This window comes from Humulus lupulus, chromosome 6 (genome assembly GCF_963169125.1).
Source record: "Humulus lupulus chromosome 6, drHumLupu1.1, whole genome shotgun sequence".
NCBI lineage: Eukaryota > Viridiplantae > Streptophyta > Magnoliopsida > Rosales > Cannabaceae > Humulus > Humulus lupulus.
The window spans coordinates 22,387,893-22,459,981 of NC_084798.1; the positions used below are offsets into that span (position 1 = coordinate 22,387,893).

Genomic DNA, 72,089 nt, shown 5'->3' on the forward strand with positions numbered 1-72,089 from the left:
CAATATAATAAACTATTGATGATATGTGCTTAGGACGAATAAATAAAATAAATAAATAAATATATAAACAACACACATTTACGTGGTTCAGCAATATATGTATGATTATTGCCTACATCCACGGTAGCAAGAATTGTCTTCTTGTGTGATATAGGTTATGATGATTGTTTACCCAAAAACGACTGTTGATGGCGTGGCAAGGATTTCTCATACGTGGTTGACACGTGGCAGAGTCGAAACAAAGGGGTGTTGTTCGATTATCGACCAGCTACCCGTTGCTTCGTCAAACCTCACAATTATATGCGACCAAGCTGGTCGTAGGCTTCGGTTTATTTCCTTAAAAGATTGTTATCTTATAATAACTACGTTGATTATTTCCTCTTTATTACCTTGATACACGGATATTAAGGATAGTTAAGGCCCATTGACCCATATAACCCCCATTGAGCCTATAAATATGTAGGACAGAGCTTAAGGAGGGGACTTTTGACTTTTGAATCTTTCTTCTGAATATTGAGGCTAAGGAGGCTTTGGATGAAGACTGGATTGATCATCTAGAGTTCTTTTCTTTTTCTTTTAGTTTATGTTAATTTCATGTTTATGGATTTCTTAATGATAAACATGAACTAAATTTCTGTTTAGGTTTTCTAATTGACTCTCTTGAAACTCTATTATGAATTAATGCATTTATCTATTTCTTCTTCATCTGAAATCTATTCAGTTTGTGTTTATTGTGTATGTAATTGATTGATCATCTTTTACATATGAATTATGAATTTGAATCAAAATCTGAAAAGTGAGATTTGAATATGCTAAAATTGAATAGACATAGATTTCAATTTAGAACGAGAGTATCAAATTGGTTTATGTGATTTATGGCTGTATTCATTGCTTCCTATTGTTTGAATTGACCATAGAAATATAGGGAATTCACATTAGGTCGAGTTTTCTATTTCTTAATTCGAATAGTTAACACTTTTGCATGCCTATCATTTTAGTGAGAAGAGTTTCAGTAGTAAGTGAATTAAAGAATAATAGAGTGGATAGTAGAGAAGATTAGGATTCCTAATTATTTTACAGTGAATTTAATCCTTGTGTTTTTGTTATTATTTGATTTCTACAGTTTTTATTTATTTCTATTTTCTTGTTTTAAAAAATTCACAAATCTAGTTTTCATTAGTCAAATAGAAACTAAAAATTAATTATTTGATAATTGATAAATCAGTCTCCGTGGGAACGATATCGGTCTTACCGGAATAAACTACAAAAGAGATTACGTATACTTGCGTAGCCTTAATTTTCGCAACAGGGTTATTATTATGTTTCCTATATGATAAGTTTCTTTCTACAAGGTAATTGTAGCCAAAAAATTAGCTTAATCGAAGAAACAAGTCATTGGACTCCATTTACACTCATGAGTGATAGTTTCTTACTCATCCTCATACATGTAGTCTTTGATTAAACTAAACTATAAATGGAAGCAAGAATTTTGCAACAATTTGGTTAGTTTGAAGCTAGTCATATAAAATATAAGTGTAAATGAGAATAATTCAGTGTCAAGATCAACAAATTAAAAGTAGGTAAAGTTTTGGAATGGTATTCATCTATCTTAATCTCAGGGACAGCTTTTTTGTTGATCCCCAAGGAAAAGTATATACATGTATTGGCATTGTTTGCCTTACAAAATTGTAGCAATCATTTCTATTAGAGATTGTCAATAATGAGTGTGTATGCTAATCACTAGGCATTCAAGCGAGAAATAAGATCGATGAAGGCATCTTCTCTGCATGGAATTGTAAGAGCTCCCATTGAATGATCGAATCCGAATTCTTCTTCAGCTTGACTGAGCAAGTCTTGGAATGATGGCTGGTTCAAATATGATAAAGGGATCACAAATCTCTTCATTCTGTTTTCCCCAACATAAACAGCCAAATAGCCTTTTGGAATATCTTTTGAACTTGAAAAAGGTCTCTGGATCAGCTTCTTAGCATGAACTACACTTGGAAATCGAAAACCCATTCTTGTGATTGTCTCTAAAGGAAAGAAGAAAGAAGATAAGGTGAAGAAATAAAAGAGATCTCAAAGGGTTTGCAAGGAAAGCTGAATACTTGAGAATGTGAAAATGTGATGTGTTGTGACCCAATCTTGTGTGTATATATACACTTTCAAGACCCTTAAAAGACCCTTGATGGGATATATCTAGATGGGGTCTATTGAACGGACTAGTCCTTAAGAAATCACATGTGCTATTGCCCTCCTACTCATCAATGCTTATGTTTTATGTTCACATAGTTGTGTGGCCAAAAGCCTTCATATCCACCTTGTCGAAAAGAGAACAGAACAACAGCAGGCCCAACAGTCATTTTCTGATTTGGCCAACTCAAATATTATTTTTAAAAATTAAATAAAAAAAGAGTACAGATGTAACTTGCAGGATGTACAAGCGTCACTAGAATCACAGAACATGCAGAGGTACATTTTTGTTCATTATTTCTGTTGTTATGATTGAACTCTCTATCTAATGCATAGATATTTCAACCAATTCTGAACACAAATTGTGTAATAAAATGTCCAAGACATGTCCCCTACTGCAAGGGGCCACATATTTCGATTCAAAATATGCAACGTAACGTTTGATTTCTAATCTTCATGATATGATTCTCCACTGACTGCTGGTTTCTGCATTAAAAAACTTGTCATTATCAACTCTGCTGTCATTGCCCAATAACCTGATGATGACAAAGAAGATTACTATTTGTATTATATTTATAGCCTTTCTCTTCTTTGCAGGGTACTGTCTAGAAGATACAAATTGAGTTATATAGTGCAACTTTTTCTTCAACAGAAAACATAAGAAATAAAAAGATGGCCACATAAGTTTCAACCTAGTTTTCTAATGAAAAAAAGTCTTTCTGCAGTAATTAAATTTTATTTAAATTACAAGTGGGGTTCTTGGGTTTGCATTTTAGGATTTTAACCAGGTCGTGCTATAATTGAAATTAAATAGTTTTGTTTCAGCAAAACTATATTTATTTCTTCTCAGTTCTTTTTTTCTTTTTAAACAGGTCTCTTTTAATGTTTTGATTATTCTTATCTATATGAATTTTCTCTTGTTCTTTTTTCAGTGCCTAGAAGTTACAAGTCTTTTTCTTATCAAGTAGTGATAACAGCACAACATAAATGAAACCAGTGGAGTCCCAACATGTTTTTCTCAAACAAATAATGGCCATATAAATCACAATTGAAGCCAAACTCACGAGACATTTCATATGCTTGTCTCTGAAAGAACCCCACACAACAAGTTACTACTCGTAACAAGAGTCCATTCATATATTTATAAAGGGTGCATAACCACATAGCTAAGTCATCAAAGTCCTCACTTTCTCTGCAATAAAATATTGTTGTGAACTCAAAACATTCTCTCTCAATAAAATACATAGGAAGATGAGCATGGCATTTGGATTGCTTGGTCTTGTTAAGGGTAAGAAGGCTCTTCAAAGATCACTTTCAGGCATCAAAGAAGCTGCTTTGAGCTCCAAAACCATTCCAAAAGGCTACTTTGCAGTGTATGTTGGAGAGGAGCAAAAGAAGCGTTATGTAGTACCTCTTTCCTACCTAAACGAGCCTGCATTTCAAGAATTGCTAAACATGGCTGAAGAAGAATTCGGATATGATCATCCGATGGGCGGACTCACAATTCCCTGCAGAGGTGATATCTTCATTGATCTCACTTCCCAGTTGAATTGATTGTAAATCATAGAACTAATATAGTTTAGCATAAACAATTTTGTAGATCCTATACTTTGACCCTATAAAGGATACTTTTTTACTATACTTGCCAAATTTGTATATAGCAATTGCTCATTTCAGTCTACTTGTTCTCCTTTCATTAAAAATTAAACTGGGATCTTTCAAATAATATCTGTTGTTGCGAAGACTAACAGAATATTATAAAACAAATCAAGTAACTATATTTATAATTGTTTATATTGAAGAAGTGAACAAGTGTTACTAGTTTTCCTGATACAGAGTTCTGCAAAATCTAAATGTTATTTTTCCTTTGTTGATCATAGAGCCCTTTCAGAACCCTGATAACGCCTTTCAAATATATTGAAGAGTGAACAAGGTGTCTTAGTGATAGAATATATAATAAACTTTATTGTATTATACTTTATTATATTAGATTGCATTGTATTATATTATTTTTAGGGATGGCAAAAAAATCCGACAGATCGGGGAGGTCGGAGCCTCGACCCAACGAGGTGCTCCTAATCCGAATATAATCGGGGCAGGTCAAGATCCGACCCGACCCACTTGCAATTGAAGCAGGTCGGATCACGACCCGACCCGGTTGTTATTTTTTTTTTTTTTTATAATAAAGAATTAAAAAAAAACTAATTACTACCACTATTTAGGGTTATCCACGATCCATTTCTCTTATATATAATAAGTGTGTAGATAACGGAAATTTTTGGTTTTAACAGTTTTTTATTTTTTTTAATGTTAACTTTAACGGAATATTCATATATTTAACATAATATTCTTATATTTAATGGTAGTTTGTAAACACTTAAACTTAAATAAAATAAAATAAATAATTAAAAAAATTAAAATAGAATATTTTTGAGATATTTACAATGATAATTATTTAGAAATAATAAATAATTTTACAAATTAAAAATAGAATATTTTTCAGATATTTTACAATGATAATTATTTAAAAATAACAAAATCATACATTTTATAACTTAAATAAAATTGATTTAAACTTAAACTCACTTATTAGAATAATATTATATTAAACATATAATATAATCTTGTTGACGCCGTTTTTCGTCAACAGTGAAAGAAGAGCACGTAAACAATAACTGATAATGGCCAATTTAAATACGACAACACAAACACACGATTTTTACGTGGTTCAGCAGTTAAATCTGCCTAGTCCACGAGTCTCTGTTATTAAACTCAAGATTATCTCTGAAAATTCTTCAGCATGAATTCTTTAGAGTTTTCTCTCAAGGTTCAGCCTTTCGGTCCCTTACAATGGCGCATGACCCTTCTATTTATAGAGAAGGCTGCAGAATACTATCCCACATATTTTGGGTAGTTACTCTTTTTGTGAATAAAATTAATGGCTTCAAATGCCTATAATTAGATATAAAAGGAAACGTCCCCTGAAGACCAGGGGACGTATAACTGACCAAATAATATCCCACGATTCTAGGAGATTTACAGTAATAAATGAGGATTACATCTCGTATGGACAACACTTATAGATATTCAAGGTGGTTATCATATATCTCCAAGGCTTTAGCTTCCCAGGTTTTCCGTCATCTTTCGAGCTAGAGACATCTCCCGAGGTCACATGGCTTTCGAGATTGTATGTGCGTCGAGCTCGGGACCCCTGATCCGAGGTCATCTCTGAAGACGGATGCGTCCCCGGAGCTACCTTTCGAGATCATGAACACTCCGAGGTCACCATACTCGAGGACGTCTATGTCTTGCAGGCTCGATATTCAATCCTGGAGCATACTTCAAACCTTATGAGTCCACTTGCTGCGAATCCACCTTTCGAGGTCATATTTAACATAGCTCGAAATTTGGGTATAACATCTTTCCCCCTCAAAAGTATTTGTTCGAATCCTAAGAGAAGGAAACTTTTGAACTACTTTCTTTGAGAACTGTACTGTCATACACTTTTGAAAATGGACACGCGTCAGCTGGGTATTGCTCATTTTTGGTACTTGAGTACCTTGGAAACATGCCCACGATCATCCGTCTGCCACCTTTTCGGCGCCATCTTGTCATTGATCCCCATCCGTTGGATCTGGCAAGGATTTCATTCAACGCCCCGGATTAATCCCCCTTTTTCCATCTATATATACGAGACCCCACTCTTCATCTTCTTTTTTACCTTCGTTCACCAGGAGCAAGAAAAAAGGAGAAACAGAACCAGAGACCTTCCTATAAAGCTTCTCTCCCGTGCATGTTTTCTCAGCCAAAGAAACAAAGAAACCCTGGTTTGTTCGAGTCCGTGAGTTCTTATTTGCAACCTCTCCTTCAATCAACGATCTCTCTGCAATCTCCATTATTGTGTAAGTGTGCAATCTTCGTTTTCCATTTTGTTATTTTTGTTCATACTATTCTTGCTGTGTATGTGTATATGCTAGTTTACATCCTTAGCATAATATGATAGGAGGTTTCTATCCGATAGGTTCTTGTGTTTTTTTTACTCCCAACACAGAATTTGCATCACTGGTTCATACCCAGTTTTGATGTTTGAACAAGGTTCCTGTTTTCTGGGTTTTAAAATTTTACGAGACGTTTCTTGTGCACCAAGATTTCGGGTAAAAAACATGGGCCTTGACAAATGCACGAAACCCAAGGCTGCCTTTTCTAGTTAACCGCCACTCTTTTTTCCCTTGATTTTTGGGATTTTCAAAAAAGTATCCACTCTCCTTCCTTTTTCGTGGAACGCACGTCCTGACTCTTTAATAAGGGCCTTAATATATAGCTTGTTTTGTTCCTAAACCCCGAGCTCGTAACTTCGAGCTCACAATTCTTGCATGCATGGCCCTCACCATTTTTTCTTTCTCGCTAGATGTCACAGAATCTGGAAAGACGGTGGGGGTCGTTGCTGGCAATCCCTTACGAGCCAAAAACCCCGAGCCCAGAATCGTTGTTCGCTCGGAATCAACACCGGATTCGGGAGTACGAGCTTGCACGCGAGCAAGAGGACATTCGAGCTCACTACCGCCGCCAGATAGACGAGGTCATAGAGGGGAAGAGGAGAGTTCTTCGGGAGGCCCTCTATCCGGAATCCAATTCAGGACCTAGGCCGATTCCCCTCGACCCTGCACTAAAGGTCATCGTCGCATACCATCCAGGAGAGCTCCAATTTTCACTGATGGGGGAACCTTCTTCCTCGCAGCCGAGGAGAGAAATGTTTGAGACCGAGCACTATTGGAGCTCGGTTACCACAACTAGTCAGATAACTGACATCCTGGCTTTCCACGGCCTTAGCCTGTCAGGCTCCTTGAAGTGTCGAGCTCTGGTCGACCATGAACGAAGCTGCTTCGCCCCTGCGGGCCGCGATGCCAATGTGAAATACGCGACCTGGAGCCAGGAACACATGAGGGCGGGAGCACTGTTGCCCTTGAAGTATTTTTTCAAAGACTTCACGGATTTCGTTGGGTTGGCTCCGTTCCAACTCAACACCAATTCTTACAGGGTGTTGTCTGCCCTGAGGTCCTTATACCACGAGATGGGGTGGAAAGGACCTTCGCCTCAAGAGATTTTGTATCTCTTTTGTCTGAAAAGTAACCCCTCCCGAGCTCGGGGAGGGGATGGCTTTTATTATCTCTCGAGCTATCCCAAGGAGAAGAAGGTCTTTGAAGATCTTCCTAATCATCCGCCTGATTTCAAGAGGGCCTTCTTCTGGATAGACGGTCTATCCCCGTCTCGACACTACTCGTTCAGGCGGATTCGTAAGTATTCTTGTTATCTTTATTTCTGTGCTCGAGATTTTAGCTCTTAGATCCGTACTTAGTAGAAATATGTTGTCTTTCAGCCAATTTTCAGCGTCCCACTCCTGACGAGACAATGAAGGAGCATAGAGAGACCCTGCTCCAACTCCCACATGGCAGGAGGTCTCTCTTATACCTTTTACACGAGGATAAGCTCCGAAAGTGCGGACTTTTGGGGGAGGGCCAGTCCACCTTTGACTGGTCCAATAAAAAATATGAACAATGGGAGCAGGTGCCACTGCCCACAGGCGCCCTTCCTCCGAGGAGAGAGACGAGGCCGCCACTTCCAGTTCGCCTGAGGAGTCCATTGTCTGGGAATGAGGCTAATGATGAAGCCTCGAGCTCAGATTCGGATGAAGGTAAAGTCCTCCCTACCTCGAGAATGTGGTCCCCCACCTTACTAAAACATAGGCCCAATAGGTTAGTCTAATGCCCACAGGATAGATACCACTTCTACATATGGAGTTGGGTAGATGACTGTGTCCATAGGTTTGATAGTGGGCTCGGTAAATACGACACCATGTATACCACGGACGAGGTGTGGAACGGGATAGCTGTTCAGTATGGGACCAACGATTATAGGGACCTTTCGAGGTTATCACCCACATATAGGGAAGGCACTCCCCCCGCCTCCTCTGAAGACGGGGGAATTTCATGGTCCCCAAGCTCGAGCTCGGGGGAGAGTTCCAGTTAGGTTTCTTCTATCATCACTTTATACGTCTGTGATACTGAAACAACTTGTATGCTTCTCTTTTATTAACTCACTCTGTGTTGTGACTTGTGCAGGCAAGATGGACTCCGACCTCGACAACATCATCGATGGTGCTGGCGCCAAGAGGAGCAAGCATTCCAGAGCGGGGTCACTAAAGACCGACCGGCCGGGCAAGGGCCCCAAGAGGTCCAAGAAAACCCCTCCTCCTGCTCCGCCGGTTTCGAGCTCCATCGCTGCGGCGACTTCCCAGGTCGGCGCTTCCACGACGGCGCCGTCCTCGCAGGTCGCCGCCTCTGCAGTGGCGTCGATTTCGCTAGTCGGTCCCTCCGTTATGGTTGAGTCCCAACCTCCTGTGGTGGTTCAGTCATCCTTAGTTCCGCCTTCTAGAAGGCCTTCTGCTTCTCGAGCTCAGAAGCTATCAGTTTCCACCCACATGGATGCATATGTGGTTGACAATGCCGCTGGGTCCCATGGATCTACGCTGGTCTCGGATGTTATGTCCCGGATCAGCCAGAGCTTTGGCAGTCTCGAAGCTCCCCAATGGCAATGCTTAAAAGATACCCAAGACTGCATTGTCCTCTATGAGAAGAGTATTGAGCTCGCTGCCGCGGTAAGTATCCTTCTATAGTCCTTCTTGGTTATAATCACACAGACTTGGTGTTAATGATGACTTTTCCTTTTTCAGTCTCTTGCCTTTACCGCCCAGCTCAATTATAAGTTGAACAACGAGATTCATTCGAGCAAGTCTCATGCCCAAGAGGAGAAGAATCTCCACCTCAAAGCGAGCAATGATTTGAAGGCAGCGAATGCGAAGCTTGAGGCAGGAGCTAAGGAACGTGAGGACATGGCCACTGAGCTCGGGAAGCTGAAAACTGAGCTTGAGGAGCATAAGAAGGAGATCACCCAGCTTCAGGAGATCAACAAGAAGCTTGAAGAGGAAAAGGCTGCTACCTTTGACATCATGGAGGATGCAAAAGCTGGTCTCCTTGCTGAGTACAAAGAGAAGAAGGAACAAGCGGTTGACTCGGCCATGTACCGAATGTGGGCCTACAATGAAGATCTGGACACTAGCTAGGTCCTCACAAGGCGACTCTTCTTGACAGGTGGAATGCTCGGCTCGAGAAGGAAGAGGCTGATGAGCTCGAGAAGGAAAAGGCTGCTCGGGATGCTGTTTCGGAGGGAGCCCAGGAGGACAGCCATGCTATTCGTCCTGAGGAATCCGGTGCTGCTGATGTTGAGAAGGCCAAGGAGACTCCTCTTCCTTAAATCTGATCTCGGGGAAACCATCTATTGAGGCTGCGTCCCCTTATTTTTGTAATTATTTTAATTTATGCCCTCGGGGCTAATACAATTTCTTTAAATATTACTTATATATGCTTTACATTTCTTGGCTCGAAATATTTGGCACATTTTTTATGGATGGATCATTTATGTTTATTTATTCATACAAACATATTGTGGATTTAGATTCGAAGCTCAATGCATTCATGCATAGGTTGTTCAAATTATCCGCTTCCGACCTCGTTATTTTTCAAAGTCGGATATTACTTTAACCATGAACCCAAAAGTACTTATATGGTATGTAATGTGAATGATTTGGTTATATCTTTTTTGCTTAGTCACTTTTCCTCATCCTCGGTTTTCGTTCCAAGGTTAAGAGTTCGAAACTATTTTTCTTTAAGACATTCCAGCCTCGATCTCGACTTATCTCGAAATAGGTTTAGGTTCCTACTTATCGTCGATTAGTTTTTTGGCTAGTTTGTTCCAAACCTGTTAAGTTTGCACATCTGGTTAACTCCAAATGTTTTCGGTTTTTGATAATTCGGTTATGTCCGAACTATCTAAGCTCGCGTATCTGGTTACATCCAAATACTTTATATGTTTTTGATAATTCGGTTATGTCTGAACTATCTAAGCTCGCGTATCTGGTTACATCCAAATACTTTATATGTCTTTGATAATTCGGTTATGTCCGAACTATCTAAGCTCGCGTATCTGGTTATATCCAAATACTTTATATGTTTTTGATAATTCAGTTATGTCCGAACTATCTAAGCTCGCGTATCTGGTTACATCCAAATACTTTATATATTTTTTATTTTTTAAGCTGATGGTATATCTACCGTTGATGCCCCCTTAATATCCTATGAGTGTGACCATAGGTTATTAAATTAAGAGAGATTGCAAAAATAAAAAATAAACAGAGATAATATACTGAATGAAATAAATCTTTATTTGATGGTAATCAAAAGGCAAACAAACTAATACAAATAGAAACTCATGGTTATAGGCAACATTTTTCCTATACTACTAATAGTAAGGTCTAAGGTGTTCGCCATTCCATGCTCGGGGTACTAGGCTCCCGTCCAATCTCGCAAGTTTGTACACACCAGGTCAGATGACTGACTCTATCTGGTATGGTCCTTCCCAATTCGGCCCAAGCACTCCAGCTGCTGGATCTCGAGTTGCCAAGAATACGCGTCTCAACACCAGATCTCCCATTCCGAACTTTCGATCTCGAACCCTCTTGTTGAAATATCTGGTAGTTCGTTGCTGGTAGGCAGCATTTCTCAGCTAAGCCTCTTCTCTTTTTTCTTCAATCAAGTCTAAGGTTTCCTCGAGCTGAGTATGGTTTGAACTTTGGTCGTAAATCTGAGTTCGAATCGTGGGGATTTCTACTTCTATGGGCAACATTGCCTCGCAGCCGTATGCTAGAGAGAACGGGGTATGTCCTGTTGAGGTTCGAGCCGTGGTCCTGTATCCCCAAAGGACTTGGGGCAATTCTTTGGGCCACCGTCCCTTTGCTTCCTCCAGCTTTTTCTTTAAAGAACTCTTGAGAGTTTTGTTCACAGCTTCGACCTGGCCATTCGCTTGAGGGTAAGCCACTGATGAAAAACTCTTTATTATACCGTTCTTTTCACAATAGTTGGTGAACAAGTCGCAATCGAACTGGGTTCCGTTGTCGGACACGATCTTTCTCGGCACTCCGTATCGGCACACGATGCTCTTTACAACGAAATCAAGGATCTTCTTCGAGGTTATGGTTGCCAATGGTTCAGCCTCCGTCCATTTTGTGAAGTAATCCACGGCGACTACAACATATTTCACTCCGCCTTTGCCAGTTGGGAGTGAGCCTATGAGGTCGATGCCCTATACCGCGAAAGGCCATGGGGATGTCAACATGGTCAGCTCGGATGGTGGGGCTTGGGGTATCGTGGCGAATCTCTGGCATTTGTCGCATTTCTTCACATACTCGAAAGAATCTGTTTTAATGGTTGGCCAGAAATATCCCTGGCGTATGATTTTCTTGGACAGGCTATGCCCCCCGATGTGATCTCCGCAGAACCCTTCATGAATTTCTTCAATGATTTTCTTAGCTTCGGGAGGGGTTACGCACCTGAGTAACGGCATGGAATATCCCCTTTGGTACAGCCTTCCATCCAAAATTGTGTAACGGGGAAGTTGATACATCAACTTTCGAGCTTGGTTTCAATCTTTTGGAAGAACTCCATTATCGAGATAATCAACTATCGGGGTCATCCAGGTCGGCTCTGTTTCGATCATACACACATCTTCCTCTTCTGGCTCGTTAATGCTAGGTGCCGATAGGTGTTCTATGGGTACAACATTCAGTTCTTCGTTTTCGGCGGACGTGGCGAGTCGAGCTAAGGCATCTGCATTCGAGTTCTGCTCGCGGGGAACCTGTTTGATTGTATAGAATTCGAAACACTCTAACGCTGATTTTTCCTTCTCCAAATAAGCTGCTATTCTCGTGTCGCGAGCCTGGTATTCACCCAAGATTTGATTAACCACTAGCTGGGAGTCACTGTAGCAATGTATAGCTTTAGCTTTGAGCTCCTTAGCTATACGAAGTCCCGCGAGTAAAGCCTCGTATTCGGCCTCATTATTCGACGCTTTGAAGCCAAATCTTAGGGCAGAATGAAATCTGCTTCCTGCGGGGGTAACTAAAATGACCCCTGCCCCTGCTCCATTTTCATTTGACGAGCCGTCGACGTAAAGTTTCCACAGCTCGTGGGCCGTGGTTATTACCTCGTCGTCGGTTATACCCGTACATTCCACTATAAAGTCCGCTAATGCCTGTGCCTTAATGGTCGTTCTTGGGTGGTAGGTGATCTCGAACTGTCCGAGCTCAACAGCCCATTTAAGAAGTCGACCTGAAGCTTCTGGTTTAGACAGAACTTGCCTAAGTGGTTGATCAGTCAGCACATGGATGGGATGTGCCTGAAAGTAGGGGCGGAGCTTACGGGATGAATGAATTAGACTGAGCGCGAGTTTCTCCATCAATGGATATCTTGACTCTACCCCCAGTAATCTTTTACTGATGTAATAAACGGGTCTTTGCACCCTCTCTTCTTCTCGGACGAGCACTGCACTTATCGCGTGTTCGGTAGTTGAAAGGTATAGGTACAGTATTTCCCCCGTTTCAGGTTTTGACAGGATGGGTGGTTCCGCAAGGTGCTTTTTGAGCTCCTGAAAGGCCAGCTCGCATTCCTCTGTCCATTCAAACTTCTTACCTCCTCTCAGTAAGTTGAAAAATGGAAGACCCCGATCAGTAGACTTCGAGATGAATCTGCTTAAGGCCGCCATCCTGCCAGTCAGACTTTGGACATCCTTGTGCCTTCGAGGTGAGGGCATGTCAATCAGGGCCTTGATCTTGTCGGGGTTAGCCTCGATTCCACGAGAGTTCACAATAAAGCCCAGAAATTTTCCTGAAGATACCCCAAAAGTGCACTTCTGAGGATTTAGCTTCATGTTATACTTCCTGAGCACGCCGAAGCACTCTTCGAGGTCATCAACATGGTTCTTGTTGAGTTGAGACTTTACAAGCATGTCATCAACATAAACCTCCATGTTGTTCCCTATTTGTTCTGAAAACATCATGTTTACGAGCCGCTGGTATGTGGCTCCAGCATTCTTGAGCCCGAATGGCATGACATTATAGCAGTATAGCCCTTTATCCGTGATGAAGCTCATATGTTCTTGGTCGGGGGCATGCATGGGAATCTGGTTATATCCAGAATAAGCATCCATGAACGACATCAGGCCATGCCTCGCCGTGGCATCTACGAGCTGGTCAATCCTTGGTAACAGAAAACAGTCTTTTGGGCAAGCTTTGTTGAGATCTGAGTAGTCAATACAGGTTCTCCACGTCCCATTGGGCTTTGGGACCAACACCGAATTGGCTACCCAGTCAGGGTAAAAGGTATCCCTAATGAATCGGTTTGCCTTTAACCTGTCAACCTCCTCTTTTAACGCCTTCTTTCTGTCTTCGTCCAACTGTCTTCGCTTTTGTTGCTTCGGAGGAAAGCTTTTGTCTATGTTTAGTGCGTGGCTTGCTACATTCGGGCTTATCCCCACCATGTCTGAGTGCGACCACGCGAAGACATCCTGGTTTTTCTTCAAAAAACAAATTAATTGCTATTTTGCCTCGTCTTGGAGGTGTTTTCCGACCTTCACCTTCTTCGAGGGATCAGCTTCCTCGAGCTGAATTTCTTCGAGCTCCTCTAAAGGTTCGAGGTCAACTTTCTCCTCAATCCTCGGATCGATCTCTTCGTCAATCTCTAAGACCGTTCCGTCTTTGTTTTGTACGATGACGAGTGCTTGAGCGTTCGTTTGTTTCTTTCCCCTCAAGGAGATGCTATAGCATTCCCTCCCTGCCAATTGGTCTCCTTTTAATGTCCCGACTCCGCTAGGGGTCGGGAACTTAAGGGCCAGATGCCTTACTGATGAGACTGCCCCCAGCCCGACCAGAGCGGGTCTCCCAAGCAGCACATTGTAGGCAGATGGTAAGTCTACTACCACGAACTCCATTATCTTGGTCACCGACACTGGATAGTCTCCCAAGGTCATGGGGAGCTCAATGGATCCCATACAGGCAGTTCCTTCTCCTGAAAAGCCGTACAAAGTAGTTGCACATGCTTTCAGGTCGCGAAGGGAGAGTCCCATCTTCTAGAGGGTTGCTTTATAATGGATGTTGACTGAGCTCCCATTATCTATGAGAACTCGGTGGACCCTTTTATTGGCCAACTGAAGAGTAATAACCAGCGGATCATGATGAGGGAACTGAACATGGGAGGCGTCTTCCTTGGTGAAGGTTATTGGTTGTGTTTCAATCCTCTGGCTTTTTGGTGCCCTAGGTTCGGGTTCATAAGGAGACTCGTCCCCTGTCTTCAACTCGTTAACATACCTCTTTTGGGCCTTCCTGCCCCCTCCTGCGAGATGAGGCCCTCCCGAGATGGTTATTACATCCTCTCCATCTATCGGTGGGGGCCTGTCTTCTTCCCGAGATCGGGAGTTATTGTTTTGTGTGGTCGGAGGCGCGGCTACTCTCTGGCTCGTGGCCGCCTGACCAGTATTCTGGTTTTTGACATAATGCCGGAAGTAACCTCTCGAGATCAACCCTTCGATCTCGTCCTTCAGTTGTCGACATTCATCGGTTGTATGTTCGGTGTCTCTGTGGAACCGACAATATTTACTGGAATCCCTCTTGGATTTTTTATTTCTCATCGGGTCTGGGCGCCTAAAGGGGACCTGGTTCTCATTAGCCAGGTATATGTTCTCCCGAGACTCATTGAGCTCGGTGTATACTCTATACACGGAGAAATACCTCTCCCCTTTCTTTTTCTTTCCTCCCTCAGCTTCGGGGTTACTTCCTTCGTTCTTTTTCCTCTTGGAGGGGTTCTCCGTGGCAGGCTTTGGAGCTGCTGGGTCCGCCGAGGTTGAGGCAGAGTTGATGTTTATCGTTGTAGTTTAGGACTGGGAGGTCGCTTTGAGCGTCGACCTCGCTTCCTCTACATTGACAAACCTCTATGCTCGTCTGTTAAACTCGGTTATTGACCTTACCGGTTTCCCTTGCATGTCATCCCAAAGGGCACTTCCCGGTAATACGCCAGCTCGGATAGCCATGAAGTGTCCACTGTCATCCACATCCCGAGCTCGGGCTACTTCCAGATTAAATCTTGTTAAGTAACTTTTTAGTGTTTCGCCCGATTGTTGTCGGACGTTAGTTAAGGTGGATGCTTCTGGTCTGACCCCCACCATTGCTCTGAACTGCTTCTTAAAGTCTTTAGACAACTGCTCCCAAGAGGTTATTGAGTGTCTCTTATACTTTTCGAACCAACTTTTAGCAGGTCCTGTCAATGATGTTGGAAACAACATGCACCTGAGCTCGTAACCCACGTTACTGGCTCTCATGATAGTGTTGAACGTGCTCAGGTGACTACACGGATAGGTCTTTCCTTCAAACGTAGGGACGTGAGGAATTCGAAACCCTTGAGGAAATTGAGTGTCATAAATATGGGGAGCAAACGGCTCGAGCTCCTCATCAGAGTCCTCATATCGACCATTTCCTCGTTCATTCTTTAAAAGCCTAAAGGCTCTTTCGAGCTGATCGATTATTTCCTGGACTGGGTCAGTAGGAGGTGCTGTCTGGAATTGATTGTCATCAATCGTGATTCCAGGCTCGCGTCTCCGCAAGGGATCTCTACGCCTATTCAAGCGATCCCTTAGGTCCGAATTTGTTTGCTCTCCATTACCCCGACTCTGGTTCAGGTGATTTCGCAGGTCGGGACGATTCTTGCGGCTTCCAGTGTTATTACGACCTCGGTCATGTTTACTAACGGACCTGGTCTCTCCGGACTCATCACTGGTGAAGCTCATTACTCGGTTATTCCGTGATGGATTCTTTCTATGTCGCCTCATCTCCGCTGTGCGAGACCGAGACGTTTGAATTTTCTCAGATGGAGCACCTCTCCGCTCCTGGAAAGTCTCCCTGTTTCCTTGTCTTTCCCCCGCACGCCCTTCATTCTGATCTCGAACAGGTTGAGCGTTCCTGCGAGAGGGGGAAGGATATCTTATGGGTGACGGAGGAAACCGTATAGGCGACGGTGGCTGCCACCCTTGTCGCGGCCTAGAGGGTCCGGAATTCGCCCGAGATGGGTCGGTCACATTTGGTGCGCTCCCAGGTACCTGAGTCCGAGCCTCTGCAGGGGTTCGGTTATTCTCAGCTCCTGCAGGCACTTCCACAGGCGGGTTAGCCGGGGCCCGAGCTCAAGTACTCCTTTAGGGCCTAGGTGGAGCGAATGGCTCCGGTGGTGCCAGAGGTTGAGTCGGCCTCCTTGTGGCAGCATCCTTTCGTGGACGCCCGCGGGGCCTCCGGGGAGGAACATGCACGTCCCTTGGAGGAGAGACTTGGTTTTCGCGCGGAGGCGGGGGCTGAGCCACCTGCGCCTCTGCGGCTATCCTTGTCAACTCCTCATTCCGTTTGTTGGCCTCTGCCAACAGCTGCTTCAGTTGTCGGTTTTCAAGTTCCACAATAGGAACGTACCGCTTCGGATTGTAGTACATATCCTCATCCCTTGGTGGAGGGGGTGGTCCCCGGGAATCAGAGGACCCACTTCTCTCCTCAACATCCGGGTTTTCCATTGGTTGTTTTCCAGGACATCTTGGGTAATTTTCTTCAGGTGTGTTCTGATTGTATGTCGCCATGATTTTCTCAGGGATGAATGCTTAAGGCTCTCAATGAAAGCACCAAACTGTCGACGCCATTTTTCATCAACAGTGAAAGAAGAGCACGTAAACAATAACTGATAATGGCCAATTTAAATACAACAACACAAACACACGATTTTTACGTGGTTCAGCAGTTAAATCTGCCTAGTCCACGAGTCTCTGTTATTAAACTCAAGATTATCTCTAAAAATTCTTCAGCATGAATTCTTTAGAGTTTTCTCTCAAGGTTCAGCCTTTCGGTCCCTTACAATGGGGCATGACCCTTCTATTTATAGAGAAGGCTGCAGAATACTATCCCACATATTTTGGGTAGTTACTCTTTTTGTGAATAAAATTAATGGCTTCAAATGCCTATAATCAGATATAAAAGGAAACGTCCCCTGAAGACCAGGGGACGTATAACTGACCAAATAATATCCCACGATTCTAGGGGATTTACAGTGATAAATGAGGATTGCATCTCGTATGGACAACACTTATAGATATTCAAGGTGGTTATCATATATCTCCAAGGCTTTAGCTTCCCAGGTTTCCCGTCATTTTTTGAGCTAGAGACATCTCCCGAGGTCACATGGCTTTCGAGATTGTATGTGTGTCGAGCTCGGGACCCCTGATCCAAGGTCATCTCTGAAGACGGATGCGTCCCCGGAGCTACCTTTCGAGATCATGAACACTCCGAGGTCACCATACTCGAAGTCGTCTATGTCTTGCAGGATCGATATTCAATCCTGGAGCATACTTCAAACCTTATGAGTCCACTTGCTGCTAATCCACCTTTCGAGGTCATATTTAACATAGCTCGAAATCTGGGTATAACAAATCTACTGTCAATTAACAAAAAATTATTTTTTTTAAAAAAACTAGCAAGAAACTTAAATTTAAAATTCACGTATGATATTTAATATTATATTAAACATATAATATATAATCTCTTGTTGTCACTCTCAAATTAAAAAATTAGAACAAATATAAACTTAAACAAAAATAAATAAATTATTTAATTAAAATATGATATTTATTTAAAATTTATATGACATTAATATAAATTTAATTAAAATAATTAATAAGTTTTATAAATAAAACTAAATAAACATGCATACTGCACGTTGTTTGTATCTAATATATATAAATAACACAAAATATATTTAAGAGAGATAGATGAGAAAATTGATGTTTTGCTTTGAAGTATATTAAATTTTTTTTTTATTTTAGTATGCAAGACCATTTATAAAAAAAAATTAGGTATCTCATTTATGTCTAATATGGGAGATTTTTTTGCCATTTATTGTTATATTGTAACATATTTTAAAAAATTAGTCTTTCTTTTATTAAAGAAAAAAGAAAAAAAAACCTTACCGGGTCGAGTCTGACCTGCTCCATCACATCCGGGGCAGGTCTGACCCGACCCGCATCAAATGCCTTAACGGGGCAGGTCTGACCCGACCCGCATTAAATGCCTTAATAGGGCGGTTCGGGTTGGGGCATAAGCTTAGCAGGTCAAGATGGATCTTTAGCGAGATGGGGCTGACCCGCCCCATTTACATCCCTAATTATTTTTATACGATACTATATTTGGTTTTAGTATTAATTAAGATGTGGTATTTACAAAATAAAATAACATTGACAATTATAATTTCAAATAATATCACATTTCAAAATCACTAGAGAGAAAGTGAGGAGATGAAATAATATGAGCTAAAAAAGAGAGAGAAAAATAAAATTGTATGATAAAAATGTGACAAAAATTATATATGTTTGGTCCAAAAAGTTACCAAATGATCTTATCCCATATTTTGGCTATGGGTTGTATATGAGATGAGATCACTTAAGTATATAATGAAACCACTTGGGGTACCTATAAAAAATACATTCTAGCACTTAAATCAGCAAGGATCCTATAAGATTAGAAAGATTTATCTTGATTGGTCCACATCGTTAACAAATAAGCGGCACAATTCAAATAACATAGTTCTAACTAACATTCGATCATTCCCAAACTTTGAGGGTCTGGCAAGAACAACCTTTGATAGGGTCGGGTGAGCTCTAATCTTCAAGCAATACAATCATTTTCTATTAACTTGTTCAGTGTTAGCAAACTTAATTATAATTAAGTAAAGATATTTGCTACTAAAATATCTAAGTTGTTGCAATTGAAGCACTTAAATACATTAGTCTATTTTTACGGTGAAAATATCTTCTATCAACTATTATATTATTTATATAATATGATATTTAAATTAAATAATGTGACAAAAGTGTGTAACGTCCCAAATTTCCTAATAAGGCTTAGGGCCTTGATTAGGAGGTCAGGATGACAAATTATGTGATTATATGATATATATATATGTGCATCATTACGTGATTATGTGAGTAATATTATAAATGACTTGATATGCATGTTTATGTGTATTAAATATGCATGTGGGCCCATTTCTGTTTAATTAGACAATTATTGTAATTTGGCTAGTTAAGGGTATATTTAGCATATATGCGGTATGTGTGTGGTATTACATTTCTATATGGATATGTTTGGATTACTCGGCATAAGACGATCCTAGGGAGCAAGCTAGTGGGAAAGTCACAATAGGACTCATACTTGACTCGGAGTGAGTCAAGGGGTATATTGGGTATTTAGCACATTGTCAGTATATTGGGTAATGGGAATGATTATTTGATGATATATTGGGAGTTAGTGAGATCATGAGGGAATTCTGGGAATTTTGACTATTTTACCCTGGGGGCGTTTTTGGGATCCCGAGCATTAGGATTTGTTTGGGTTACTTAAGCTTGAAGTAACCTGTCAAAAATAAAAAGAACATTCTCTCTCTCTCTCTCTCTCTCTCTCTCTCCCGTTCCCTTTGTGACATCGTTCGCATTTTCGAAGGAAACTCGAGTTTTAGGACTTGGATTCAGGCAAGGATCGAGGCATAACGATTCTAGGGAAGATTAGAAGCATATTAGTCGAATGATTTAGTTGGGAAACAACTCAATCAAAGGTAATCCAAGTTTTGAGTTTTCGAGTTTTTAAGCTTTGATTGGATTTTATGTTTTGATGAGTTTTTGAGTTGTTTGAGAGTTGGGTTTTTGTAACGTCCTACTACCCAGGGACTGTTACGGTGTGCAATTTAAACAGTGTTAAACTCGCTAATTGAGTCATTTGGCCATAATCATGTAACTAAGTAAGATTAACGGTTTAGGATTAAATTTTTTTGTTAAGATACATGTTTCACTAAAACGTTTACTGTATACATTGGGATCCTAAAAATATAATTTAAATGTTAATTACAACAAAAGATTTACAACCAGCCGACCTAAGCGGCAAAATAGGGTTTAACCCTAGTTCCTCTTTAAACCCTCGGCCGTGGTGGTCGAGCAGCCGCATATGTACACATCGTCACCTAAGCTCTCCAACTCAAGAATGGTCCAGCTTGTTAGGAACAAGTTTCCTAATATGCAGCGGAATGGTGGTATGGTTGGCCCAGTGTACAACAAATTTTTTTTTACATATATAAACTACCTTTAAATATGCGGATCCATTAATATACATACATTAATCATAAACAAGATAAGGATAGAATTCATACCTCTTGAAGCCTATCAAGTGTCCTTGCTATCTTTTCGTATTTAGAACGATCTTCCTATCCAAGCCGCTCCCACGTACTCACACCAAGATCTTCCAAAGCGTTCTCTACACCTCAAGAAATGTGTGGGCACTTAGAGAATGAATGATAGTTTATTTGTGATTCTACTTGATGTACTCAACACATGAGATCAAGAGAATAGGCCTGAGAATTGGTTCTTTATTTTCAGGGAGAGAAAACTATCGTTCTATTTTTCACAGAGCGGATGTTCAGAGTTGTCTCACATCATTTATCTGAATAATTTTCTGATTAGTCATACTTAAAAGAAAATATTCAAATTTTAAAAAATAAATCTGTAACCATTTTACAATTTACTTTTTAATTAATTAATTATTCTATTAATGAAAAAAAATCCAAAAACCAATTTTTGAATTATCCATTAATTAATTAATTAAATAAATAAAATTGAAAATCCCATCCCTGAAAAATGCTGGCCCTACACGCCACACACAGTGTGTCAACATGTAGCTTCCTAATTTCTAGGGATATTGGTTTTTCAAGTTTTATTTAATTATTTATTCAAATTACTTTGTCAGATAAGATCTAACAACCTGATAACTAATTCAAATTTGAATTCAAATTAATTATCTTTTTAATTAATTATCAAATATAATTAATTATTTGAATAAACATTAATCTTTTAAATTCAAATCCAATTTGAACTTATCAAATTATTATCTCCCACTCAAATAAAGATATTTAATTAATTCTACTAATTAATTAAATCCAAATTTTTGAAAAATAAATATTTAATTTATTATAATTTCAAAAATTATAATTAATTAATTATTTAATTAAATTTCGAAAATTAATTTAATTATTTAATATAATTTCGAAAATTATACAATAATTAAATATTAATTAATTTTGTTAACTACAACTAATTTGTAATTAATTAATTAATCACTATTATCATATAATTGCATATTTGGCCTGAAGAACAAGTTTCTTCTTAAATATGTCTTTAAACTATTTTCCCTTCATTTCAACTCTTACCTTGAACAGTGTTGATAGAGCCGCTATGGGGACTTATGGACCTATAATTCCAAGCTCCAATAAATTTGAGATTATTAATTAAACTCTTTAATCATAAAGCGTCCATTGATATAATCATTGTATACAACTTGACCCTCTAATAATGGTTCATAATTAATCGGGAATAAAATTATCGTTTTACCCTTTTAATTATCTCTTGTTTCCTTAAGTACCATTGACTCTACTAGTGAAGGTTAATTCATAACTAAATTATGAATTTGAGCTCAATAACCTTTCAGTCCCAAAAGTCAACCCTTAAGAGAACCATCATTCAATCTCTTGCGAGAAGGTATAGATTCTATATCTGTATACTATGTCCCCAGCCATCTATATTAATGAGTTCCCAAAACAAAAGTTTCTAGCCTGATCATTCTGACAAACCCTAACAAGTGAATCAAAGAACTCAAATAACATAAACAGGAGTTCATAGTAACTTAAGAATTAAGATCTATTTGTATATGATCATCAGTTGATATGTTTAATTAATACTTCGAAATGGTATTTAACTAAGTATTAATAAACATATCTGATCCAGTTCTATATATTCTCTAATATATAAAGCACCTCCACTAAAATGTCCTACCACACTAGTGATCCGGATCTAGATCACATGTATTCATAATACTAGTGGACCGTACTTGCAGTAATTAATCTAAAGATTCCATAACTTTATTTTACTGCGAACTATTCAAGTTCATTTATCTCAAACACAATCCTCTCGTACTAATACGTGTTTGAGATCACATATATGAACTTAGGAATTTTCCTGATATTTACATAATATTATCATAGAATAATACAGTCCATAAAATATATGCATAACAAATTCAATTTATTTATTTATTTCAAAAAACAATGTATACTACATATGCTTTCAGGGCACATTTCCAACACAACTTTCTTTTGCCTTTACTTGCACCACATAGCACTCGTAAGTCGAAGCTCAGCAAGAAAACTCAATATGCTCATGAACAAGTAATAACATGTTACTAAGTCATAATAGGCATGCCTAGCAATAATAGCGCCATTCATGCATGCGAATAAGTTCAAATAATGGTTGTGGGCCTTGCCCTTTGTATAAATGATTTATGGGCCCTGCCCTTTGTATTGATGACTTTCAGATCATAATGAAAATAGATGACCAATATGTCCATCTAAAATAAGTGACAATTAAGTCACACACTGGGGCTCTGCACCCTAATCAGATGAGTGAATATCGCTTTATGATTTTGGTAATCATACTGAGGCTTGTAGCCCAAATCAGATGAGTGATTAATACTTTGAGATTCTAGTAATCATGTTGGGGCTTGTATCTCTAATGAGATGAGTGAGTCACACTTTGGGCACCGCACCCTAATCAGATGAGTGACTATGGAGTCACAAACTTGGGCTTTGCACCCTAATCAGATGAGTGACTATGGAGTAACAAACTTGGGATTTACACCCTAATCAGATGAGTGACTAATGAGTGAGTCACGAACTTGGGCTCCGCACCCTTAGCCATGTGACAATGTAGTCACCTGGGCCTTTTTGGCCTTGGCTCTAAGTAACTAGCCATTAGACTAGACAAGCGTTTTTAGTTGGTTCGTTACATTTTGATAGAGTGGGAAAGGAAAATATAGAAGCACTCATAAGAAATTATATTTATTTATAACTATACCTCATATATTTCCTAAACTAGGTTTAAAATTAATTTTTTATATATATAATGATAGTAGTATAAGTCTCATTTATTAAACATTGAAAATTTAAAAAAAAACTATTAATTTGAATTTTCTTAATAAATAAATAATCAAATAAAAATATAAAAATTTAATACAATCTTAAATATAAATTTATGAACAATTAATTAAAAAGTACAATAAACTTTGTTTCATAGTATATTCTAATTTACTTTTATAAATTTATTTTAAGCTGACCCTTTGCCGAGAAGTAATGCAGCATAGTGTTGCTATCTCTTTTTATGTCTTGATCTAATTCCAGTTGAATAATGTGCTGTTTCAGCTCATGTTTAGTACTTAACCAAATAGACCAATGGATTTTGATAAATCATAGTAAAAAGACATTGTCTTATGGCAACAAGTTGTTAAGAACTACTTGGCTCTTATAGATATTAGCTGCATTGACAGTTAAGTAAGTTTGGTTATGTGCTTCAAAGGCAACTGACCTGACTCCCGTGGATTAGACTAGGAGTCTAGGAGTTATTATTATGTTTCCTATATGATAAGTTTCTTTCTACAAGGTAATTGTAGCCAAAAAATCTAGCTTAATCAAAGAAACAACTCATTGGACTCCATTTACACTCATGAGTGATAGTTTCTTACTCATCCTCATACATGTAGTCTTTGATTAAACTAAACTATAAATGGAAGCAAGAATTTTGCAAGAATTTTGTTAGTTTGAAGCTAGTCATATAAAATATAAGTGTAAATGAGAATAATTCAGTGTCAAGATCAACAAACTAAAAGTAGGTAAAGTTTTGGAATGGTATTCATCTATCTTAATCTCAGGGACAGCTTTTTTGTTGATCCCCAAGGAAAAATATATACATGTATTGGCATTGTTTGCCTTACAAAATTGTAACAATCATTTCTATTAGAGATTGTCAATAATGAGTGTGTATGCTAATCACTAGGCACTCAAGCGAGAAATAAGATCGATGAAGGCATCTTCTCTGCATGGAATTGTAAGAGCTCCCATTGGATGATCGAATCCGAATTCTTCTTCAGCTTGACTGAGCAAGTCTTGGAATGATGGCTGGTTCAAATATGATAAAGGGATCACAAATCTCTTCATTCTGTTTTCCCCAACATAAACAGCCAAATACCCTTTTGGAACATCTTTTGAACTTGAAAAAGGTCTCTGGATCAGCTTCTTAGCATGAACTACACTTGGAAATCGAAAACCCATTCTTGTGATTGTCTCTAAAGGAAGAAGAAAGAAGAGAAGGTGAAGAAATAAAAGAGATCTCAAAGGGTTTGCAAGGAAAGCTGAATACTTGAGAATGTGAAAATGTGAAGTGTTAGTGAACCCAATCTTGTGTGTATATATACACTTTCAAGACCCTTAAAAGACCCTTGATGGGATATATCTAGATGGGGTCTATTGAACGGACTAGTCCTTAAGAAATCGCATGTGCTATTGCCATCCTACTCACCAATGCTTATGTTTTATGTTCACGTAGTTGTGTGGCCAAAAGCCTTCATATCCAGCTTGTTGAAAAGAAAATAGAACAGCACCAGGCCCAACAGTCATTTTCTGATTTGGCCAACTCAAATATTATTTTTAAAAATTAAATAAGAAAAGAGTACAGATGTAACTTGCAGGATGTACAAGCTTCACTAGAATCACAGAACATGCAGAGGTACATTTTTGTTCATTATTTCTGTTGTTATGATTGAACTCTCTATCTAATGCATAGATATTTCAACCAATTCTGAACACAAATTGTGTAATAAAATGTCCAAGACATGTCCCCTACTGCAAGGGGCCACATATTTCGATTCAAAATATGCAACGTAACGTTTGATTTCTAATCTTCATATGATTCTCCACTGACTGCTGGTTTCTGCATTAAAAAACTTGTCATTATCAACTCTGCTGTCATCGCCCAATAACCTGATGATGACAAAGAAGATTACTATTTGTATTATATTTATAGCCTTTCTCTTCTTTGCAGGGTACTGTCTAGAAGATACAAATTGAGTTATATAGTGCAACTTTTTCTTCAACAGAAAACATAAGAAATAAAAAGATGGCCACATAAGTTTCAACCTTGTTTTCTAATTAAAAAAGTCTTTCTGTAGTAATTAAATTTTATTTAAATTACAAGTGGGGTTCTTGTAAAATATTGCACTCTTTTGAACTTTTTCTCATTGTTTTGCATTTTAGGATTTTAACCAGGTCGTGCTATAATTTAAATTAAATAGTTTTGTTTCAGCAAAACTATATTTATTTCTTCTCAGTTCTTCTTTTCTTTTTAAACAGGTCTCTTTCAATGTTTTGATTATTCTTATCTAAATGAATTTTCTCTTGTTCTTTTTTCAGTGCCTAGAAGTTACGAGTCTTTTTCTTATCAAGTAGTAATAACAACACAACATAAATAAAACCGTGGAGTCCCAACATGTTTTTCTCAAACAAATAATGGCCATATAAATCACAATTGAAGCCAAACTCACGAGACATTTCATATGCTTTTGTCTCTGAAAGAACCCCACACAACAAGTTACTACTCATAACAAGAGTGCATTCATGTATTTATAACCACATAGCTAAGTCATCTAAGTCCTCACTTTCTCTGCAACAAAATATTGTTGTGAACTCAAAACTTCCTCTCTCAATAAAATACATAGGAAGATCAGCATGGCATTTGGATTGCATGGTTTTGTTAAGGGTAAGAAGGCTCTCCAAAGATCACTTTCAGGCATCAAAGAAGCTTCTTTGAGCTCCAAAACCATTCCAAAAGGCTACTTTGCAGTGTATGTTGGAGAGGAGCAAAAGAAGCGTTATGTAGTACCTCTTTCCTACCTAAACGAGCCTGCATTTCAAGAATTGCTAAACATGGCTGAAGAAGAATTCGGATATGATCATCCAATGGGCGGACTCACAATTCCCTGCAGTGATGATATCTTCATTGATCTCACTTCCCAGTTGAATTGATTGTAAATCATAGAACTAATATAGTTTAGCATAAACAATTTTGTAGATCCTATACTTTGACCCTATAAAGGATACTTTTTTACTATACTTGCCAAAATTGTATATAGCAATTGCTCATTTGAGTCTACTTGTTCTCCTTTCATTAAAAATTAAACTGGGATCTTTGGAAAGATTTATGTCTATCTCATACTTACTTCATTCTGTTTTGCTTACTGCCATTTTCTATCAAATAATATCTGTTGTTGCGAAGACTAACAGAATATTATAAAACAAATCAAGTAACTATATTTATAATTGTTTATATTGAAGAAGTGAACAAGTGTTACTAGTTTTCCTGATACAGAGTTCTGCAAAATCTAAATGTTATTTTTCCTTTGTTGATCATAGAGCCCTTTCAGAACCCTGATACGCCTTTCAAATATATTGAAGAGTGAACAAGGTGTCTTAGTGATAGAATTTATAACAAACTTTATTGTATTATACTTTATTATATTAGATTGCATTGTATTATTTTATTTTTATACGATACCATATTTGGTTTTAGTATTCATTAAGATGTGGTATTTACAAAAAAAAAAATAACATTAACAATTATAATTTCAAATAATATCACATTTCAAAATGACTAGAGAGAAAGCGAGGAGATGAAATAATATGAGCTAAAATAAAGAGAGAGAAATAAACTTGTATGATAAAATGTGATAAATAAAATTATATATGTGTTCAGGGGTTCTAGTTGAACATTTAATAATAATATAAACAATATAATAAACTATCGATGATATGTGCTCAGGATGAATAAATAAAAAAAATAATAATAAATAAACAACACACATTTACGTGGTTCAGCAATATATGTATGATTATTGCATACATTCACGGTAGCAAGAATTGTCTTCTTATTATTGATAGAAGATTCCAACAAAGGAAGCATAGTCCATCATTTTTATCGCTTAAAGAGCTTAGAGAGATTTGTGGTATAAATTGCTTTTTGTATCTTAGGATGTTTATTTTGCTGAATATAGCTAGTTTATAGTAATTTTGTAGCAAGCTGGATTATGCAAGGTTAGAAACATATATGAATTTGTAGCAAGCTAGGTTATGCAAGGTTGGAAAATGTCTATATATATACATTTTGGTAGCTAGATTATGCAAGATTGGAAATATATCGACAATAGAGTTTGTAGTCAGGCTTGTGCAAGGTTGGAAATATATCTATATGGGTTAGGGTGAGAAGGCGTGATATAGGTTATGATGATCAACCTAGTCTGTTTGAGAAATGTTGGCTTAGGCTAAGAAGAGCTAGTTTATGGAGAGGCATGCTAATGATAAGTGTGGATCTTATCTTCCTTCCTTTATGTCCTTCGTTGCTTCTGTTGGTCATCCTTTTATAGGCCAGGACTGCTTGCTAGAGAAGCTAAAATGTAACTTGCAAGAAAATGCTAGAATGCAACACGTAGCTTGCAAGAGAAGGTTAACATGCCCCACGTGTTCTCTGCCAAAGCTTGTTTGTTTTTGTAAGCTTCCTTCATGGCATTCTTGTAATGAAAGCTATGTATCATGGGCATTCTCATTATTGCCCAATTCCCTTTTTAACCCTATCTATTATTTTATTCTTCAACATTAGCCCCCTTGCATGTGTGAAAATACTCGTAGCATTTTTACACATGCAAAGACTCTTCTTGATAACTCCTGTTTGCCGAGTGTCTCACCACTTATACCTTGCTAGATGTCCCTAAAAAAAATTGTCTATAAATAGGACATTGTATTAGTCTTGAATCACATCTTTCAAGCATTTCCCAATTCTTGTTGTGGTCATGTCCTCGGGAAGTAGTCCTTCTCAAATTTCAAACCTTGAATTCACTCATGACTTGAAGGATCTTCCTTCTAATGCCTTATCTTACATCAATGACTTGCGTAGGCGTGTCCATTCCTTAGAACGTTCTCTAACAAACACTAATGATGCCACTCGTGTTAGGGAGTCTGAATGTCGTAACCATTGTCGACAGCTTGATGATTTCAATGATCGCTTTGAATAAATGTCCTTTCGAATGGTTTCTCTGAAAACCGAGCTTCTCCAAGCTTATGCTACACTTTCTAGGAAATATTCTGAACTGAGATGCATCCACGCAGAATATGACAGGGAGATAGAGCTTCTTCACTCTCAATTTGATAAGGACGTAGAATTTTGGAAGAATGAGGTTCAAGTATGGTTCCGTCATTACCTTGATGTGAAGCATCCTGTCTCACTCGTGACTCCTAGCCCTTCTCAATATTCTCCTATTAACATGTTTGAAGTACCCATGCTAGGATTAGATTTTCCTTCGTCTTCTTAGGGTGTTGGTCCTCCTCGCCCTTGAAGGTTTTGTTCTGCTTGGAGGCACACATGGCTACGCAGCTTATAACCCTTGCATGAGTACTATGTTTATGATAAGCTTCTGACAAATTTTTAGCAGGCTCCTTTGTAATGAGCATATGCTCTTTTAATATTTATGAATAAAATAATAATGTGTGCCTTTTTAGATTTTGTTGATTTATTTATATATATATATATATATTTAACAAAAGACAAATTAGTACTCCAAGCATGCTCCACCTATTTTCTTAGGTTGTTCACCTCTGTTGTAGATTTGTAATCATAACTTAGCAGTCATGCACACTTTTTCCATGCTTTAAATATCTACATATAGTAGCATGCTCATAACAGTATCCTTGTATTTTTTTTGTTCGTTCCCACAACAGTGCTCTCCAAATTCTTTCCCTTTTTCCTCTTTTTTTTTTGGTTATGTCTTCTTCTTTTTCTCCAGAGAAAAATCAACCAACTAATGGGGTCACTATTCTCATTCCTCCAAAGAAAAGACGTACATACCATGACCCTAATATGAAATCCCAATATGAGATGCTAGCTGAACTTTTGACTACCAAGAAAGAGCTGGCTATTTTTAAAGGCCACACGGAGTACTTGTGTTCCTTGGTTACCATCTATCAGAATGATGCTGCTAACTGGCGCAACAAGTTTGTAGATGTAGAGAAGTGGAGAAGTACTCATTGAAGACCTTCAGGATGTTCTCTCCAAGCATGTTAGAGAGAGTTGCAGAACCTAGCTTTTTCTTAGCTTTGTTTGTTTTCCTATTTCCCTTTGTTTTTTTTAAGTTCGATCCAACCCAGTCCTACTTAGTACCATATTTTTAAGTAGACTGGGTCTATTTGGCTTTAAAGAAGGGAATTTGTGTTTTGGCAAAAAGGAATGGTGTTTAGCTACTTGTAACAAGGACTGTAATTCCTTTTTTTTTCTTCAAATAATATAACTATGTTGTTACGATTTTCATTCCCTCATTTTTCCAATTAACAATAATTTAAAATACTATAGTAATTGATACTTCAATATGCATAGACAAGCATACAACCAAAACATTTGGCTGGCTGTGTTGTTTTTTTTTTATGCATATATAAGCAGTGTACTTCTTATTTAGGAATGTATTTAGTAGGTTGTCTTTTATTTTATTTTTTTAAGAAATATATATATACATATATGGGTGCATTCTTAATGGTTACTACCCATAGATGGTTACTTTAATATTAACCATTGGATTAAGATCAATGGTTCATATTTATAGTTGTTAATTAATATTTCTAAAAATAAATTTTGATTTTTTCAAATTTTTGGAAGGGTTACCTAATGAAAAATGCGTATTTATTATGAAAATATAATATTGTAAACTTTTTCATTTTTCAAATGTATGTCAATTTCTAAATGTAACTAGTGTTTCTCATTGGTTGAAAACACTATTAATTATGGCAAAAAAAAACTAAATTCCAAATTAATATAGAAAAAAATATATTTACATGTTGGTGACTTGCTATACCAAGTCACTATGTTGTCACATCATCATAATTGTTAGTACCCATCTATAGCTAGTAACCATTCAGAAGTCTTCCATATATATATATATATAATATGTAAGCAAGGTGCCTTTTTTATATATATATACATAGGTTGAATGAGTACATGCATGTATGTGAGCATACTATATGTATATATAGCTTGCAACTCTTTTTTTTTCAAATATATTTCAACGTACGTGTGTATATATATATATTTATTAGTATACACATATATACGTATAGGTACGTGGACCATATATATATGAATCATTGTCAAAATATGAGTATTTGAATACTTTTTAAATTTAAACATATGATATATAATTATCTTCAAAATGTGATTATTTGAATACTTTAATTTAAAAATTCAAATATATGATACTAAAATAGAGGTATGTTCAAAACACTAGAATTTGGATATTTTTTTTAAAATTTAAATATGTGATACTAACATAGAAATATCTTCAAACTATGCAAGCTATATATAAATAATATATATGCATATATACTGAAAGAAGGCTGATTTTTAAAAAAAAAAAACGTAATATATATAAATTGTTTATGTACCATTAACTGCATCTATAGCCAGACTAACTAAAGCATGATATAATAGAAGTTAAATATTAAGATAAGATCAAATTAATTAACACGTGAACACGTGTACAGTTGGAGAACATTAATTAACTGAACAAGTTAATATTCGTATCTGAAGAAAAAAAAATCTATACATAAGTAACTATATATACATGTATATATGCATACACATATATATATTTATATAACATTTTAATTTTCAAAAAGAAGTTATGTAACTAACAAAAAAAATCTATATATAAGTAGACTATATATACACACACACGTATATATGCTAAAGAATAATCACTTTTACTTTATATATATATATATATATATTTAACATTTTAATTTTCAAGAACAAGTTAAAGTAACTAAAAAAATCTATAAATAAGTACACTATACATATATACACGTATAGATGGTGAATTCTTTTTCAAACATATTTATAATATATATATATAAATATATAATTTTATATGGTTGTACATATGTAAAAAAAAAAAATTAAAATGCAGTATTTTTTTAATATCTACATAAGTTGTATATTTATATACAAGCTAAAAAAAATCACATTTTCTTGTTCCTAAAGAAATTCTAGCCTTCCTATTATAAATCTACTTTCTTAGCCCCTTTTTCGATAAAAACATCATGTTTCTTGTTCTTACTTTTCTGTCATAGGCCACTCTCTGTTCTCTTTTTTTTTTTTTTAAAACAAAACTCAGGTACCATTTACTCTCAAGTGCATATGCATATTATATATACTTGTTGTATGTGTGTATATGCATGTATGTGGAAACTTTTGTAATGTTGTTTTTTTTAATCGTCTATACACTTATATTATATTAGGTGCACACATATTTATTTTATGCAACATATGTGATAGGTATATAGGCTCTTCAATGATAATGTTTTATATATATATATATATATAGTCAGATGTGTAATAACATGATATATATTTGACGAAAAACAATCAATACCTAAATGATGCGATTTTTCATAGTTAGAATGATGAGTATGGACAAATCTAACTTATATATAGATGCTCATGTGTAAGTATTGTATGTCATGTATCTCGTATGTATATGTGTTATGCAAGATTTAAATATTGCTTCTACATATTATTATTACCTGGGTATGTATCCAAGCTTGAAAATGTCTTATGTTCTCCATTATTTTTATTTTTTTTGTGGGACAATTTGTGGATTGTTTCAACTTGTGTAATTTATGCATGTCGCTCTTTTGATATTTTCATCCTATTGTTAAGAGTTTCTCAAGTTTCCTTCTCTTGTGTGTGTGTTTGTCAGCTTCATGGGTTGTAAAAGGAAAGTTTCCTCTTGTCATAATAGCCAGGAAAATATGTTATTTTCATAATCCTCATGCGAATCTCTTCGGAATAAAACGTTTCCTCATATCCGCGAAGGAGATGGAGTTTACCTTTATCCAGATTCAACAAATGATCGCATGATGCCTAATAATGATACTCCATTACATCGTCGTTTCTTGGGGGATGAATTAGACGTTGAATATCGAGCCCGTCCTGGGTTATTTGTTAAGTGGAAGGAGTGGAATGCTTCTATTTCCACACGCTTTTATGCCGTTTTGAAATTAGTTAAGATTTTATCTTCCATGTGGTTATCTTCTGGCCTCGAAGTGTACCGCAATATTCCTAGCTTAAATCAATTGGTATCGCGCTGGTGCCCCACAACCCATACTTTTTTAACGAACTGGGGGGAGTTTTCTATAACGTTGGAGGACGTTTACACACTTCTTTTCTTGCCCATCTGTGGTACTGCTTCTATCATTGCCCCATTATCAGATGAAGAGAAATCTCTGATGTCGTCCTTGAAGGCGCCTGTTGAATCTCTAAAAAAGAATAAGAAGTAGTTTGACCTTCCTGATTGGATAAGACACTTTCATAAAGAAGATGGTAGGGATCTTGTAGAGTTGGCAGCAAGCATCGCTTTGTGGCTAAGTACGTATGTTTTTCATCCAAAAAATCCTAGGACAGTTCAAAGTGATGTATTCTCTTTAGCTTGTAAACTTGCATGTGGGCAACAAATCCCTTTAGGTGCTCTCTACCTAGGAACATTATACCATAACTTAGACTCCCTAGTTCTTGAAGTAAATTCAAAGGGTACAAATATGGCCAGTACGGTCGATGCATGCTTTCTTCAAATGTTTATTTGGGAGCGTTTCACAAAGCTTTCCCCACCGCGTAAGTGTTTGAATAGTGATAACCCTCGTCCTTGGTCATGGGCTCGTTCTCGCCCGAAGAAGTCAGTAAAATTGTGTGACATTATTGACAATGTTTCAGAATTTACCTTTCGTCCGTACCTTACCAACACATATATTTATTTCACTTTGGACTTGTACCCTGGGGGCGTAGCATCATTGACGGAAGATGTTTGTTTATCTTTAGATATTTCCCCCGGAGGTATAGGCTTCTGGTTTGCTATATGTCTACCTCGTCACATATTATATTTCCTCGATAATGCTAAATCAGCATCTTGGTCATTTACTGTATATCGTCCTGGTCATGTGGCTAGACAATTTAGTTTTGACCAACATGTTCCTCATCATTGAAAGGTGGGGGACTTAGAAAAATTTAATAATTCATGCTTGTTAAACTACCTTCAGTCTTCGAAACGCTCTCGTACTTTATTCTGCCTTCCTTGTAAAATGAGGCATGGTGGGGTATCTTCAAAATTTGTTGACTTATGGCTAAACGAACTCGAGAATCACTCATTGGAACATGTCTTAGTTCACGCTAATGTCCATACCCAATATGTAGGGCTTACTGCTGGCTGGAATACTATTCTATCGTCCATGGACCCTCAAGAAGTAGTGCCTTCATCATCCATTGATCTTGGTATATTGGTTGAATAATGCAACATTATTGATTTTAATCACTGTTTCGTGCATTGGCTCACGTGCTCATAATATTTCAGGTCGTGACAACCTGGGGGAGGCAACTGGTGAAGATGAGATTAATCGGTCCAATATTGTTTTCCCTTGTGTCGTTAGGCCTTCTGAAGTTCAAGGAGCTACTAAATCTCGCTTCCCCCATACATTAGTGGTGATAATGATAACATCACGACCCAGGTGCGTGCTCTTGATCTATCAGTTCTTGAGTCATGACATATATATATATTTATTTGCTCTCCATTTTCTTGTAGGCCACTATAGCCTGCGTTACTTCAACCCTTCATTGTAGTTCCAGAGAGGACATCAACGTAGTTGGGACTGTTATGGCGCCTGGTATGTCGACTTTTCCTTCTTGAAAATGAGAAAAGTATTCACGTTATCCCTTTGAAGTTTGCTAACAGCTTACCACTTTGTTTTCTTTCAACTTCTTTTCATACTTCATCGATGGTACGAATCTTTTTATACCCATGCTACATATATTTATATACAAAATGCATATAAATTTCCTACTTTGTTCTCTTTCGCAGTCGACGGAGTTTCAGGATTTCACTAGAGCTTTTGATCCTTTATCTCAACTCCAGACCATCACTTCAAGTAACATAGCGCCAAGGACTGATGTTGGCCAAAATATTCAAGAGACGCGTTCATCAGTTTCTTTCACTAACCTCCTCACTATAGACCTTATTGAAGAAGAATCGAGGAGAAATCTTATTTTAACGGAATAGATGGACACAGTTGCGCTTCGCTTACACCATCTTGAACCTCAAGCATCACAATTTTATTCACTATATTCAGCTTTGGACAAAGATTTCACGCATCATTTCAAAGACAATTCTTCCTTTAAAAAATTGCACTTTATTTCCTTAGCCTTGATCACACTGCCGTTACTTCAAATGAAACATGAAATTTCTGAAGACTATTGTTTTCGAATGTTAGAGCAATGGGAGGTAGCGTGCTTATCTCTTCCTTTTAAACCTCTTATATTGAGGAAGCTAGTGGAGTCCTACAATGAGGTTGTCCATTCTTCCATCGACCATCGCCATATATTTGAGGAACTTGCTAGCGCACGAGAAGCACGCGATGCCAAAATCAAGAAGATTGAGCAGTTGTCTAAAGAGGTAGAAGAACTAGATGGCAAAGTAGCAATTTTATCGCAACAATACCAAGAACATGGATCTTCTTTGAGCATTTGGTCATATGCTGCTTGATATCATGCTAGTTTTTTTTTTTATATACGTATACTCTTATTTGTTAATTTATTCATTTTAAGCACACTAATTATTGCTAGCTCTTTGTATATACCTATTTTTAATGTCATTGATAGTTTTTGTGTTTTATGTTTGTATGCATACATATGTGCTAACAACCTTTGTATTTTGTAATCTAAAAAAAAATAAAATTATTCTTTTGCATATATTTATGCATACATACATCTATATATATATAGATGTTTAGACTTTACTTGTCTTGTATGTATACTTTTTACAAGTGTACATGTATGTTTTTTGGCAATTTATAACCACCTCATGTTTGGATACTTGGTAAAGCGACAATCTTGTTTCACATGTTCGTGAAATATATAAAAAAAAAAAAAATTGTATGAATCACACATTTTATTGCTTGTAGTTAAGATCTTGTATCGTAATAAGAAAAGTATTTTTTCACATACTTGATATTTGTAGGAGGAAGTGTCGATCCAATGTTAGGATTTAGGAGAATGCAGTAGCCACTATCTTTAATTTCTTCAATAACATAGGGCCCTTCCCAATTTGGCACAAATTTTGTTGTGTGCATACCTCTCATCACATGATCTGTAGCTTTTAGGACTAGTTCCCCTTTTTGAAATATCCTTGGACGTACTAGTTTATCATAGGCTCGAGCCATACGTCGTTGATATTGTAGTAGGTTATCTTTGGCTTTCTCCCTTCGTTCATCCACCAATTCCAATTCTTCTAGCCTTGCTTGATGCACATCCATTCTTGCTGCCATGGCCAACTTGGCAAAAGGTACAGCTATCTCTGCAGGTAGTACTGCTTTTGACCCATATACCAAGGAGAATGGTGTAAATCCTGTCGATCCCTGTTTTGAAGTGCGATAAGTCCATAGAGCCAGAGGGACAAATTCATGCCAGATTGTGGGACTATCATGTACCATACGACTTAAAACTCGTAATAGTAACTTGTTAAAAGCTTCAGCAATACCATTCCCTTGTGGGTAGTGCCTAGTTGACTTTCCATGAGAAATTTTATAATCTTCTAATAACTTCTTCGTTGCTTTTCTTGTAAAAGGTGTAGCATTATCTGACAAAATTCTTTTTGGTATTCCAAATCGACAAATAATGTATTCTAGAATAAAGTTGCCACAGTTTCTGTAGAGGTCTTTTTCAATGGGATTGCTTCTGCCCATTTTGTGAAACATTCTGTTGCTGCTAAGATCCAAATTCTTCCTTGAGAAGGTGGTGAAATCAGACCTATGAGATCCATGGCTCAAGTGTGCCAAGGAGTAGTCACAGATTGTAGAGAGATTGCTGGAGCATGTATTTTGTTCCTGAAAATTTGACATTTTTGGCATTCTCTTGCAAACTTCATGGCATCCATCTCCATGGTTGGCCAATAGTACCCTATACGAACCACTTCTTCATACAACTTTCGTCCTCCTTGATGTTCACGGCAATCCCCATGGTGGATTTCTTTCATAACTTCCTCTGCTTCTTCATTGCTAATGCAACGCAATAACTTCCCATTGAATCCTTTACGATAAAGGTCATTATTGTCTTTTAAACAATATTTGCTTATACGTCTTAGTAACTTTTCCTTTTCTTTCTTATCACATGGAGTCACTTTATCTTGAAAATACTCTTGGTACGGCCTCCTCTAGTCATCAATTTCAGTGATGAAGATCACCTCAGTGCTATTAAATATGAGTTGGCAGTTCGGGCAATTTTTTTGCAAACTTGCAGCATCTTCCTCCATATTTTCCTAGTAGTACCCCGCTCTTTGCAACCTTCATGATAATTTAGGGCCTTCTATCCCACAAGTAATGTCATGAATTTCCTCCATTCCTGAAATAGCTTCTTCTTGCCTTAGACATCTTGCCAATACTCCGTCTAAGGATCGGTGATAAAGTGCATTTTTAATCATAACAAAATGTTGTCTTTCTTTGAAGCTGGTCATTTTTGGTTTGGTAAGTTTATTTACTATTTGTTGCTGCCATTCCTCGAGTTCGAATCCTCTTTTGTATCCCAAAATAACTGAACACTTTTGATTGCTTATTTTGCATACCAAATTTTGAGTTTCAGATACCTCAACCTTAGAAGCCATGGTAGCTAAAGCATCAGCATACCTATTTTGTGTTCGAGGCATGTGTGCAAACTGGCGTTCTTGAAAATTCTTTGCTAACTCTTGGACCATTGCTCGATATATCACCAGTGATGGTTCTTTCACAGAAAATTCTCCTTTGACTTGCTGAATGACGAGCTTAGAGTCTCCCTTAATTACAACTTCTTTTACTTCCATGTTTAGTGCAGCCGTCATACCCAAAATAAGTGCCTCATATTCAGCCTCATTATTAGTACAATCAAAAGACAACTTGTATGCCTGAGTATGATTCTTACCTTCTGGGTTGGTCAATACTATTCCTTCACCTCCCCCATTGGAGGTTGATGACCCATCAAATGTTATTATCCATTTCTTTTGTATTTCGTCATCACAAACCGTAGCTTCAGGTAACCCTCCTGGGATCTCTTTTGGGGTCCAATCTTCGTCATTATTGGATGAATATGTTAGCAAATCAGACAAGGCTTGACTTTTTTGTGCTCTTGGATACATGACACTGATATCGAACTCACTGAGCATTAGTATCTAGCGAGCTATTCTACTAGAAGGTATGGGTTTATTTAGCATGAACTTTATGGGGTCTGCTTTAGTCATTATCATTACTTTATGTGCTACCAGGTAGTGTCGCAATCGTTGAGCTGTGTACACCAAGGCTAGACACTATTTTTCAACATACTGATAATTTATCTCGGCCCCTTTCATTCACCTGCTGAGGTAATACACAAGTTTCTCTTTCCCATCAACCTCTTGTGCTAATAGCGTCCTAATAGATGTTTCGGTAACAGCCAAATATAATAGCAGTGGAACTTCTGGTAGGGATGCTATCATAACCTGAGGGGACGACAATATAGTTTTTATCTTGTCAAATGAGCTTTGTTGTTTTTCTCCCCAGCCAAAGGACACTCCCTTTCGCATTAATGCTTGGAGCGGGCTTGTGAGTTCGGATAAAGCTGGTATGAAACTTCATAGGTATGATACTTTTCCAAGAAAACTTTTCAATTCTTTGGATGATTGTGGTACCCTTATGGCTAATATAGCTTTGGTCTTGTCTCATCAATGCTTATACCATTCTTATGTATGACGAATCCCAAAAATTTCCCTGCATTTACGCCAAAGGCACATTTGAGGGGATTCATCTTGAGCTTGTACTTTCTACATCTTTGGAATGCTTTCTCAATGTCATGAATATGGTCGAACTTGCTCTGTGATTTGATGACAATGTCATCAACATATACCTCAACATTTTCATGTATCATATCATGGAATATTGCTGTCATTGCTCTTTTATATGTGGCGCCGACATTTTTCAAACCAAATGGCATAACAGTGTAGTAAAAGTTTCCAAATGGTGTTCAAAAGGCTGATTTTTCTGCATCTTCTTGAGCCATTTAAATTTGATTATACCAACTAAATCCATCCATAAAAGAGAACATCTCACAGTTTGATGTAGCGCCAATTAGAGTATCAAGGTTCAGCAAAGGAAAGTCATCCTTTGGACAAGCTCTGTTAAGATCCCGATAGTCGACACAAATTCTTATCTTCCCATTCTTCTTCTTTATTGGCACAATGTTAGCCAACCATATTGGATGCTTGCATGTACAAATGAATCCTGCCTTTAGCAATTTTTCAATTTTTGTCTTGATCTGAAGCTGAATTTTAGGCCTATAATTCCTTGGGGTCTGCTTTATAGGCCTGGTCTCTTGTAAGGTACTTAAATTATGTGTAACCAATTTAGGATCTAATCCAGGCATATCTTCATAAGTCCATGCAAAAACGTCTCGATATCTTTATAATAACTCTATTAACTCACCTTGTATTGTTACAGGTAAATCAGCCGAAATGAATACAGGTTTCTTTTCTTCAGGGTTTTTTGCCAAGTTAATCTCTTCCAATTTATTGATCTTATATTTTGGCTCTTTATGTGAGATTGGCTTCTCTTCCATCCTTACGCCATTTTGAAGATGTAATGGGGCCAAGCCACCCTCAATTTTGTCTACAACAGCAATGGTGGGGTCAGGTATTGATGCTGACCCCACACACCGTCATAATCGATACGCCTTTTTTCCATTGGGTAACATGACCTTTTCTACCTTTCTTTCCTTCTTGGGTTTAACAGTTGGAGGCTCACTTATCATATCGTATTCTTTCCATTTTGGTAAGTGCACCCCTCGTGGTCTTGTTACCATTTCCATGTTATTTTCTGAGAGTTCAGTAAAGAACATTGCTTCGGCCATGTAAGCTTCCTCCCTAGTGAATGGTGTTTGGTAGTTGTGATATGAATGTCCTTTCCATGAATATGTGCCTTGATACATTGGTTCAACGCCGATGGCATACAATTGAGTGTGTGAATCCATTGCCTCCCGAGTAAGAGATGATATGATGTATCTGCTTCTATCATATGAAACCGAGTGGGACTTCTTATTGGTCTCACTTCTAGCTTGACAGTAACATATCCCATTGTTTTTACTGGCTTTGCAGCAAAGCCAGTTAGTGTGATTGTTTGCGAAACAAGCCTTCCTTTTACTATTTTCATGGTAGAGTAGATCCTTATTGGCATAAGATTTACTGAAGCCCCATTATCTACCAAGGCGCGTTTAAGTTTTAGTCCGTTAACCTTGGCCTCAACATATAGTGGACGATTGTGAAGAAATGGAGATGTTTGTATGTCAGCACTAGTAAAAATGATTGCTCCTTTAGACTTTTTATTAATATTTTGTATCAGGTGTCCTACTACATAACACGAAGGACCATGACGTTGAGCGATTTGAACTAATGCTTCTGTGGCCTCTTTTTTTTTTTTGCATCTTGCCCAAACTCTAAGCAATCGAAGAAATTTTGAAATAACTTAGTTTGTAGTAATGGTTCAACCATGTTTTTGTACTCACGTGTGTTAGAAGGCTCTTCTTCGACTTCTTCAATAAGTATGTCTTGAGATATCCCTGTGAGGATGAGAGGAGATTCCTCTGTGCATGTCATACCAGTTCCTCCATTTTGGTGTTGGGGAAATGGTCTTTGTTCCACTATATTTGGATCTATGATGATTTCCCCTTTTTCTAGTCGCTCATGGAAAATCTTTCTAAGAGTATAACATCTCATTATTGGATGATTAATTTTTCGATGATAATGACAATATAAGTCATGTTGTTTTTCTTCTAGTGTAGGCAAATTTGCAATGAATGGCAAGGTTACTTCCCCATCTCGAATCCATAATTCTAACAAACTGCAAACTCTTTCTTTGTTGCAAGGAAATTCTGGCGGTTTATTATTTTGCCTGGTTCTTTTGCGTGCCTCAAAATCTTGTCTTCCTTGAGCTAGTGCTATGTCAACACTGCGTTTTGCTCCCTTCCATGAACGATGTGCTTGATCTTTGGTGTTTGTTGGTTTGGCAAGGCGAGATATAATGGCTTCAGTATTTCTTGACTTGGCAATAAGTTCTGCAAAATAATAGATAGCATGATTCTCAATATGCAAACGGTACTCATTAAGCATTCCTTTGATGCACATCTTAACCAGATCTTTTTGGGCATAGTTTCGGCACAATCAAGGGCCTTTTCTTGGAATTTTTGCGCATATTCAATAAATCTTTCTCCTATGTTTTGTCTTTCTCCTGAGAGATCAGCTATACTCCATTTATCTTCAATCATAATGAATTTGGCACAAAATTGAGAGACTAAATCATCCCAACTTCGTATACTTCCTGGTGGTAGGCTCGCATACCAAGAATAAGCCCGATCAGTGAGAGACTTTAAAAATTCCCAGATCCTTAGTTCGAAATCATGTGCATAGAGCCCTAGATCATCAATGAACTGAATAACATGTTCTTTGGCATTGCCAAATTTTCCATTATATTTTCGAAATGTTGGGCTCATGTAGCCCTGAGGATATGGTTTCACCGCTACTTCCATAGGGTACGATGGATGAAAATCAATGGAAGTTACTATCGATGATGCTTTACCTCTTTCATCCTTAAGAAGGCCGATTAGCTCATCCTTTGTAACGAATTCAGAGATAGATCGTGTCTCTTCACCAATTCTTTCAGCAATTTCAAATGTTTTATTGCCTCTTGCATTGTCGGGTGTTGTTTGGATACGCAGTTCAGTAACGTTTATATGCCTCACTGGAGACCCATTTTTCTCACGCTCATCTGGTAGGCCAATTATGTCGGCAATAGCTTCTTGGTGTGTTTGTGGTAAAAGGGTACTTAGTAATTGCATCATACCATCTTGAGCCCTCTGAAGTTTTTTTAGTCTTGCCAGCACAACGTTGTCTGTATTCGTTGCATTAGTATTGTTGGTGTTGTTGTCATTTCGTAACTCTAATTGATTCTGAGTTTCATGCTCACGGATGTCCATAGAGGAAGACATTTGAATTCAAACAAGAGAACAAACTTGAATACCCTGCCTTGATTTAGATATAAGTAGATTAATAATCTCCCCAGCGGAGTCGCCAAAATGTTTAGGGGTTCTAGCTGAACATTTAATAATAATATAAATAATATAATAAACTATCGATGATATGTGCTAAGGACGAATAAATAAAAATAAAAAATTAAACAACACACATTTACGTGGTTCAGCAATATATGTATGATTATTGCCTACATCCACGGTAGCAAGAATTGTCTTCTTATTATTAATAGAAGATTACAACAAAGGAAGCATAGCCCATCATCTTTATCGCTTAAAGAGCTTATAGAGATTTGTGGTATAAATTGCTTTTTGTATCTTAGGACGTTTATTTTGCTAAATATAGCTAGCTTGTAGTAATTTTGTAGTAAGATGGATTATGCAAGGTTGGAAACATATATGAATTTGTAGCGAGCTAGGTTATGCAAGGTTGGAAAATGTATATATATATAAATATATATATACATTTTGGTAGCTAGATTATGCAAGATTGGAAATATATTGGTAATAGAGTTTGTAGTCAGGCTTGTGCAAGGTTGGAAATATATCTATATGGGTTAGGGTGAGAAGGCATGATATAGGTTATGATGATTATTTACCCAAAAACGACTGTTGATGATGTGGCAAGGATTTCTCATACGTGGTTGACACGTGGCAGAGTCGAAACAAAGGGGTGTTGTTCGATTATCGACCAGCTACCCGTTGCTTCGTCAAACCTCACGATTAGATGCGACTAGGCTGGTCGTAGGCTTCGGTTTATTTCCTTAAAATATTGTAATCTTATAATAACTACGTTGATTATTTCCTCTTTATTGCCTTGATACACGAATATTAAGGATAGTTAAGGCCTATTGGCCCATATAAGCCCCATTGAGCCTATAAATATGCAGGAGAGAGCTCAAGGAGGGGACTTTTGACTTTTGAATATTTCTTCTGATTACTAAGAGAAAGAGCATACAGTGCGATTATCCTCCAAATAGTTGTATTTCCCCTAAGGCTTGTGAAACTCAAGAACCCTAGTTTTTTTATCACGGCATTGGGATTCAATATTAATAATAACACTAAGTGGACGTAGGTCATTACTATTCATTGGGGCTGAACCACTATAAATCGTTTGTGTCTGTTCTTTACCATTAGATTCTTTTCTTGATTATCATCTCATTTCTTGTCGTATTTTTGACTCCGTGTCGTTGGCCAAATCACTGGTCAACAATGATCAACCTAGTCTGTTTGATAAATGTTGGCTTAGGCTAAGAAGAGCTAGTTTATGGAGAGGCACGCTAATGATAAGTGTTGATCTTATCTTCCTTTCTTTATGTCCTTCGTTGCTTATGTTGGCCGTCATTTTATAGACCAGGGCTGCTTGCTAGAGAAGCTAAAATGTAACTTGTAAGAAAAGGCTAGAATGCAACACGTAGCTTGCAAGAGAAGGTTAACATGTCACACATGTTATCTGCCAATGCTTGTTTGTTTTTGTAAGCTTCCTTCATGGCATTCTTGTAATAAAAGTTATGTATTATGGGCATTCTCATTATTGCACAATTCCCTTTTTAACCTTATCTATTATTTTATGCTTCAACAATATGTTTGGTCCAAAAAGTAACCAAATGATCTTATCCCATATTTTGGCTATGGGTTGTATATGAGATGAGATCACTTAAGTATATGAATGAACCACTTGGGGTACCTATAAAAAGACATTTTGACCCTTAAGTCAGCAAGGATCCTACAAGATTAGAAAGATTTATCTTGATTGATCCACATCGTTAACAAATAAGTGATAATACAATTCAAATAACAGAGTTCTACCTAACATCCGATCATTCCCAAACTTTGAGGGTCTGGCAAGAACAACCTTTAATAGGGTTGGGTGAGGTTTAATCTTCAAGCAATACGATCATCTTCCCCGCAACACTTTCTGATACTGCCCAGAAATGGTTCTTTAAGTTCCCTCCTGCTAGTATAGTATCCTGGGAGATGTTCGTGAAGGAATTCTACGAACAATTCTATGCGGGTCGCGTACACCCCACAGAGGCCAACCAGCTGGTCGAGATAAGCCATAATGAGGGAGAGCCATTGAAGGAGTATGTCCAGCACTTTATGCGAGCAGCGGCTGGAACCAAGACAGTGGGCAACGAAGGAAAAATGATGGCCCTAACTGTTGGGGTTAGACACCATTCTCCCCTCTGGAGTAGTCTAAGAAAGAATGGGGTAAAGAGTACCCAGGATTTTTTGGATCGAGCTAATCGATATATCAAGCTCGAGGACGCGATTTCCAACGAAGGGAAATAGCCCATGAAAGACAAGGGGCCAAAGGAAGAACCCGCCAAGGCCGCCAACGGGTCGGAGAAACCCAATGGCGATGGCAAGGGCATCGGGAACGGAAATGGCAGAAATGGTGGAAAGCGGGTGAGCAATGAGCCGTCAGCATTTGAGAATAAGCGCCCCAAAGGAAATAGATACGAGCTGAGATTCACCAACTACATGGCCCTTGTCGAAAGTTGAGCAGAGGTCTACTAGGCGACCAGCTCTAATGTTCCTTATAAGCGACCCACACCTATAAGGAAGGATATCTCCAAGAGAGATACAACAAAATTATGTCATTTTCACAACGACTACAGACATGACACCAATGAGTGCAACCAGTTGTAGGAAGAAATTGAGTTCTTGATCAGACAGGGACATCTAAGGAGATATGTGCGGTCATAGGAGGATCTCAGCGAGAGGCTCAAGGTGGCAACGAGCAGGTGCCTGCACGCCAACGCTCGCCACCTTTACAGCCAGCTCCTGTGGCAGGCACGCTACTCACCATCTGTGGTGGCCCACACCTTATAGGAGACATTAGGAAGGCAAGGGAACGTTACACTCGAACCCTATGCCACAACTAGGACATCGAGATGATGAGTGTGGAAGATCAAGCACCAAAGAAGGCTCGAACAGAGGAGGAATTAATAACCTTCTCTGAAAACAATGCCCAGCACGTGCGCTTCCCACACTCCGATCCGCTGGTCACTGACATTGAAATTGCCAACATGATGGTTAAGAGGGTATTGGTTGACATAGGGAGCTCAGTCAACATCCTATACAAGTCTTCACTAGAACGAATGAAATTGTATGTCAAAGACTTGGAGCCATGCAATCAAACCATCTATGGTTTTTCTGGCGAAGGGCTCGCCCCAACTGGGTCGATTAGGCTCCCAGTTAAAGCAGGTACTACACCTACTAACAGGACATTACTCACTACTTTCATAGTAGTTGATTGTCCTTCGACATATAATGTTGTAATTGGGAGGCCAATTTTGGTCAACCTATGAGCCGTTACCTCGGTATGGCACCTGGCCATGAAATTCCCAACTGATGCAGGGATAGGATGCGTGTTGGGAAATCAACGGGAAGTGAGGGAATGCTACAACACCTCGATAACAAAGGCGAAGAAAGGTATATCGAGGGAAGTTGCGAATGGCGGCTGATGTACAAGCCCAATCAGGTGATGATGTCACCAAATAGGGCATTGCCCAAAGTGAGGACGGAGATTTAGATCCTCGCTTTGGGGATTTTGATGAAGAGATAGGACCCATCGAGGACCTTGAAGAGGTCCAACTCGATGAAGAAAATCCGACCAAGGTTGTGAAAGTCGGTAAAAACTTAGAGACAACAACAAAACAAGCACTGGTGGAATTTTTGAAGGAAAACCAGGAAGTCTTTGCCTGTTTTCACAAAGACATGGTCGGAATAGACCCTGCAGTCATCAGCCATGTCCTGAACATAGACAAAAGTTTTCCACCGGTACAACAGAAAAAGAGGTTGCTCGACAAAGATAGGTCAAAGGCCCTAAAAGAAGAAGTCGAGAAGCTGAAGGAGAATGGATTCATCAGGGTAGCGTTTTATCCATCATGGGTCTCTAATCCCATACTAGTTCCCAAGCCGAATGGAAAATGGCGAACATGCGTGGATTTCACAGACCTTAATAAAGCCTGCCCAAAAGATTATTTTCCACTCCCTAGGATCGACCAACTGGTCGATGCCGCTGCAAGGCACGAGATTCTCTCATTCATGGATGCATACTCCGGGTATAATCAGATTAGTATGCATCCTCCTGATGAGGATCACACTAGCTTTCGGACTGACACAGGGCTTTACTGTTACAAAGTAATGCCCTTCAGTTTGAAAAACGCTGGTGCGACTTACTAGTGACTGGTCAACCACATGTTTAAGGAGCTGATCGGCACAAACATGGAGGTATATGTCGATGACATGCTGGTTAACTCAAAGAAGGTAGAAGGGCCTATAGGGGATTTGCAAGAATGCTTCAACATCTTGAACAAATATCAGATGAAGCTGAATCCCCTCAAGTGCTCCTTCGGAGTAGGATCAGGGAAGTTCTTAGGATTTATAGTAAACTCGAGAGGAAGTGAGGCCAATCCCGAGAAGATCAAAGCCCTGGTCGATATGAAATCGCCAGCAAAGATCAAGGATGTTCAAAGCTTGACCAGAAGAATTGCTGCTCTGAGTAGATTTATTTCCAAATCGACGGACAAATGCGTCCCATTTTTTAATCTACTCGGAGGCAACAAGAAATTCGAATGGACAGAAGAGTGCGAAAAGGCTTTTCAAGCATTGAAGACACACATGTCACAACCACCGGTCCTATCAAAGCTGGTTGATAAAGAAACTTTGTTCATCTACTTGGCGATCACAGAATACACTGCTAGTGCTGTCTTAGTAAGAGAATAAGAAGGCGGGCAGAAAGCTATTTATTATGTAAGCAAAAGGCTAATTGGAGCGGAGCTGTGGTATCCACCTATTGAAAAATTAGCTTATTGCTTAATATTAGCCTCCAGAAAGTTGCGGCCATACTTCCAAGCTCACCCAATCACTGTTTTGACCGATCAGCCTCTACAACAAGTTCTGCAGAAGCCAGAAGCCGCAGGCAGATTATTGAAATGGGCGATCAAACTTGGGCAGTTCGATATCTCTTACTTGCCACGAACAGCAATAAAAGGGCAAGCCCAGGTTGACTTCATCATAGAGTTCACTGGGCTTCCAGATAGTGAGCAGCCAGAAGCACCTGAAGAACCTGAGCCTCAAAACCAAACTCCTTCATGGAGGTTGTTCATGGACGGCTCCTCTAATGAGCATCACGTAGGAGCAGGTGTGATTTTGATAACGCCTGAAGGGCATCGATTTCACTGTGCAATCAAGTTTGACTTCACTGCTTCTAACAACGAGGTCGAGTATGAAGCACTGCTCGTTGGGTTACGGTTGGCCAGGGACATGGACATAAAGGCACTTGACATCTACAGCGACTCTCAGCTGGTGGTAAATCAGATCATGGGAGAGTACCAGGCTCCAGGATTAAAAATGGTTGCTTACTTAAACAAAACGAAGGATCTATTAGCGCAGTTTGACAGGTACACCCTTCAGCAAGTACCTCGCGATCAGAATTCAAATGCTGATGCCTTGGCCAAATTAGCAAGTGTGAAGGATACTGATACTCTGAACATAGTGCCAGTTGAGCGACTATCTGTGCCAAGCATCCAAGTAGAGGAGGCCTCTTTGGTGATCCAGGCGGCCAATACATGGATGGCACCATACATAGAGTACCTTACGTAGGACGTCTTACCGGCAGACAGAAACAAAGTTAAGACCCTTCAGTGACAGGCTGCTAGATATATTCTGGTCAATGGAATTTTGTACCGGAGAGGATACTCAATGCCACTCCTCAGATGTATTTCAAAAGAGAAGGCCAAGGAATTGATGAAAGAGGTACACGAAGGCTTTTGTGGGGACCATGCTGGGGGGCAAAGCTTATCAAAAAAGATCCTAAGGCAAGGATACTTCTGGCCAACAATGAATGAAGACTCGATGGAATTTGTGTGGATGTGCGACAAGTGCCAGAGGTTTTCCAAAATTCCATGAGCAGCCCCTAATGAGCTAAAACAGATGCAAAGTCTGTGGCCATTCGCAGTCTGGGGTATAGATTTAATCGGATCTTTCCCTACAGGAAAAGGCGGCATCAAGTACGATGTGGTTGTTGTTGATTACTTCACTAAATGAGCCGAAGCTGAGCCACTCGCAACCCTAACAACCAAGAAAGTGCTGGATTTTGTGGTCAAAACATTGTATGTCGCTATGGATTACCAAAGAAGATTGTCTCAAACAACGGCACCCAGTTTGATAGTGATCTGTTCACAAATTTTTGTGAACGACATGGAATTGTCAAGAGCTTTTCTTCAATTGCTCATCCTCAAGCAAATGGACAAGTCGAAGTAGTCAATAAAACGCTAAAGGATACTCTGAAGAAAAGACTCAAGGAAGCAAAGGGATCATGGCCAGAACAATTGCCTGAAGTTCTTTGGTCGTACAAAACTTCTCATCGAACAGCGACAGGTCATACTCCATTTTCCTTAGCTTATGGATATGAGGCTATGTTGCCTGTTGAGTTAGATCCGTCGTCGCATCGCAAAATAACGTATGATCAAGGCTCTAATACCTAGCTATTGATGGAATCCCTTGATTGGGTCGATGAAAGGCAAGAGCAAGCCCAACTCCGAGTAACTGCTTACCAGCAAAAAGTCGCCCGGTATTTCAATTCTAAAGTGCGTGAAAGGAAATTCAATGTCGGAGATCTAGTACTTCGAAGGGTTTTCCTTAACACCCGCGACCAGACTGCTGGAGTACTCGGACCTAATTGGGAATGACCATACCAGATTGAAGAAGTCCTCCAACCAGGCACCTATAAACTTGCTCGCTTAAATGGAGATCTCATTCCTCGCTATTGGAATGGAGAACACCTGCACAAGTACTATCAATAAACAATTCTTCTTAAAGAATTAGCTTGTATTAATTTTACTTTTTACAAGTTATGAAAAAGGGTTGGTCATTTTACGTGACTGATCGATTATAAGTGTAAGATATTATTGATCACTCGTACAGACATGTTTTGTCCATTTATTATGAGAAATATAAGGGACTGTGCGCAGCCAGTCATTCTTGCCAATTATTGTATTTATTACAAGTATTTGCTCATTACGTGTGTTGTTTTGCTGTATTATCGTTTTGAAATCTTTGCTCCGAGCAGTAATGTTCGAACAGGTTATGGTCAAGGCAAGTGACCAAGGACCTAAAGCTCCTCAATCACTTGGGGGACATATAAGGCATCTAGTAAGCAAATCATATCGAAAGGTATGTGTAACGCCCTACCTCCTTAGAGTCGTTACCAAGTGAGTTTTAAACGTGCTTTTAACTCGCTAATCGAGATTTTAAGGCAAACGTGTAATCAAACCATAAACAAAGTCTTAAACTTTTGAAAATAATTCCATTTACTAAAAATCATAAAACTTTTAACATTTGGGATCCCAAAATACTGTTTATACAACTCAAAATATACTTAAAGTCGACTAAACGACAAAATAGGGTTCTTTACAAACAACTTCCAAAAATACCCCTGGCCGTGGTAGCCAGGCAGACCAGACATGTACGCGTCGCGTCACGCTCTCCATACTCATGGTCGGTTGACTTTCTCCTAGCCCTTACCTGCACCACAGAGCACCCGTGAGCCGAAGCCCAGCAAGAAAACTCCACATAAACAGATAAGATATGCATATGAACCACTTAGCACATAACCAATTTTCCAACAAGCTAAACACATACGGCCAAGCCGTCCCAGGCGCTTTACCAGGCCTTGGGTTGCGGTCTACACCATAAGGATATCCCAGGTATCCTTTAGGGTCTTACCCTAGCAACTCGTGCTAAACGCTGCTCCCGGCCCCTTGCCGTTCTCGGCCTTCGCTGTTCCCGGCCTTTGCCGTTCCCGGCCTTCGCCGTCCCCGGCCTTCGCCGTCCCCGGCCTTCGCCGTTCCCGGCCCTTGCCGATCACTCACATATATGTATACACAGTATAATTAAAACATAACTTAAACATATACTAACACCATCAATGGGCTACACCCAACACATAATCATATAGGGTCGTGCCTTGCAACACAACTATGGGGCCTCGCCCTGCTCTATGGGTACAACAACTTTCTTACCTGTGTCCCGAGCTTCTTGAGTATTGAACCCTCGAGCACGGTCCTCTATTCCGAGCCTCTCTAAGAATCTATTCACAACACACAAATAACACTCCCATTACTAATCAATTCAAAAACATCTTCCGGAGCCAATCCCGAGCTCTCGGGACCTCCCGAATCCCCACACAAGGTGGCGGAAGCGTCCCCCAAGCCCCCTGGCCAAAAGCCTAGAAACTGAAATTTCCCCTGCCCAAAAATGGCCTAGCGCCTCAGCACCACCCTATGAGGGCCACGGCGCTCAGAAAGTCCCCTGCCCACTGATGCAACCTAGCGCCACGGCACAGAAGAACAGGGCCGCGGCGCCCCTACGCGAACCCAGAATTCTGGGTTTTCCCCTGCATTTTCCTAGAGCCAAAACACTCCCAAATCATTACCAAGACTTACCTAAGTCCCAAATTCAATTCAAAACCCCAGATAAGCCATCTAACAACTTATAAACATCAACAACAAGCCTAGATACACAATCAAACTCAAGAATCACTTAGTGGTTTAAAATTCTCAAAACTTAAACCAGCCCTTGCAAAGTTTAAACCAGCCTTCAGAATTCTTAAGCTAAACCAGAAATAACTTTCAAGTATGCATGGAATTCATACCTCAAGATGGAATTCGACCTTGAGCTTCTTCCTACTCCAACTCCAAGCTAAAGCCCTTTGATTCCCAGCTGAATTCTCACAAAAAAAAATGCTGTAAATTCAGCTTCAACCCTCATTCTCAAATCCTAAAAACAAGCTTAAACTTTAAAGAAATACCATGGATGAATTTCTTACCTCTATGATTAACACACCCTTGAGCTAAATCCTGAATTCAATTGCTCTAATCTCAGCCCTAAACCCCTTTCTTGATCCCAAGAGATTTTCCCTTCCTTCATTTCCTTCTTGCTTCTTAACTTTTCCTTAACTTTCAGCAAGAGTTGAATTTGTCTAAGTGTAGAAAATGTGAATAGCTTTCCCACTCAGCCATAGTTATCTAAATCCCAGCCAAAAGACCCATTTTCCTTTCCATCTAACCCATATTCTAACTAATCCTCAAGGGCAACTTAGACCTTTCCTATCCTCTTACAAACATACCATTTTCTCACTTAGAGTAACTATCCTCAATGATTACCTATGGTTACCTAAGCTACTAAAATACCATTAACCATTAATTAAAAGTCCCCAACTAAATTTATAATATTCCCGAAATACCCCTAGGCTCCTCCCGAGTCGGGTATTTAATCCCATTGTGACTTTAAGCGGAATAACTCTCTAGGACCGTCTCAGAACGTGCATCACAAATATATCACCATTATATCGAAAATATCACATATATTACATTTATGCCCTCAACGGGCTAAAATTACCAATTTGCCCCTAACTACCAAATGGGGCCTACATGCATATTTATTTCACCTAACCATGCATTTCTAATCACATAATCATCTAATACACATATATTATCATAATAAACCATTTATTTCCCTCCAGGCACGCTAATCAAGACCCAAAGTCTTATTAGCAAATTTGGGTCGCTACAGTATGTAAACACATGAGCAAAATAAGTGAAAGCATGCTAGGGTACTTAGAGTGTTTTTCAAAATTTTGTATTTTGTTAAATCAAACCAAAGTACTATGCTAAGTTCGGTCATGAGAATAGATGTTATAATAACATAAAAATATTATAATATCAAAAGGAATTCCTTTACACCGCGAGTAGCAACTGCTCGAATGTAATTGTTTGTTAAAAGTAAAAGTTGCCCATGCAGGAATAAAAATTAAAAATTAAAAAAGTAATTGTCTTTACATCACGACCTGTAGGTCGTGTATTCAAAAAAATAACAAGAAGAATAAAAAAGACTACGAGGCTGGAGGATCTTGAGGAGCGTGCTGGTCAACAGTGGCGCCTGCTTCATTGGCTGTGCCATCAATCCTCGTTGCCAGGGAAATCTCTGGAGAAGCAATAATTTTAGCCCTTTCTTCTTCCTCCAGGCGAATGGTGCACTGGGACATCAGAGCCCGTCTCAAGCGCTAAGACAGGTAGCTGAAGTCAGCCTTCTGATTGTGTTTCCAAAACCTGTAGAAGCAAAGGTGGGTGGCTTCCTTATACTTCTCCAAGTTTTTGGCATCAGTTTCTTCGAGCTCCTTCACGCGCCTTTCCAACTCCTCTGTCTCCTTCCTGCTCGCAATCAGATCGATCTCAAGCTGTTTGGATTGTTGGTGATTGAGTTTGGCACTCTCCCTGAATTTTTCTTTATCTTCATTGGATTTCTTCAGGGCGACCCAGCTTTCCAACAGCTCCTCGGTCAGCGTGGCTTTCTGCTCGAGCAGTTCATCATTCTGCTTATTCAGCTTTGCGTTTTTCTCAAGCAGTTCACCGTTCTGCTTGGCCAGTTCAGTGTTTTTCTCGAGCAGGTTAGCATTCTTTCCATCAAGCGCCTTCATTGCCTCAGCAAGCCTGGTGTCAAAGTTTTTGGTCTGGGAGACCATTGCACCTGCACGGCGCTAGCCATCAGTCATGTTCAACAATCCCTGCGACCAAATGAAAAGAATAAGGTGATGGCATAAAATTAAAAGTAAAGTACTCAGCAACAGAAAACAACTTACACTGACTATCTCATTCAGCCCTTGATTTATTATTTGGTCGGTTTCCATGGAGATGCTACTGTCAATGGCCTCTTGACTACGTTTGTGTTTGGAGAGTTTTTATATTCTCTCCCTGGCCGAACTGACCACGGTGCTGGACAGGGAGCCTTCGGGCTGAGTGCGATGTGGCCGGTCGGAAGGCGCTAGAGGAGTGGAGTGCTGATCGACCGGTGGAGTTGAGGCTGGCTGGTTGAGTGGAGAGGGAGGTGGCGTGTTTTCCTTTGAAGGAAAAGCTGTTGAAGGATGATTAGTGCATGAAAATGCACTTATGCAAGCAAAAGTATCTAAATAAATTACATTTTAATTATATATTTTCATGAAATTAATATAAAATATTTATTTGATATGAAAATATGTGATTTTAATTTGATTTATTTGATTTTGTAGAAAAATATGGTAATTTTGCAAAGAGAATAAATAAAAAGGAAGTCCAAATCCATTGGAAGATGATTTATTCTCTCAAGGCCCAACTACCATGAGGAGATTGAAGAAATGGTTGGAGTCACCTTCTCCAAATCATATCACTAATTGATGATATGCTCTTCCACGTATAGAATAAATCAGCCAAATAATAGAGATTATATGCACAATATTGTCACATGGAGCAAAGTTGACCAACGTTGGGAGTATTCTCAATCAATCCCATTGTTTGCTAGCATTCCAAGGCATCAATATCTCAATTATATTTGACTAAATGGGAGAAATCAATTTGCTACAATTAGTTTTCCATTATTATTTTATTCAAATTAATATGAAAATCAATTCTAATTAATTTGCTTTTCATTTCCCATTGAACGGTTTTAGCATGACAAAATGCTATATAAAGGGGACCTCTTGTACATATTGGAGTGTAATTTTTCATTGGCAAAAACTATAGTAAATTTAGTCTTATTTTGTCTATCTCTTCTCATATTTTCTCTTTAGATTATTGTGAGAATGACTAGCATTTTTGGCTAGTTTCCTAGATAAGGTAAAGGATGATCCTATATGCAAGGTGAAATTTATTTGTGTTTTGATTCACCAAATGCTTAAAGTTTATACATTTGAGTAATATATTTTTCTTCTATTTTTCTCTATCTCAATATCAATATATTTATCAATTTAGTATTATATAGAAATAGTCATGCTTTTTCTATGTGAATATGATTAGGACAAATATATTGATATTATAATTTTATGATTAGTCTTTTATTGCATTATTGCCAATAAGGTATATTGTCATTCTTAGATTTTTCATAAGATTATTTTCTAAGTTCCTAATGTGAGAATTGTTATTACTCGAATACATTTTATTATATATGTTCTTCATGTTTTATCTTCCGATTAAATTGTTGGGAAGTGAACGATTTAATTGTGTTATATGTGTGAATCAAAATCCAAATAAATGAGCCAAACATATAGGTGATTCTTGAAACCTTATCACTTTTGTTATTGAATTTTTCTACCAATTTTATTTGCTTTAATTTTATTTTCAACATTTTCTCAAAAACTACCAACGATTTATTTACTTTTTGCACTTAATGTTCTACTAATCACTTTTTGATAAGATATCTCTCTGTGGACACGACCGCCCATACTACACTACAACAACCGCTTTGTGAAGACAAGTTTGGGCGTAATCAAAGGACCCTCAGTCCGGGCCTTCTTTGAAGCAGTTTTGCTGCTCTCCCCCCGAACCCTCTTGTTGTCTTTCTTCCTGCCTGAGGAAGCAACATTAGCCTTGTAATGTTCGAACACGTCTTCAGACGACATATCTGCACAAAAGGAAACAATACGAGCAGTGAGAAAAAATATATAAATGGAACTAAAAAAGAAAGTAAGGAGATTATAAGTAAAGTACCAGTGCTACAACTACTGGTCGCTACATTACTTACTGAACTACTTCTACCCTCACTTACTGCCTGGAAGAAATCTGAATTTAAGTTTGGAGTATACTTAAAGTTGTCGTCCTTGTCAAACAAGTGATAGGGAATTGGCAAACTATCTAAGAATGAGAAAACAGTACTGTTCTCATCTGAGGACTCGTCGATGGGAACAGAGGGTTTGGTGGCTTTCTTTTTCCCTTTCCCAGTGGGGCAAGGGGAGCAGCAGTTCGCAGGGTGCTGGAGGGCTCCCTGATTGTCACTCCAGTCGTCCTCCTCCTCTGAGATTGCGACACGTCTGGGTGCTGCTCGGGAATCTCCTCACTGGTGGCACTCCCCGCTATTGACTCCCTCACATCCTGGTGAGGTGCTAAAAGCCCGACCAGCCTCAGGTTAGCCTCTGTGACCAGCTGCTTGACGCTATTCTCTACGTTAGTCATGCTTGCCAAGAGTGCTGATCAAACTTCCATGTCTGGAATGGGAGCCGGTCGCAGCCACAGGCCTGAAATGCACTAAATCTCTAAGGGAAATGAAGGAAGAATTAAAGGAAAATAAACAACCAGGGGAGTAAAAATATTACCTCCTTGGGTGAAGGCTAGGTTGTTAGCAACCATGTCTGTAGTCAGAAAGTACTCTAGATGGTACTTCCCCACATTGGATATAAATGTGGTATCACTCAGGAAAGTGCAGGACGTTTCCTGGTGACAGAAATGGAAGAACCCCGTGTTTTCTTGATTGGGGTTGGATTTTAGGTCGAACAGATAGTTGACCTCGTGTGGTGTGGGGACAAGCCATTTTTTATGGCTATAAAGGATATAGAGTGCAGAGAACATTCTATACCCATTTTGGGTTATTTGGAAAAGAGCGACCCCGAAATAGTTGGCCACTCCTTGGAAGAAAGGATGGAGAGGCAGGATCGCTCCTGCCTCGATGTGATACCTCGACTAGGCGCTGAAGGTGCCTCCAGGAAGATTTGCTCGTTGGTCTTTGGTAGGTTGGACTAGGGTCACCCCAGGAAGTCCGTACTTCTTAATGTAATTTGCAACCTAACCGTTACTCGACTAGGAGGGGCAATGTACCATTCAACATCTGGTTGAATGGCATTTCGAAGTTGGGCTTGAGTTTGGATTTCAGGGTCGAGGGTGTTTTCTTCCCGACCACTGGTCGAAGGAGTTTCAGCCTGAGGAGTAGGATGATTTAAAGGGGAAGCAGATGGCTTCTTTTTCTGGGCCTTGGACTTTACTCGACCCATATTTTGAAGTGGGGGCAATGGAATGTTTGGGGTCACACGAGAAAAAGGGATCTCTGGTATCAACAGCGACGGTTGCTCCTCGTCCTCAAGCAATTGGGCCAGCAAGTCATCGTTGATAGGCCTCTCATCTCCCCGCAGATCTTGCATGAAAATCTGCAAACAAAGAAGGAGGAGATGAGAATTTAAGGCCTAAAACCTTGTGTTTAAAAGTTGGAATAATGCTGCTCGTGTATAAAAGTTAAGCTTTTATACAACCAGTAGCATTCTGATACAAACACTGTATTTCAAGCGAACAGTTTGGAAAATAGATTAAAACGCAGAAGTCAAAAGTTTTTCAAGAAAAGCTTTTCGACTCTGTAAGGGCGGGAAAAACCCAGTTTTTCAGCTAGCTTAAAGATCAAATTTTTACTTCGATTTTACGCTCTAAATCTACAATCTCAACTACCAAATTGACTCCTAACTCCTATTAAACATTATTTCACTACCCTATCAAACATCGATCAATGTGCCCATTTACCCCAAAATAGTTTCAGCCAAGAACATATTCAAGAGCTCAGATGCGAAACAGATATAAAATGGTTTTGCATGGCATCTCAAACGACTGAAAGATTCGGGAAACTTACTTGGATGAAAGTTAGAGTACGAACACGAACGTTTTGAACGTCTGAGCAAAATTTCCTTAGATCAGCAATGAAAGCTTCTGGGTTTTCTGGGCTCTGATGGTTGAAGTTCTTCATAGTTCTTGAAGAAGAGAAGATAAATGAAAAGTAAAAAGTAAAAATGTGATCTTGGGGTATTATTTATAGTGATCGTGGCACCGTAAAAGAGGTAATCATGGAATTACTTTTTTCAAAGTATTGGGAAGTGCAATAGTCGTCAGACAATTTTTTGGGAAACCAAAAAGACTTGATTGGACATGATTAGTTACCTTTTTTGAGAAGGCATGGGCAGCTCTGACAGATTTGGTGGGGTACGCGAAGAGTCGATTTCCTAAGTTTACTTTATGCTGGTCGCAGTAAAATAAACATGGGGGGAAAATGTTTACCCAAAAACGGATGTTGATGACGTGGCAAGGATTTCTCATACATGGTTGACACGTGGTAGAGTTGAAACAAAGGGGTGTTGTTCGATTATTGACTAGCTACCCATTGCTTCGTCAAACCTCACGATTAGATGCGACCAGGCTGGTCGTAGGCTTCGGTTTATTTCCTTATAAGATTTTAATCTTATAATAACTACGTTGATTATTTCTGCTTTATTGCCTTGATACACGAATATTAAGGATAGTTAAGGCCCATTGGCCAATATAACCCCCCTAGAGCCTATAAGTATGCAGGAGAGAGCTCAAGGAGGGGACTTTTGACTTTTGAATATTTCTTACTAAGAGAAAGAGCATACAGTGCGATTATCCTCCAAATAGTTGTATTTCCCCTAAGGCTTGTGAAACTCAAGAACCCTAGTTTTTTTATCACAGCATTGAGATTCAATATTAATAATAACACTAAGTGGATGTAGGTCATTACCATTCATTGGGGCCGAACCACTATAAATCGTTTGTGTCTGTTCTTTACCATTAGATTCTTTTCTTAATTATCATCTCATTTCTTGTCGTATTTTTGACTCTGTGTCGTTGGCCAAATCACTGGTCAACAATGATCAACCTAGTCTGTTTGAGAAATGATGGCTTAGGCTAAGAAGAGCTAGTTTATGGAGAGGCACGCTAATGATAAATGTTGATCTTATCTTCCTTCCTTTATGTCCTTCGTTGCTTATGTTGGCCGTCATTTTATAGACCAGGGTTGCTTGCTAGAGAAGCTAAAATGTAACTTGCAAGAAAAGGCTAGAATGCAACACGTAGCTTGCAAGAGAAGGTTAACATGTCACACGTGTTATCTGCCAAAGCTTGTTTGTTTTTGTAAGCTTCCTTCATGGCATTCTTGTAATAAAAGTTATGTATTATGGGCATTTTCATTATTGCACAATTCCCTTTTTAACCCTATCTATTATTTTATGCTTCAACAATATGTTTAGTCCAAAAAGTTACCAAATGATCTTATCCATATTTTGGCTATGGGTTGTATATGAGATGAGATCACTTAAGTATATGAATGAAACCACTTGGGGTACCTATAAAAAGACATTCTGACCCTTAAGTCAGCAAGGATCCTACAAGATTAGAAAGATTTATCTTTATTGGTCCACATCGTTAACAAATAAGCGATAATACAATTCAAATAACAGAGTTCTACCTAACATCCGATCATTCCCAAACTTTGAGGGTCTGGCAAGAACAACCTTTGATAGGGTCGGGTTAGTATTAATCTTCAAGCAATACGATCATCTTCTATTAACATGTTCAGTGTTAGTAAAATTAATTATAATTAAGTAAGGATATTTGCTGCTAAAATACTTAAGGTGTTGCAATTGAAGCACTTAAATACATTAGTCTTTTTTTTACGGTGAAAATATCTTCTATCAAGTGTTATATTATTTATATAATATAATATTTAGATTAAATAATGTGACAAAGTGTGTCACATATTGTAACATAATATATGAGAGTTACATTTTTCGGTTTGTGTGAATATGCGTATTTGGAGTTACAAATTCAGTTACAAGTTTGTAACCCCAAACATTACTCAATAATGTGTAGATTATATGTTACACACTTTGAGTTTGAATTTCACAAAGCCATAAATGATATGGATGTTGGAGACATGATTTTAACTCTCATAATGTGTATGGAGGTTACAAAGTCATGTGGGAAGAGGATTGAACCGTTGGGAAATGCAAAAGTTGAGTTTTGCGAAGTTGGAGCTGTGGCTGCGGCCACCGATGTTCCTGGTCGCGACCAGAAACATCTCTGGCCGCGGTCTGCGATGCAGACAACCACTCCAACTTCAAATTTCCATCTTGAACTTTTCTAACACCTCATGCAACTCCCAAAATTTCTTTTTAATTCCATAAACATCCAATTAAACATTGGTAACAACCACGGGGGTTGGTGGAGTTTGAAATTCAAAGGGTGTCTCAAAACTCTATAAATATGAGTCTATTGCTCACTTGTAAGATATACAATTTCTATCCACTAGTGCACTTGGCTAGAAATTCACCAAAATGCTTGTTTATTCGAGAGTGTTATTTCCATTTGTGTGAGTTCCCTTAGTCCTTGAGATAGAGGGAAATAAGCTTTTGGACAAATGTTGTAAACTTTGTTCAAGTTGGTGATCCCCAATGCTCTTCACTTTGGTTGTGTGAGTGAGAGAGCTTTTCTATATTGATATTTGTTGACGTGGTTTTTCATCAACAAGGGATTTAGAAATCTGACAATATAGATATTCGGATTTTTATAAACCAAATGTATAAGAAATGACAAAAAAAATTAAGAACACAAAATGCTCACACAATTTTACGTGATTCAATGATTAAAATATACCTAGTCCACAAGTCACTGTTGATCTATTTAGGACTCTTGATGAAATTGTTTATGACAATTTCAGCAGAGTATTTGCATATAGAAAGTCGATCCCTTTTTCTATCCATTCCCCTTGTATTTATAGAAGATTGTCGTGGATAGTTTCGGGCAACTGTACATTTATATGGTAACTTACAAATTTAGGTAACTTCCCATTTACATAAATATATGATTGCCTATTAATTCTATACCCGTCATATCGGGTAATAAATGCATAATAAAATATGGGTCTTGATGAGGCGTATAAAGAATCTCCAAGTCTTTTGGGATCCTTCACAGTGCGCCATAGTTAGGCTTCTGTGAGTTGAACACACTTATCGAACTGGACGTTGTAGGACTAATCTGAACTAACACAAGTCATGTTCAGAGTTTCATGAGAGTGATCCAGGCGATGCATACCTCGAATTAAGTTGTTGGCGTAAGAGGCGATCAGGGGACTATTTGGTTGTCATAGGCAGTCAAGTTTACTCGAGTTGCTCACTCCAGAGTTAACAAGATACTCTATATGTATGCTTTCTTCATACTCTTGTCTGCCAGCTATACCCCGTACTGAGTAATTCAGTTCATAATTTTGGGGTACAACACTATTTCTTTTATCTTATTTCTTCTATTGCTCTTTGTCATATTTCTTCTATTCTCTTTATATATTTAGTTGTATATTTTGCTATAGAGTTGTAATTTCTTTCTCCATCTTTATTCTACTACTTTTAGTTTACTTGTATCTTTTGGCATAGAGTTGTAGAGTTTTTTTATCATTCTCTTCATCTACATTTCTACATTTACTTGTATTTTTGTTATTGAGTTGTAATCTTATTCAATCAATCATCTTTTTTGTGTATCCTTTTGCTTAGAGTTGTAATAGTCTTACTATTTTCCATTGAGACAGTTGTATTATCTCTAACATCAACAATTTGGAATTCCGTTGATACCTTGATCGTTAAGTTTTGGTCCAGGGGCCTGCGTGACAACATACCATTGGTCAAAATTCATTAATTTTTATTTATTATTTAAAACTTTATGAAAAAAAATTTTAAAAAAATCATTTTGAAAGATTAAAAAATAAAAAAAATTATATAAAAAACCTCTTAAACTCGGTATTAGTTCAAATTTATAATAATTTAAGATAGAAAATCGTTATTAAAACTATAATCATAAATAAAAATACTTATTAAAACTAGGGATATTGGCGGCGATAATACCCAAAAAAATTTCAAAAGTTGCACTTTAATACCCCAAATCTTTTTTTTGGCAGTAATAATACATAAATCTATAATTTTGGTGCATCCGTTAGTATTCACCATTAACTGCCCGTTAAATATACACGTGACACATTTTTATTAGTCTGATTGGCGGCGATAATACCCAAATCTTTTCAAAAGTTACACTTTAATACCTTTTTTTTTTGCGGTAATACCTAAATCTACAATTTTGGTGCAACCGTTAGTACTCATCGTTAATTTCTCGTTAAGTATCTATGTGGCACATATGGATTTTGGACTAAATTATTTAAATTCTTTAAATATTATAAAAAAATTTAATTTTAAAAAATCTAAAGCATTATTAAAAACTAATTAATAATATGGATTTCGGAATGATTTTGAGTTTCAATTTTAATTTTGAGTTGTTTAGAATTTGCAAATTTTAGTTTTATTAATTAGTTTCTAATAATCTTGTAGATTTTTTAAATTTTAAAATGATTTTTATAGTATTTAAATAATTTAGGATGTTGGCGGCGATTATACTCAAACCCTTTATAAAGTTACACTTTAATACCTAAATTTACGAGTATAAAAATGTATCACGTGTGTACTTAACGACAGTTAACAGTGAGTACTAACAGTTGCACCAAAATTGTAGATCTAGGAATTATTACCGCAAAAAAAATTGGATATTAAAGTATAACTTTTGAAAAAATTTGGGTATTGTCGCCTCCAATCTAAAAAAGATGTAAAATACATAAACACAAACCTAAGAGACGTCCCTCCACTTCCTCATTCTTCTTCCCCTCTTCTCGTTTTCTTTTTTGTAGGTGGAATCATGTCTGCGTTCGAGTCTATTTGGTATGGGGAAGATTGGATGGTGGCTTTTGGGTTGGGGGTCGATCTATCGATGGGAGCTTGCAGTTGACAAAATCTTTGGCGAGAAAGAGGGTTAGCGGGGAAGAAGGAGCTCGTAGTGGTCCATTCGAATTTGTACAAATCTGTGCTATCTAGGTTTTTTTTCTTCTGTATTGTATGTCTTTCAGAGAAGAATTCAAATAATATATGGGTCACAAGGATTATCTATTGTTGCTATAATTTTGGATTCAAAATAGAAAGTATTATATAAAAGTATTGTCAATCACATGATGAAAAACTAACACAAACCCACTCCCGAAAACTCCTGAGCCTCAGACCCGCCGATCGACAACCTCAAAAGCCCAGACCCACTGTCGAGTTCTGCCTAAGTCCACTAGGGTTTGCTACAAGATTCGCCTGGGTTTGTTGCAAGATCCACCTGGATTTGAGACAAAGCTTCCATTGCACTAGACAAGAGAGAGAGGAGTGAGAAGAGAGATAAGTTTGTAATTTATTTTTTTTAGTTTTTTTTATTTGAAATGTATCATTAAAAATATATTAAAAATTAATTTAATTTATTATTAAAAATATTTTTTAATATATATATATATATATGCTGGTATATCAAGTCATATAAATATTGTAAAAATATGATAGTGAGTCTTGTCTATTGACATGGTTGTCTCTTCGTAAGTCTGTTGATCGGAAAGTTTGTATGAAGTCTATGCTAGTTTTTCTCTAAAGAAAGAATGTCGGATAGCAATAGGTCTATGCAGGAGTTGGAAGCGAGGTACTCCATGATTAATCTGGAAGAGGAGAATGAGGAAAGGATATCTTTTGACTCAGTTGAAAACGATGATTCAGGGGTGGATACAAGGTGGTGCCTTGTTGGCCATTTTTTGACAGAGAGACTTATTGATTTTCAACCAATGCAACATATGATGGCTGCGCTGTGGCGACCTGGGAGGGGTATGTATGTCAAGGAGCTGGAAAACAACCTCTATCTTTTCCAATTCTATCATGAAGTTGATATAAAAAGGGTCATCGAAGGGAGTCCTTGGACGTTTGATAGGATGCAATTGATATTTGAACGCTTGAAGGAGGGAGATAATCCGAGGCAAATCATCTTGAACAAGCTTGATATTTGGGTTTAGATACATGATTTGCAACCGGGCTTCATGTCTGAAAGAGTTGTTAAGGATGTGGGGAATAGTGTGGGTACGTTTGTAGAATCTGATCCGAATAATTTTACAGGGGTCTGGCGGGACTATCTTAGAGTGAGAGTTAAACTTAATATTGATATCCCAATCAAAAGGAGAATGAAGATTCGAAGAAGTGGAAGTGACTGGTTTTGGGTGACTTTCAAGTATGAATATATACCCACGTTTTGCTTTATTTGTGGGATCATTGGTCACTCCGAGAGGTTCTGCGATAAGCTGTTCGATACTCCATTGGAGCAGATTGCAAAGCCATACAGAGCCTGGATGCGTGCAGCTTCTCGGAGACAGAACAAATTGATTGGCTCTAAGTGGCTGCGGTCGGGCTCATCTTCCCAGACGCCGTTCATGGATAGTCGTCATTCCGACGTTGGGAACAGAGGGGTTCATCTAAATATGGAAGGTGGGGTAATGAGGGGGGATTTGACCAGGCGAGATTCATGGGGAACAGGAGTGATGGACGGGAGCGGTAATAGTGGGATTGCTGGTGGTCAGAATTCATTTATGGAGGAGGAAAATCAGGGATTGGGGAGGGAAGATGGAACCCGTATGACTCAGGTTACAGATGTGGCAAATATCCCCAATATTAAGATAACTATCAATGACCCTAAAAGACGCCGTACGGCTGAGGAAGATGTTATTGGGCCAAATGAGGAAATAGAGGTGGTTTCGGGCCCTGGGATTTCAAATACGGGTCAAGTGTCAAATGGGCTTTCAAAAAATGGGCAGCTGGCGGGTCCTGGGCTTGGGGCTCGCCTATCTCATTGAGTGTCCTCAGATGGAATTGTCGTGGGCTTGGGAGCCCACGGGCTTTACAATTCCTTAAGGATATAGTATATCAAAAGAAGCCCAAATATGTATTTTTATGTGAAACTTTAAGTAGAGGAGACCGAATAAACAGAGTGAAAACTCAGCTGGGTTTTGACGGTAGCTTCTCTGTGGATGCTGAAGGAAGAAGTGGGGGTATTGCTTTGCTGTGGAAGTGTAAAGAGGACGTCGAATTGTTAAGCTTCTCTCTGAATCATATAGACGTGATGGTGAAGGAGGAAGGTGCTCGAGATTGGCGACTTACAGGGATTTATGGAGAACCAAATAGAGCCCTAAGAAGAAGAACCTGGAGCCTAATTCGAAGGCTTCATGAACAGTCAAAGCTGCCGTGGTGTTTGATTGGAGACTTTAACAATGTGATTAGTCATGAAGACAAAAAAGGTGGTGCTCCTTATCCCTATTGGCTGGTGGAAGGTTTTCAACAGGTTCTCAATGAGTGTGGCTTAATAGATTTGGACTTAAATGGTGATCAATTTACATGGGAGATGGGTTTTGGTACAAACAGATGGGTTGAGGTCCATATAGATAGAGCTCTTTCTTCTCATAGCTGGTTACACATGTTCCCAATGGCTAAGCCTTTCAATCTTGAACTGTCTACCTCTAATCATTCCCCTCTGTTGTTGGAACCAATTTTCACTTAATCTAGCCCTCAAGTGAAAAAGTTTAGATTTGAAAATGCTTGGTTGAGAGAGCCGGTTTGTCAGCAAATTGTTAGTGATATTAGGGATAGTTGTACGGATAGAGATATTCTTGGTAAGCTGGCTTACTGTGGTCAGGTGTTGGGAAGTTGGGGGAAAGAAGTTACTGGCAATTTCAACCATAGAATTAATTTGTGCAAGAAGAAGCTCAGTCGGCTAAAAGGTAGAAGAGATGTTGGGGCAGTACAAAGATATAAGGAGGAACAACAAAACTTATATGAAGCTCTTACTCAAAAAGAGATCTTCTGGAGGCAAAGATCAAAGCAACTTTGGTTAAAAGAAGGTGATCAAAATACTAAGTTTTTCCATGCTTCAGCAAGTGCAAGAAGAAGGCAGAATCACATTTCTAGATTGAGGAATGACTCTGGTGAGTGGGTAGAGTGGAACTCGGGCCTAGCTGATACTATTAGCAGTTATTTCACTGGACTGTTCACTGCCAACCATATGGACTGGAGTACGATTACTAATTGCATTCAGCCTAGCATCACTGATCAACAGAATATGGAGCTTCTGAAACCAGTGGAAGAAGAAGAAGTGAAAGCTGCTCTGTTTCAGATGCACCCCGATAAGTCTCCTAGGCCAGATGGAATGACCCCAGCATTTTACCAGAAATTTTGGAGAATAGTGGGTTGCGACGTGGTGAGTTTTGTCAGGAATTTTTTTAATATGGTGTCTCTTCCTGAAGGTATCAATGATACAAATGTGGTTCTTATCCCAAAAAAGAAGAATCCTGAGCAGTTGGGTGATCTGAGACCGATATCTCTGTGCAATGTCTTGTATAAAGTGGCTTCTAAGGTTCTTTCTAATCGCTTGAAACAAGTTCTGGATCAGGTTATATCTGACTCACAGAGTGCTTTTATCCCTGGCCGTCTAATAACAGACAATATCATGGTCTCGTTTGAAGTTCTGCACTATCTTAAGAGGAAGCGAAGTGGCAATGATGGGTATATGGCTCTGAAACTTGATATGAGTAAGGCGTATGACCGTGTTGAGTGGCCTTATTTGAAAGCTATTCTCTCACAGATGGGCTTCTCTGAAAAATGGATTAGTCTTATTGACTGTTGCTTAACAACTGTTCGATATAGGGTGGTTTGTGGGAACAGAGAAGTGGGCCCTATTTATCCAGGCAGAGGGATCCAGCAGGGAGACCCTATATCCCCTTATCTATTTCTTATTTGTGCAGAGGGCCTTTCAGCGTTGATCAAGCAGTTTGAGGCTAAAGGTTGGTGACATGGGTGTAAGGTGGCGAGAGGAGCTCCTTTGGTTTCCCATATGTTCTTTGCAGATGACAACTACTTGTATTGTAAGGCTAATGAACGAGAGGCCGGGAATGTCTTGAATCTTCTTGGGATTTTTGAAAGGGCATCAGGGCAGCAGGTTAATCTTGCTAAATCTTCAGTTTTCTTTAGTTCAAATACTAGTTTTGATGTGCGCCAACAAGTTTGCTTAATGATGGGGATTCGAGAGGCTGATGCTTACAGTAAGTATTTGGGATTGCCTAATACCATGGGTCGAAATAAATTTGCCCTCTTGGGTTTTCTTAAGGAGAGAATCAGGAGTAGAATACAGAGTTGGGATGGGAAGCTTTTATCAAGGGCAGGTAAGGAGGTTTTGTTGAAGACTGTTGTTCAAGCTCTTCCAAATTACGCTATGAATGTATTTCTTCTCCCTTTAGAGGTGTGTAAGGATGTGGAGAGAATGATGAGTAAATTTTGGTTGGGTTCATCTTCTTCAACGCGGAGAGGTATTAGCTGGATGAGTTGGAAAAGGATGTGCTATCATAAGCACTGTGGGGGGATGGGTTTTCGAAACCTGAGGGACTTTAATCTCGCCCTTTTAGGGAAACAAGGGTGGAGATTGTTAGTGAGAGAAAATTTGCTTGTTGGCAAGGTGTTCAAGGCTCGTTATTATCCTAGAGGGTCCTTCCTTAGTGCTTCGTTGGGGTCTAATCCGAGTTTCATCTGGCGGAGCATTTTGGAGTCTCAGAGCTTAGTGGCTAAGGCTGCTCGTTGGAGTATAGGAAGTGGTAAATGTATTTCAATTCTGCATGATCCTTGGCTGCCAGACGAGAGTAATCCATGTGTCATTTCTGACCATCCAGGTTTAATTGATAAAAACGTGTGCAATTTATTCAGAATTGATAGGAAAGAATGGGATTTGGAAGTCCTCTCTGACCTGTTTGTGAGGAGGGATATTGATCTCATTTTAAGCATTCCTTTGAGTGATGATTTTGACGGGGATGCCTGGCAATGGTCAAAGGAAACATCAGGAAACTATTATGTTCGCTCTGCTTATAAGTTGAGTCAAGAGATTAATGGTAGATGGGTAGCTTCTGACAGTTCTGGATTTTGGAGGAAGTTATGGAATTTGAAGATTCCGCCAAAGGCCAAAAATATTATGTGGCGTGCGACAGTTGGGTGTCTTCCTACTAGTTTGCAATTGCGTTCTCGTCATGTGGATGTGCCGCTTCTTTGTTCTGTCTGTAACTCTAGGACGGAATCTATTCTTCATGCTTTGGTGACTTGTAATTTTGCTCATGGCTGTTGGGCTAGAGCTAAGGTTGGGGTCCTAGCAGGCCCTTTCACTGAATTTGGTGATTGGTTGGAAGAGGTGTTCTCTAAAGGCAATTCTGAGATCGCTGCAGAAGCAAGAGTTTTATGCTGGGAGATTTGGAAGGCTAGGAACAATTTAGTTTGGAACCAGAAGAGATCTTCAGTTGAAGAAGTAGTGCTTTCAGCTTCTATATTACTTTATCAATGGTTAGCTGCTCAATCTAATAATTCGGCCCCATCCTTTGCAAACTGGCGGCAAGGTGATGGTAGTGAGCAATGGACTTTACCCCGTTCTGAGATGATCAAGGTGAATGTTGATGCAGCTATTTTTGCTCCTGACGGAAATTTTGGTGTTGGTTGTGTGGCGAGGGATTCTGCAGGGCATCTTATTGAAGCTTTCTCGTCCTTGAAGATTGGGAGAGTAAAGCCTTTAGAAGCCGAGGCTTTGAGTCTGAAAGAAGCACTTAGTTGGATTAAGAAACAGTCTTGGCGGTCAGTGGTGGTGGAAACGGATTGCTTGAATGTAGTCCAAGCTATTCGTAGTTCAGTAAAAATGGTTTCAGCTTTTGGGTTAATAATTAATGACTGTAAAAACTTGCTTAATAGTCTTTGTGATGTTGATCTATTTTTTGTAAAACGGTCTGCCAACAAGGTTGCTCATTATCTTGCTCAAGCGTCTTGTTCTCAAGCTGGCTGTATTTTTAGAGGGAGTGATGTTCCTTCTAGTTTGTTGTCCCTCTTGTTGGAGGACTCGTTAAGTTAATAAAGCTTTCCTTTATTTTCAAAAAAAAATATTTTTTAATTCATGTATATGTTTTTTAGTTTTTTGTAATTTTAAATTACAATTTTATTAATTTGAATGATTTTTTTTAAATTATGGCTTGGACCAATGAAAAGGCAAAACATGTACACCTAATCACAACTTAAGAGTCTCGTTAGACTGTGTACTAATGAATACACTCAGAACTTGACATTGGGTACTTTTCACAAAAAACAGATTCATTACTAAATTGAAATAAACTTGAAACATTAGATACCTTGCTGTCTTTTCTCATAAATTTTAGAATAAATAGTATTTTTGCTCCCCGATTTGTGACTACTATATGATTGTGTCCCCCAAATGATTCGCAAAATTAAAAATTCCCACCGAACTATGCACGTTAGTGAATATATGAGACTTCTGTTAGATTTCATGCTAGGTGGCTAACAGATTGATGATGTGGCATTTTCTCTGTTAATGTGATACTGCCATGTGTAGAATAATTATCAATTTTGCCTCCCGAACTTTGACCGCTACTAAATAATACCCCTTTTATTAAAAAAATATTTTTTTTTCTAAAAATAATAATCAAATTCTTGAAAAATTAAAATTTTAATTAATAACAAATAACTCTTTTTAGTTTTATTTTTCTTTTCTTTTACAATATAAAATAAATCTATTTTAGAATGAAAAAGTAAACTAAATATTAAAATAAAGGAAAACATTTAATTAAAGAGGAGGATGAATGACGAAGGGCTTAAATAAAATAAAACTTTAATTTAAGAGGAGGATGAAGGGGAACAAACTTTGTTTGAGGATTTATTTATAATTTTTATTTTAAGATATATTTATTTTATATTATAAAAAGAAAAGAAAAAGTAAAAAAAATGTTATTTGGTATTAATTAGATTTTTAATTTTTGAGTATTTGAAAATTTATTTAATTAATTTGAAACTTGTAGTATTGTTTATTTTCTTAATCTTTTAAAATGATTTTTTTTTTAATTTTAAAGGATAGAATTATTATTTTTAAGAAATAAAATATGTTTTCTTAAAAAAAAATAGTTTTAATAAAAATGGCACAATTTGGTAGAGGTCAAAGTTTGGGGGGGTAAAATTGCTAATTATTCTACACATGGGAGTGCCACATCATCAATCTGTTAGCCACCTAGGATAAAATCTAACAGAAATCTCATATTTCAGTAACGTGCATAGTTCGGGGGCAGAAATACTATTTATGTTGGGGTTTTATGCCCTAATTAAAACTCAATTTCTTTGAAATTGATGGATCCAAAACGGGTATGTTTTAAAAATTTATAACTCACAAGCGCATGAATCGTATATGAAATATAGTGTTCGTATAAGCATGAGATCGAACCCAAGGGAGTTGTCTAAAATGAAAAAGAAAACTATTTTAAACCAAAATTAATAAATTATAACCTAGCTCCAAAGATTGATGAGATTTAATGTCATGAACATAAAATAAAAGATTTAAAATAAAGCTATTTAAGATAATACAAATAAATCAATAATGATTTGAAAATAAGTGTTAAAAGGAAAGATAATTAAGATGCCAGAATCCACAAAATGTAAGTTTAATAATACTTATTAGTATATTGATTCTCAAGTTTTAGTGATTGTTAAAATAAGTCAAACTGTCATTTTCCAAATAGATTTATAATTTTAAGCACAAATTATTTCTAAAAAGATAGGATTTTTCTTCACTTTTAAAAAAATATATAATTTTAAAGTATTTAATGTGAATTAACCTAATGAAACAACAAAAAATCAAATAACATTATTTATAAGGCAAAACATAATATTTTTGTTCTAAGCATTGGATGTGTACAGTTTAATGACACATCTTACACAAAGAATATTATGTTTTGCAAAAATGAAGAACAAAGTGCATATTATCTAACAATCCAAAATATGAGATATTAAAGATGAAAGACAAATATGAAGAAGAAAAATCCATAAACTTTGTTGCATTACAAGGGAAATCAACATACACATAAATATTATCTAGTTACAACTTACTTCATCATGATCTTAATAATCTTATGAAAAAGATTAGAAGCACATAACTAGAATAGAAATTACAAAATAAACAAAATACATACTTGAAAATGCTCTTGAAAAACCCCAAAATGGAAGAGAGAAAATAGAAAAAAGAAGATGGTAACCCAAAAACTAAGCACCCTAAAATGGTCTTGAAATTCCATATTTATAGCCAAAATGAGAGCATTAAAATAATCAACTTAAATTAATTAAATAAAGTAAATATGACATATAGGGGTAAATTGTAGGGTGTAATGATGAATTTTGTGGTGAAATATGTGGAAAAATTGGGTAAAAAGTTGACATTTTTGGGCAAAGGGGACAAGGGTACATTGTGGGCTCAAGAGAAAGGTGTTGGTGGCTGATTAGGTGGCTGGGCCAGGTGGTTCAGGCGACTAGGAGGCTGCTGAGCTCGATTGGGCTTGGCTGGAGGCAGGCCCACGTTGGTGCTGGGCTTGGGCCTGGGAGGCTGCTGAAGTGTGTGGGCCGGTTTGTTGGCAGCAGGGGCCCAACGACTGGGAAAACTTTAGGAGGTAGGCGGGTGGCAAGGGGCAGCTAGCGTGGGCTTCTGGTGTTGGACCGAAGGTGGGCAGAGGGCAGGCGGGCCCGTAGTCTAGCAAGAGAGGAAACAGGCCTAGGGCTTCCTGGGCCAGGCAGCTGGAAGGAGCAGGAGGCCCGAATGGGCCTGGTTCTTGGGCTGAAGAGAAGACTGGGCAGGCCTCCTTGGGCCTAAGAAAAATGCCATTTTTTTTTGTTATTTTCTTTTTAAAACTACACCTTTCTCTCTTCAAGCATAACAAAAATGCAAAGTTCATCCTACAAAATAAGTAAACATTAAATTATAATCAAATATTTTCAATTATAAAATAAACCATATTAAATCCATGAAAATATTAATTAAAAATTAATTTACTTTGGCAATTAAGTTCAATAAAATTACATTTTTAACTTTTAATCTAAAAATACTAATTTCAAATAATTAAACTACAACATATTATAATAAAATATCTATAAAAACACACAAAAGTATATAAAATCATGATAAGACTAATAAATTCAAAATTACTTAAAAGCTTAATAAATTAATTAAAAATTCAAGAACTAAACAACAATTAGCATATAAAATATGGTAAAATAACTATATTTTGTAGAGTTATCAGTAATCTCATTTATTATCAATAAAATAATATAAATTATTTTTTGACTTGGTTAATCACTTTGCTCACATGTTTTATTTTCATAATTATTTGTTTAATATAAACTTCTATTAAATCCCAAGCATATAGTCAATCGTATTTATAGTGACGTAATCACAGTGGAATATAAATATGATTATATGTTCAAAATAAGTTAGTCCTAAGATTAATTAGTGCACAAGATTTACACTGACTTGCCAATCTACAATATGACCTACTTACAAATCGTAGTGTTATGTTCTTTCCAGAACATTAGCAAAGTAGATAAGATCGGATGTATTTGTTACATCATACTAGACCAATATTGACAGTAGATAGGATAAGTAAACATACTGTTATTATCTATTCTAGTCATATCATATAGTTGACCATAGGCCAATTCAATCTCAATTATGAGTGGTTAGTATTCTAACTGATTGTATAATTTGAGTTCTTTTACTTGTTCGTTACTAGCTTACCCTGCGAACTAGCCCATACTTACATCTTGGGAACTCGGTAATATAATTAAGTGGGAGTGTTAATCATAGATATGAACATCTATAGCTTCTGATGAAGAAGTGAAACGATGGTTTTCTTTTAGTTTGGTTCAAGGTGCTAAATGATAGAGATCTCATTTCAGTAATTAATATTAGTTTACTGAAATTTCATTTATAAGGAACTAAGTGTTTTAAGGATAAAATACAATGAGGGGTAAAACAGTATTTTAGTCTCATCTCATTGTAGATCGTCTAGAGGATTGAGTGAGAATTATAGTTGTAATAATGGATAATTAATAACGTATATATATTGCTTATAGAGCATTCTATGAATTCAAGAGTGCAATTTCGAGTCTTTAGTGGAGTTACGAGGAATTAATAAGTTAGTAAATTTATTTGTTAGATTTATGATAACTTATTGGAGCTTGATTTCATAGGCCCATGGTCCCCACTATACCTTGGATAAAATCATATAGATAGTCTCAATTAATTGATTTAATTATCAATTAGAATTATCAAAGTTGACCAGGTCAATTTTGGATAGTTTCACAGAATTATACAACTTAGAGAAGAAAAGAGAAATTAGGACAGATTTATTAATTAAGATAAATTGGTATCTAAATTAATAAATAAGTTTAAATCAAGGTTCAAATTATAAATAATTAATTTGATAAATGATTTAAATAATTATTTAATTAATTAAATCAATAGAATATAATACATGCTTTGATTTTAAGTCCAACGAGCTTATAATTATATGGGAAATTTCATGGGCCTAAAGCCATGATGATCTCGACCTAGGGCTGTTAATTGACTATTATTTTATTGATTTTTTAATTAAATAAATGACCTAATTGAGTCTATAAAAGGAATGCTAAGAGATAATTGAAAACATAAGTTGGATCATAAGTTGAATCACAAGTTTCTGATAGGTTTTAGATTCTCTCTAAACATAAGTCATTTTCTAAGCCTTATTGTTCTTTTTCTCTTCTTCTCTCTGTATCTATCTCATGAGTTGAGAATTGCCCACCCTAGTTTAGATGATTCTAAGGATACTTTGGAAGACTGTGAAGATAATTGACGAACGGTTCAGTTTCTTGGTAATACTCTGCGAGAGAAAAGATACAAGGGTTAGAGAAACTGAAGGAAAGACTCTATCATTCCGTTGTTGATAAGGGTATTTTGGATATTATATTTTTTTATCCTTTCGCACATAGATAATGTTGCTTTCAAGTATTTTTAGGTTTTCTTAGCTTTGTTTTACGAGTTTTTTATTTTTAAGTCATAAAATATTTTATAAGGTATCATTGATGAATTTGATACAATTTTTTGGTTAGGAATGAATGTACAATGATAGGACTAAAAAAAATGAAGTTTGGAATGAGTTTGAAGTGTTTTAGAAGTCCCTAAACCCGAGGATCGAGCATAAAGTTGAAGATTATGAAGCAAAAGCACTCGAGTAGAAAATGACATGTGGCCGCAGCCACCAGCATTTACTGGCCGCGACCTAGGAGACAGGGAATAGTGGTCGCAGCCACCATGATCTCCTGGCCGCCGCCTCCGTGCGATTTTGGCCCAGAAACATCCCGTGGCCGCGGCCACCAAGAATCACTGGTCGCGGCCGTGCGATAATTTTTTCTTTAAAATTCAAATTTTAAATGTAATTTTGAGGGGCTATAGAAGGGATTAGGGTTAACTTTTATGATAACTTTGGATTGCGAATTTTAGAGG

The 72,089-nt window shown here is 37.9% G+C and overlaps 6 protein-coding genes across 6 annotated transcripts; 3 read left to right on the forward strand and 3 right to left on the reverse strand.

Moving 5' to 3' along the window:
• Nucleotides 1–1,577: 1,577 nt before the first annotated feature.
• LOC133781884 (auxin-induced protein 15A-like) lies at nucleotides 1,578–2,122 on the reverse strand. The gene has a single exon (XM_062220991.1). It carries the CDS (start codon nucleotides 2,017–2,019, stop codon nucleotides 1,741–1,743), a length of 279 nt encoding a protein of 92 aa, XP_062076975.1. The 5' UTR covers nucleotides 2,020–2,122; the 3' UTR covers nucleotides 1,578–1,740.
• Nucleotides 2,123–3,343: 1,221 nt separating this feature from the next.
• On the forward strand, nucleotides 3,344–3,834 carry LOC133781881 (auxin-responsive protein SAUR21-like). Its single transcript, XM_062220988.1, has one exon. The coding sequence runs from the start codon at nucleotides 3,445–3,447 to the stop codon at nucleotides 3,745–3,747; it is 303 nt and encodes a 100-aa protein (XP_062076972.1). The 5' UTR covers nucleotides 3,344–3,444; the 3' UTR covers nucleotides 3,748–3,834.
• Nucleotides 3,835–23,914: 20,080 nt separating this feature from the next.
• On the reverse strand, nucleotides 23,915–24,456 carry LOC133781883 (auxin-induced protein 15A-like). The gene has a single exon (XM_062220990.1). The coding sequence runs from the start codon at nucleotides 24,354–24,356 to the stop codon at nucleotides 24,078–24,080; it is 279 nt and encodes a 92-aa protein (XP_062076974.1). The 5' UTR covers nucleotides 24,357–24,456; the 3' UTR covers nucleotides 23,915–24,077.
• A 1,254-nt stretch (nucleotides 24,457–25,710) lies between these two features.
• On the forward strand, nucleotides 25,711–26,192 carry LOC133781882 (auxin-responsive protein SAUR21-like). Its single transcript, XM_062220989.1, has one exon. The coding sequence runs from the start codon at nucleotides 25,809–25,811 to the stop codon at nucleotides 26,103–26,105; it is 297 nt and encodes a 98-aa protein (XP_062076973.1). The 5' UTR covers nucleotides 25,711–25,808; the 3' UTR covers nucleotides 26,106–26,192.
• A 5,841-nt stretch (nucleotides 26,193–32,033) lies between these two features.
• Nucleotides 32,034–33,152, forward strand: LOC133784829 (uncharacterized). The gene is made up of 2 exons (XM_062224100.1): nucleotides 32,034–32,449; nucleotides 32,501–33,152. Exons 1-2 carry the CDS (start codon nucleotides 32,034–32,036, stop codon nucleotides 33,150–33,152), a joined length of 1,068 nt encoding a protein of 355 aa, XP_062080084.1.
• Nucleotides 33,153–35,120: 1,968 nt separating this feature from the next.
• Nucleotides 35,121–37,348, reverse strand: LOC133784830 (uncharacterized). Its single transcript, XM_062224101.1, has 3 exons — nucleotides 36,776–37,348; nucleotides 36,125–36,367; nucleotides 35,121–36,041 (listed from the first exon to the last, which is right to left on the reverse strand). The coding sequence occupies exons 1-3, from the start codon at nucleotides 37,346–37,348 to the stop codon at nucleotides 35,121–35,123; spliced, it is 1,737 nt and encodes a 578-aa protein (XP_062080085.1).
• Nucleotides 37,349–72,089: the final 34,741 nt, after the last annotated feature.

Bases quoted from the DNA above. Each gene is read 5' to 3' on its own strand.
- LOC133781884 (XM_062220991.1), bottom strand. From the start codon at position 2,019: ATGGGTTTTCGATTTCCAAGTGTAGTTCATGCTAAGAAGCTGATCCAG.
- LOC133781881 (XM_062220988.1), top strand. From the start codon at position 3,445: ATGAGCATGGCATTTGGATTGCTTGGTCTTGTTAAGGGTAAGAAGGCT.
- LOC133781883 (XM_062220990.1), bottom strand. From the start codon at position 24,356: ATGGGTTTTCGATTTCCAAGTGTAGTTCATGCTAAGAAGCTGATCCAG.
- LOC133781882 (XM_062220989.1), top strand. From the start codon at position 25,809: ATGGCATTTGGATTGCATGGTTTTGTTAAGGGTAAGAAGGCTCTCCAA.
- LOC133784829 (XM_062224100.1), top strand. From the start codon at position 32,034: ATGCCTAATAATGATACTCCATTACATCGTCGTTTCTTGGGGGATGAA. The intron at 32,450-32,500 runs GTAGTTTGACCT...AGAAGATGGTAG, and splicing joins TCTCTAAAAAAGAATAAGAA to GGATCTTGTAGAGTTGGCAG.
- LOC133784830 (XM_062224101.1), bottom strand. From the start codon at position 37,348: ATGCTCAGTGAGTTCGATATCAGTGTCATGTATCCAAGAGCACAAAAA. The intron at 36,368-36,775 runs GTATGCAAAATA...ATTGATGACTAG, and splicing joins TATCTGAAACTCAAAATTTG to AGGAGGCCGTACCAAGAGTA. The intron at 36,042-36,124 runs GTTCGTATAGGG...TCAAATTTTCAG, and splicing joins GAAAGTTGTATGAAGAAGTG to GAACAAAATACATGCTCCAG.